Raw genomic sequence first — 72,089 nt, 5'->3', positions numbered from 1 at the left:
TATAATGGGAGGGGGATACTCAGACTAGAATCTATAATGGGAGGGGGATACTCAGACCAGAATCTATAATGGGAGGGGGATACTCAGACCAGAATCTATAATGGGACGGGGATACTCAGACCAGAATCTATAATGGGAGGGGGATACTCAGACCAGTATATATAATGGGAGGGGGTACTCAGACCAGAATCTATAATGGGAGGGGGTACTCAGACCAGAATCTATAATGGGAGGGGGGTACTATAATGGGAGGGAGATACTCAGACCAGAATCTATAATAGGAAGGGGATACTCAGACCAGTATCTATAATGGGAGGGGATACTCAGACAAGAATCTATAATGGGAGGGGGATACTCAGACCAGTATCTATAATGGGAGGGGGATACTCAGACCAGAATCTATAATGGGAGGGGGATACTCAGACCAGTATCTATAATGGGAGGGGGATACTCAGACCAGAATCTAAAATGGGAGGGGGATACTCAGACCAGTATCTATAATGGGAGGGGGATACTCAGACCAGTATCTATAATGGGAGGGGGATACTCAGACCAGAATCTATAATGGGAGGGGGATACTCAGACTAAAATCTATAATGGGAGGGGGATACTCAGACTAGAATCTATAATGGGAGGGGGATACTCAGACTAGAATCTATAATTGGAGGGGGATACTCAGACTAGTATCTATAATGGGAGGGGGATACTCAGACTAGAATCTATAATGGGAGGGGGATACTCAGACTAGAATCTATAATTGGAGGGGGATACTCAGACCAGAATCTATAATGGGAGGGGGATACTCCCACCAGAATCTATAATGGGAGGGGGATACTCAGACCAGAATCTATAATGGGAGGGGGATACTAAGACCAGTATCTATAATGGGAGGGGGATACTCAGACCAGTATCTATAATGGGAGGGGGATACTCAGACCAGTATCTATAATGGGAGGGGGGGTACTCAGACTAGAATCTATAATGGGAGGGGGATACTCAGACTAGAATCTATAATGGGAGGGGGGTACTCAGACCAGAATCTATAATGGGAGGGGGATACTCAGACCAGTATCTATAATGGGAGGGGGATACTCAGACCAGAATCTATAATGGGAGGGGTATACTCAGACTAGAATATATAATGGGAGGGGGATACTCAGACTAGAATCTATAATGGGAGGGGGGGTACTCAGACCAGTATCTATAATGGGAGGGGGATAGTCAGACCAGAATCTATAATGGGAGGGGGATACTCAGACTAGTATCTATAATGGGAGGTGGATACTCAGACCAGAATCTATAATGGGAGGGGGGTACTCAGACTAGAATCTATAATGGGAGGGAGATACTCAGACCAGAATCTATAATGGGAGGGGGGTACTCAGACCAGAATCTATAATGGGAGGGGGATACTCAGACCAGAATCTATAATGGGAGGGGGATACTCAGACTATAATCTATAATGGGAGGGGGGTACTCAGACCAGAATCTATAATGGGAGGGGGATACTCAGACCAGAATCTATAATGGGAGGGGGATACTCAGACCAGTATCTATAATGGGAGGGGGGTACTCAGACTATAATCTATAATGGGAGGGGGATACTCAGACTATAATCTATAATGGGAGGGGGATACTCAGACCAATATCTATAATGGGAGGGGGATACTCAGACCAGAATCTATAATGGGAGGGGGATACTCAGACCAGAATCTATAATGGGAGGGGGGATACTCAGACCAGTATATATAATGGGAGGGGATACTCAGACCAGAATCTATAATGGGAGGGGGATACTCAGACCAGTATATATAATGGGAGGGTGATACTCAGACTATAATCTATAATGGGAGGGGGATACTCAGACCAATATCTATAATGGGAGGGGGATACTCAGACCAGAATCTATAATGGGAGGGGGATACTCAGACCAGAATCTATAATGGGAGGGGATACTCAGACCAGAATCTATAATGGGAGGGTGATACTCAGACCAGAATCTATAATGGGAGGGGGGTACTCAGACTAGAATCTATAATGGGAGGGGGATACTCAGACCAGAATCTATAATTGGAGGGGGATACTCAGACCAGTATTTATAATGGGAGGAGGGTACTCAGGCCAGTATCTATAATGGGAGGGGGATACTCAGACCAGAATCTATAATGGGAGGGGGGTACTCAGGCCAGTATCTATAATGGGAGGGGGATACTCAGACCAGAATCTATAATGGGAGGGGGATACTCAGACCAGAATCTATAATGGGAGGGGGGTACTCAGACCACAATCTATAATGGGAGGGGGATACTCAGACCAGAATCTATAATGGGAGGGGGATACTCGGACCAGAATCTATAATGGGAGGGGGATACTCAGACAAGAATCTATAATGGGAGGGGGTACTCAGACCAGAATCTATAATGGGAGGGGGATACTCAGACCAGAATCTATAATGGGAGGGGGATACTCAGACCAGAATCTATAATGGGAGGGGGGTACTCAGACCAGAATCTATAATGGGAGGGGGATACTCGGACCAGAATCTATAATGGGAGGGGGGTACTCAGACTAGAATCTATAATGGGAGGGGGATACTCAGACCAGAATCTATAATGAGAGGGGGTACTCAGACTAGAATCTATAATGGGAGGGGAATACTCAGACTAGTATATATAATGGGAGGGGGATACTCAGACCAGAATCTATAATGGGAGGGGGATACTCCGACCAGAATCTATAATGGGAGGGGGATACTCAGACCAGTATATATAATGGGAGGGGGATACTCAGACCAGAATCTATAATGGGAGGGGGTACTCAGACCAGAATCTATAATGGGAGGGGGATACTCAGACCAGTATCTATAATGGGAGGGGGATACTCAGACCAGTATCTATAATGGGAGGGGGTACTCAGACCAGAATCTATAATGGGAGGGGGATACTCAGACCAGAATCTATAATGAGAGGGGGATACTCACACCAGTATCTATAATGGGAGGGGGATACTCAGACCAGAATCTATAATGGGAGGGGAATACTCAGACCAGTATCTATAATGGGAGGGGGTACTCAGACCAGAATCTATCATGGGAGGGGGATACTCAGACCAGTATCTATAATGGGAGGGGGATACTCAGACTAGAATCTATAATGGGAGGGGGATACTCCGACTTGAATCTATAATGGGAGGGGGTACTCAGACCAGTATATATAATGGGAGGGGGATACTCAGACTAGAATCTATAATGGGAGGGGGATACTCAGACCAGTATCTATAATGGGAGGGGGGTATACTCAGACCAGAATCTATAATGGGAGGGGGATACTCAGACCAGTATCTATAATGGGAGGGGGATACTCAGACCAGAATCTATAATGGGAGGGGGATGCTCAGACCAGAATCTATAATGGGAGGGGGATACTCAGACCAGAATCTATAATGGGAGGGGGATACTCAGACCAGTATCTATAATGGGAGGGGGGTATACTCAGACCAGAATCTATAATGGGAGGGGGATACTCAGAGTAGAATCTATAATGGGAGGGGGATACTCAGACCAGAATCTATAATGGGAGGGGGGTATACTCAGACCAGAATCTATAATGGGAGGTGGATACTCAGACCAGAATCTATAATGGGAGGGGGATACTCAGACCAGTATCTATAATGGGAGGGGGGATACTCAGACCAGAATCTATAATGGGAGGGGGATACTCAGACCAGAATCTATAATGGGAGGGGGGTACTCAGACCAGAATCTATAATGGGAGGGGGGGTACTCAGACCAGATATATAATGGGAGGGGGATACTCAGACTAGAATCTATAATGGGAGGGGGATACTCAGACCAGAATCTATAATGGGAGGGGGATACTCAGACCAGAATCTATAATGGGAGGGGGGTACTCAGACCAGTATCTATAATGGGAGGGGGATACTCAGACTAGAATCTATAATGGGAGGGGGATACTCAGACCAGTATCTATAATGGGAGGGGGGTACTCAGACCAGAATCTATAATGGGAGGGGGGTACTCAGACCAGTATCTATAATGGGAGGGGGATACTCAGACCAGTATCTATAATGGGAGGGGATACTCAGACTAGAATCTATAATGGGAGGGGGATACTCAGACCAGTATCTATAATGGGAGGGGGATACTCAGACCAGAATCTATAATGGGAGGGGGATACTCAGACCAGAATCTATAATGGGACGGGGGATACTTAGACCAGAATCTATAATGGGAGGGGGGGTACTCAGACCAGAATCTATAATGGGAGGGGGTACTCAGACCAGAATCTATAATGGGAGGGGGGGTACTATAATGGGAGGGAGATACTCAGACCAGAATCTATAATAGGAGGGGGATACTCAGACCAGAATCTATAATGGGAGGGGGATACTCAGACCAGAATCTATAATGGGAGGGGGATACTCAGACCAGAATCTATAATGGGAGGGGGGATACTCAGACCAGAATCTATAATGGGAGGGGGATACTCAGACCAGTATCTATAATGGGAGGGGGATACTCAGACCAGAATCTATAATGGAGGGGGATACTCAGACCAGAATCTATAATGGGAGGGGGATACTCAGACCAGAATCTATAATGGGAGGGGGGTACTCAGACCAGAATCTATAATGGGAGGGGGATACTCAGACCAGTATCATTAATGGGAGGGGGATACTCAGACCAGAATCTATAATGGGAGGGGGATACTCCGACTTGAATCTATAATGGGAGGGGGTACTCAGACCAGTATATATAATGGGAGGGGGATACTCAGACTAGAATCTATAATGGGAGGGGGGTATACTCAGACCAGAATCTATAATGGGAGGGGGATACTCAGACCAGTATCTATAATGGGAGGGGGGATACTCAGACCAGAATCTATAATGGGAGGGGGATGCTCAGACCAGAATCTATAATGGGAGGGGGATACTCAGACCAGAATCTATAATGGGAGGGGGATACTCAGACCAGTATCTATAATGGGAGGGGGGTATACTCAGACCAGAATCTATAATGGGAGGGGGATACTCAGAGTAGAATCTATAATGGGAGGGGGATACTCAGACCAGAATCTATAATGGGAGGGGGGTATACTCAGACCAGAATCTATAATGGGAGGTGGATACTCAGACCAGAATCTATAATGGGAGGGGGATACTCAGACCAGTATCTATAATGGGAGGGGGATACTCAGACCAGAATCTATAATGGGAGGGGGATACTCAGACCAGAATCTATAATGGGAGGGGGGTACTCAGACCAGAATCTATAATGGGAGGGGGGGTACTCAGACCAGTATATATAATGGGAGGGGGATACTCAGACTAGAATCTATAATGGGAGGGGGATACTCAGACCAGAATCTATAATGGGAGGGGGATACTCAGACCAGAATCTATAATGGGAGGGGGGTACTCAGACCAGTATCTATAATGGGAGGGGGATACTCAGACTAGAATCTATAATGGGAGGGGGATACTCAGACCAGTATCTATAATGGGAGGGGGTACTCAGACCAGAATCTATAATGGGAGGGGGGTACTCAGACCAGTATCTATAATGGGAGGGGGATACTCAGACCAGTATCTATAATGGGAGGGGGATACTCAGACTAGAATCTATAATGGGAGGGGGATACTCAGACCAGTATCTATAATGGGAGGGGGATACTCAGACCAGAATCTATAATGGGAGGGGATACTCAGACCAGAATCTATAATGGGACGGGGGATACTTAGACCAGAATCTATAATGGGAGGGGGGTACTCAGACCAGAATCTATAATGGGAGGGGGTACTCAGACCAGAATCTATAATAGGAGGGGGATACTCAGACCAGTATCTATAATGGGAGGGGGTACTCAGACCAGAATCTATAATGGGAGGGGGGTACTCAGACCAGTATCTATAATGGGAGGGGGATACTCAGACCAGTATCTATAATGGGAGGGGGATACTCAGACTAGAATCTATAATGGGAGGGGGATACTCAGACCAGTATCTATAATGGGAGGGGGATACTCAGACCAGAATCTATAATGGGAGGGGATACTCAGACCAGAATCTATAATGGGACGGGGGATACTTAGACCAGAATCTATAATGGGAGGGGGGTACTCAGACCAGAATCTATAATGGGAGGGGGTACTCAGACCAGAATCTATAATGGGAGGGGGGTACTATAATGGGAGGGAGATACTCAGACCAGAATCTATAATAGGAGGGGGATACTCAGACCAGAATCTATAATGGGAGGGGGATACTCAGACCAGAATCTATAATGGGAGGGGGATACTCAGACCAGAATCTATAATGGGAGGGGGATACTCAGACCAGTATCTATAATGGGAGGGGGATACTCAGACCAGAATCTATAATGGGAGGGGGATACTCAGACCAGAATCTATAATGGGAGGGGGATACTCAGACCAGAATCTATAATGGGAGGGGGGTACTCAGACCAGAATCTATAATGGGAGGGGGATACTCAGACCAGTATCATTAATGGGAGGGGGATACTCAGACCAGAATCTATAATGGGAGGGGGATACTCAGACCAGAATCTATAATGGGAGGGGGATACTCAGACCAGAATCTATAATGGGAGGGGGATACTCAGAGTAGAATCTATAATGGGAGGGGGATACTCAGACCAGTATCTATAATGGGAGGGGGATACTCAGACCAGTATCTATAATGGGAGGGGGATACTCAGACCAGTATCTATAATGGGAGGGGGATACTCAGACTAGAATCTATAATGGGAGGGGGATACTCAGACCAGTATATATAATGGGAGGGGGATACTCAGACCAGAATCTATAATGGGAGGGGGATACTCAGACCAGTATCTATAATGGGAGGGGGATACTCAGACCAGAATCTATAATGGGAGGGGGGTACTCAGACCAGAATCTATAATGGGAGGGGGGTACTCAGACTAGAATCTATAATGGGAGGGGGATACTCAGACCAGAATCTATAATGGGAGGGGGGTACTCAGACCAGAATCTATAATGGGAGGGGGTATTCGGACCAGAATCTATAATGGGAGGGGGATACTCAGACTAGTATCTATAATGGGAGGGGGATACTCAGACCAGTATATATAATGGGATCTGGATACTCAGACCAGAATCTATAATGGGAGGGGGGTACTCACACCAGTATATATAATGGGAGGGGGATACTCAGACCAGAATCTATAATGGGAGGGGGATACTCAGACCAGTATATATAATGGGAGGGGGGTACTCAGACCAGAATCTATAATGGGAGGGGGATACTCAGACCAGAATCTATAATGGGAGGGGAATACTCAGACCAGAATCTATAATGGGAGGGGGATACTCAGACCAGTATCTATAATGGGAGGGGGATACTCAGACCAGAATCTATAATGGGAGGGGGATACTCAGACTAGAATCTATAATGGGAGGGGGATACTCAGACCAGTATCTATAATGGGAGGGGGGTACTCAGACCAGTATCTATAATGGGAGGGGGGTACTCAGACCAGAATCTATAATGGGAGGGGGGTACTCAGACCAGAATCTATAATGGGAGGGGGGGTACTCAGACCAGTATATATAATGGGAGGGGGATACTCAGACTAGAATCTATAATGGGAGGGGGATACTCAGACCAGAATCTATAATGGGAGGGGGATACTCAGACCAGAATCTATAATGGGAGGGGGGTACTCAGACCAGTATCTATAATGGGAGGGGGATACTCAGACTAGAATCTATAATGGGAGGGGGATACTCAGACCAGTATCTATAATGGGAGGGGGATACTCAGACCAGAATCTATAATGGGAGGGGATACTAAGACCAGAATCTATAATGGGAGGGGGGTACTCAGACCAGAATCTATAATGGGAGGGGGGTACTCAGACCAGTATCTATAATGGGAGGGGGATACTCAGACCAGAATATATAATGGGAGGGGGATACTCAGACTAGAATCTATAATGGGAGGGGGGTACTCAGACCAGTATATATAATGGGAGGGGGGTACTCAGACTAGAATCTATAATGGGAGGGGGATACTCAGACTAGAATCTATAATGGGAGGGGGGTACTCAGACCAGTATCTATAATGGGAGGTGGGTACTCAGACCAGAATCTATAATGGGAGGGGGATACTCAGACCAGAATCTATAATGGGAGGGGGATACTCAGACCAGAATCTATAATGGGAGGGGGATACTCAGACCAGAATCTATAATGGGAGGGGGATACTCAGACCAGTATTTATAATGGGAGGGGGATACTCAGACCAGTATCTATAATGGGAGGGGGATACTCAGACCAGTATCTATAATGGGAGGGGGATACTCAGACCAGAATCTATAATGGGAGGGGGATACTCAGACCAGTATCTATAATGGGAGGGGGATACTCAGACCAGTATATATAATGGGAGGGGGATACTCAGACCAGTATCTATAATGGGAGGGGGATACTCAGACCAGAATCTATAATGGGAGGGGGTACTCAGACCAGAATCTATAATGGGAGGGGGATACTCAGACCAGTATCTATAATGGGAGGGGATACTCAGACCAGTATCTATAATGGGAGGGGGATACTCAGACCAGAATCTATAATGGGAGGAGGATACTCGGACCAGAATCTATAATGGGAGGGGGATACTCGGACCAGTATCTATAATGGGAGGGGGATACTCAGACTAGAATCTATAATGGGAGGGGGGTACTCAGACCAGAATCTATAATGGGAGGGGGTACTCAGACCAGAATCTTTAATGGGAGGGGGATACTCAGACTAGAATCTATAATGGGAGGGGGGTACTCAGACCAGAATCTATAATGGGAGGGGGATACTCGGACCAGTATCTATAATGGGAGGGGGGTACTCAGACCAGAATCTATAATGGGAGGGGGATACTCAGACCAGAATCTATAATGGGAGGGGGATACTCAGACCAGTATCTATAATGGGAGGGGGATACCAAGACCAGAATCTATAATGGGAGGGGGATACTAAGACCAGAATCTTTAATGGGAGGGGGATACTCAGACCAGAATCTATAATGGGAGGGGGATACTCAGACTACAATCTATAATGGGAGGGGGGTTCTCAGACCAGTATATATAATGGGAGGGGGATACCTAGACCAGTATCTATAATGGGAGGGGGATACTAAGACCAGAATCTATAATGGGAGGGGGATACTAAGACCAGAATCTTTAATGGGAGGGGGATACTCAGACCAGAATCTATAATGGGAGGGGGATACTCAGACCAGAATCTATAATGGGAGGGGGATACTCAGAACAGAATCTATAATGGGAGGGGGATACTCAGACCAGAATCTTTAATGGGAGGGGGATACCCGGACTAGAGTCTATAATGGGAGGGGGATACCCGGACTAGAGTCTATAATGGGAGGGGGATACCCGGACTAGAGTCTATAATGGGAGGGGGATACTCAGACCAGGTCTGAGCAGGTGGTGATAAAAACAGATTTTTATTACGGTAAGACTTTTAATGGATTTGCCACATTTCTTTACTCCGTATTCTTTTAGGAGATTTGTTAATACTTGTGGTGTTTTACCAATGTTACTAGTACTATAAGAATCTGTATGTTAACACTATTAAATGGTGAAAAATTCATGACATGCTCTGTTCTTGGCCAGCATAAATATTTCAATTCTAAAATATCCTTCAACATATGAGTATATGAATTGACAAAAAAATAGTCGCCCAAAGTACATGCTTCTACAAAACACATACAAAGGGCAATAACTCCTATAGCAAAACTGTGTTCTGTTGTCACTCGGAGCTCTTAGGTAGCACACTACTACAGCCTGGCCATGGGTGATTTTTTTGTTAAGCAAAAAACTCCTGTATTGTGATACGCATAAACAAGAGGCCCAGAGGGCCTGTATCGCTCACCTGGATTTCATGAGATATGAAACAAGAATGATGATTAAGTATATTTGTCACTGGTATTGCTATGTCAATAATATCATAGGCATTTTATACGGGTATGTGAGGTTTTTATGCCAAAAAATGCATTAATCCATGAAATAAAATTAGCTTTTGGCACAACCCCATAGGGATGCTACCACACAAATGTGAGTGATATCCATTGCTTAGTTTCAGAAAAGAAGTTGTTTAAACCAATTAACCCCTTTTGACCCCGCCCTCTGCACCCCAGGGGGGAGTGGGGGTCAGTTCCTTCCTTTATAAAATTTTGAATCCCTACCCAAAAGGATGCTACCAGGCAAATATGAGTGATATCCCTTGCTTAGTTTCAGAGAAGAAGTTGTTCATATCAATGCAGCCAAATTGACCCCTCTTGGCCCCACCCCTCAGGCCCCGGGGGGTCAGCCTCACCATTTGTACAATTTTGAATCCCCACCCAATAGTGATGCTACCAGGCAAATATGAGCAATATCCTTTGCTTGGTTTCAGAGAAGAAGTCGTTTATATTAAGAGAACCAAATTGACCCCTTTTGGCCCCGCCCCTCAGACCCCTTGGGGGTCAGCCCCACCATTTGTACAATTTTGAGTCCCCACCCCATAGGGATGCTTCTGACCAAATTTGGTCAAATTCTGATGCGTGGTTATGAAGAAGAAGTCAATTGTTGACGGACGGACCAGGTGAGCTAAAAATGAAAAAGTAAATGAACACTATAATTGGTATATTCAGTATGAAGTAGTACATACAGGCTTCACATTTGTTAAAACAAAAATTAATAAATTGGTTCCGGATTCCATCAAAAAATAGAAGCCCACAGAAAAGGTAAGATAGCAGGAAAACTTAATTTACAACATATGTCAAAACAAGATTAATTCTGTCTTTGAGATAGAGATATTTAATTTCAAATAGGTTTCAGAAAAAAAATTTGTAGAGAATTGTGTCATTTTGGGTCAAATATAATATTTTGCAATTTTTTAGCAATTTTTAAGCTGTTACCATGGTATTCACAGCTCTAAAAATCACAGCAAAAATAAGTTTACTTATCCTTCAGAGCTGTATTAAAATTGTAAATGTTGTAAAGATTACAAATATATATACTTTATTAGAGGTAACATGTAGGGTTAATTGGCAATATTCACATATCTAAAACATGTGCCATATTTTTTCAGAATTGAGCATTTTTACTGTACACTGCTACCTTAGCACTCAATGACACTACACATAAAGTCATTAATATTTGTATTGATGTTTAGATAAAATAATCATTGCTACTTTTCAATACTTTATCTAATTAATTTCAATCAATGGAAGATAAGCTCTATCTTTTTGTATTTTTCCTAATACTATACATCATTAAAAAAATAGAACTGCAATGCCAGGAATATGTTTGAGGGGTTGGGAGATATCATCGAGATTTCATTGTTAATTCCTCTCATTAATCAACTCTGGATGATGCCAAAAAAATTCATAAAAGGCAATTAGATATTATTTGATAAAATCCTGACCCAAGATTCCTGACCCCAGGTACCTGTACAAGGTCTAATATGACCTGTTGATCGAATCCTGGGGCTTTTCCAGATACACTAGATCATTTCCAGGGTATTTTTTCAGAACTCTTACAAGTGCCCACATCATGTCATTTTTATTTTACGATGCATTCATTCAAAGGTAATTAACCTCTATTGACCAGGTGTATTGACAGACCAGGTTAGTACAGGTACATCCATCCACAGGTACTGACCCCTACTGAGCAGGTGTATTGATAGACGAGGTAAGTACAGGTACATCTATCCACAGGTACTGACCCCTACTGACCAGGTGTATTGATAGACGAGGTAGGTACAGGTACATCCATCCACAGGCACTGACCCCTACTGACCAGGTGTATTGATAGACGAGGTTAGTACAGGTACATCCATCCACAGGTACTGACCCCTACTGACCAGGTGTTTGATAGACGAGGTTAGTACAGGTACATCCATCCACAGGTACTGACCCCTACTGACCAGGTGTATTGACAGACCAGGTTAGTACAGGTACATCCATCCAAAGGTACTGACCCCTACTGACCAGGTGTATTGATAGACGAGGTAGGTACAGGTACATCCATCCACAGGCACTGACCCCTACTGACCAGGTGTATTGATAGACGAGGTTAGTACAGGTACATCCATCTACAGGTACCAGCCCCTACTAACCAGGTGTATTGATAGACGAGGTTAATACAGGTACATCCATCCACAGGCACTGACCCCTGCTGACCCCTACTGACCAGGTGTATTGATAGACGAGGTTAATACAGGTACATCCATCCACAGGTACTGACCACTACTGACCAGGTGTATTGATAGTCATATGATATAAGACATCGAAGGTTCATAACGTTATTTTTTTACATACGAACCTTCGAAGTCTTACACTATAGGACTAAGTAAATTGACAGACGAACTGCATGGCCCCGCGGTCCATCAGCTAACCGTAACGGATACGACACAGATCGATGCAGCTTCTGATTTCCAGGTTTCAATTTCAACACAAAATCTTCGTTAACCAATCGTTTCTTAAAGTGTCTAAACTACAAGTGTGGATTTGAATTGCTTACCTTGTTAATTCCGGTATTTTCGCTGTCTTTCTCGAGGTTTTGTGAACATCGTGTCGGACGTGCGTATTACGTCACGAAAGATCAGGAGGACTGTTGGCCTGTGTGGACAAACCGTTTCTTCTTTTTTTAACGTAACATTATTTTAGGCAGGTATCTTGACGGACCTGCAAATATCAATACGGGTCTTCAAAGTCTTTGTCATGACTCTTAAGAAAGCAAATTAGAGTTTTAATCACTATAGTAACTGACGTCCAAAAATGGGTAAACGAACTGATCCAGCCGTTTTGACCGCAATAAACGAAAACGTCCCGCTGAATAATTACTTAAGGTTTGTTAATTTTCGTCTTTTCGGGGCGAAAAAACGAAAATAACGAACCCGAAAAGATGAGAACTAAAGTGGACTATTTGCGTGTATTTATTTCGTCTTTAGTCTATGACGTTTCGTATTATCGGGGCGAAGAGTTGAAATAACGAAATTGCACTAATCAGCCACCGTAATTAAGTAATATTGCGGACAAACACTAACCACTTTGTCAACAAGACACAATGTTGTAAATCAAGAACTACAAAGAATATGAGTAAGCGCAAGACTTTTTCACATCAACTTTTGATTCCATCATTGTAATACTTACCATCGCCAGCTGAAATGGTTTAGTGTAGTTGTTCATTGGTCAATGTTACAGATCCCTTCTTCACGGGACACATTCTACCCCATCATGTCAATTGTTCATGACATGAAGTTCTTTGCATGGGAGCGGGGATGCATGACTTACAGCGTTTGCATTTAATAACAATGCGTTTCATCACGGATAAAAAAATTATATCAGTTTGAATCATTTTTAGTGATAATAAGACTGCATTTGAATCAGGAATATAATTTTATTAATGTGTCATTTCAAAAGCAATCTTAACTTTGTTTCGTTTTTAACTGCATATCTGTATTTTGCGTCTACCGCTACATTGACCAATTACATACTTCATCTTGACCAGTAACGCCACCTTCGCGTCATATAGAATATTATACGGCTATGCCGAAAAATCATTGAGGTTTTCAATCAACTGGTTGAAATTGAATTAGTACAAGTATAAGCGTGTGTTGACTCTCTCCTGATAGGTTTTTTTACATGGTACAGTGTAACCTGTCTAAACCGGATGTCATTTAATGGGACCAGACTATTTGGCCGGTTTACACAGGTATCCTGTTTATAGATCGGTAATAATCAACGTCCTAGAACTGGATTTTATCTTAAATTTGATACAAAGAATATTTACACCCCAGCTATTCAATTACTTACTGCAACAGGGGGAAAGTTAGCCATTTCACGATCTGCATAGGTTTTTACAAGTGCGTATTTTTTTGTATTTTTTTTCATTTTTAAAGTCCGATACAGATCGTTAATATCAATATCTTTATTCATAACAGATTTTAAATTAGCCTGTTGAGAACACATCTCGGCTATTTAGTTGAACACCTAATAATGTATTTTTTACAACTCTCGTTAAACTAGCAAAACAAAGTACATGACTCCGCCTACTGCTAGGTTTGGTCTCACCACTTTTAGTCAGTGTTCTGACGGCTATCATACAGTTACTGGTTTACCACCTACATGACTCCGCCTACTGCTAGGTTTTGTCTCACCACCTTTAGTCAATGTTCTGACGGCTATCATACAGTTACTGGTATACCACCTATACGACTCCACCTACTGCTAGGTTTTGTCTCACCACCTTTAGTCAATGTTCTGACGGCTATCATACAGTTACTGGTATACCACCTTTACGACTCCACCTACTGCTAGGTTTTGTCTCACCACCATTAGTCAGTGTTCTGTCGGCTATCATACAGTTACTGGTTTATCACCTATACGACTCCGTCTACTGCTAGGTTTCGTCTCATCACCTTTAGTCAATGTTCTGACGGCTATCATACAGTTACTGGTTTACCACCTATACGACTCCGCCTACTGCTAGGTTTGGTCTCACCATCATACAGTTATACTGGTATACCACCTATACGACTCCACCTACTGCTGGGTTTGGTCTCACCACCTATAGTCAGTGTTCTGACGGCTATCATACAGTTACTGGTATACCACCTATACGACTCCGCCTATTGCTGGGTTTGGTCTCACCACCTATAGTCAGTGTTCTGACGGCTATCATACGGTTACTGGTTTACCACCTATACGAGACAAGACAGACGTATGTAGACATTATATCCATCCTTCAGACAGAATGCACAATTACAAATTTAAAACTGTTAAACTGATAAACGGACGGTATATATATGGGTTATCGGAAATATCTTTCAAGTTACACATTTTTTTGTGATAACATTATTACACGACTGTAGTAAATCCTGACCGAACAATCACTCGACTACTGCAGGAACAGGTAAATATTATAGGCAGGGAAAAATCGTCAAAATAAAGTGATTATTTTTAGTTATTTTTGTTTTATATTTCATGGTTGTAATGCTAAAGAACTTTACACTCTAACACACGTTTTAGGTATGAATACGGTTTTACTGTACGAATATTTAGTTTTCATTCAGTTACAACAATATCAAAACGAACGAGTATCAATTCCATCGTAACAGAAGTAACTACAGTTCAATTTAGGGATACTTAATTAACAATTAAATGTAACTGTTGTTTGTGTTTTGAAACATCAGCTAACCGTAGAAAAAAAAGAGGAAACTACAGCTGTTGTATAAGATGCATAATAAATTAACTCCTGATTATCTAAATACCCTTTTACCACCTTTAATTGGAGAGAATATCAACTATGCTTTACGTAACAAGAATGACTATAGAATTCCGCGATTCAGGCTCTCTCTTACTAACTCGTCTTTTATGCCGTCTGCCCTTCATTGTTGGAATAATTTAGATAATTCAGTTCGGTCCTTGCCGTCCTTGCATTCGTTTAAATTATCATTATCGAAAAATGTCCAGTCATGTCCTCCAGTGCATTTTAAATTTGGAAATCGCAAATTTAATATATTGCATACCAAACTAAGACACCAATATAGTTCCCTTAACTATGATCTTTTTAGAGTAAACCTTGTAGAAAGCGCAGCTTGTATTTGTGGTCATCCTTGTGAGAATGCCTTTCACTTTTTTATGGAATGTCACCGTTTTACTAACGAAAGGCATATTTTGTTGCAAAACCTAAATAATCTGAATGTTACAATAAGTGTAGACGTTATGTTAAATGGAAACTCACAACTTCCCGTTGACCTTAATAGAAATATCTTTAGATATGTGCAATGATTGATCAAATACAGCAATAGGTTTTGAAATTTGTAATTTGATCAGTTTATTTAGTAAACCGTATATTATATCATTTTTGTCATCATCCATGTAAATATAACTATGCCTTGTAATACACTGTATATATGTTGGGAGAAGGCGTTGATAAGTTGTTGTAACTTGTGCCTAACCCGTGTCTATGTTTTGACAATAAATATGTTTAAACTAATTGTGTTTTGAACACGCATCCTATTGGGTCCATAATTGTAAGCATTTTTCGCTCCTCTTTCGAACATTGCAGTCGTTATTTCGTAGTTTTTCATGCATCTAGCGATACCCGTTTTGTTCAAATACCTGATGCTTGTAATTGCATATGTATAATACAAAAACAATATCCGAATAGTTTTTCCTTCTCCCAAGGCGACTTTGAGCAAATATACGCCTAAGGTGTCTATCTGATATCAGAAACCCATACCTTTCAATAACGACACCAACTCCCTTTGTTTCAGGTCCATTTCAAATAAGTATCTAATAACACAATACACAGTCATCCTTGCAAACGTTAATATTCCATTCCCGTGCAATAATATTTCGTTCCCACCCAATAATATTTCGTTCCGATGCAATTATCTTTCGTTCCAACGTAATAATATTCCATTCCCGTGCAATAATATTTCGTTCCCACGCAATAATATTTCGTTCCCACGCAACAATATTTCGTTCCCACGCAATAATATTTCATTCCCGTGCAATAATATTTGGTTCCCACGCAATAATATTTCGTTCCCGTGCAATTGTCTTTCGTTCTCGCGTAATAATATTTCGTTCCCACGCAATAATCAAAGGCGTAGCTTCCTATACACGGGAACGCGGGTGCGTACGTACACATATTTTTTTTAAATCCGGAATTTTGATTGTCGTTATTTTTTTTTTATACCAAGTACTTAGAAAGTAGACACGTAGACATGATTTAAAAATGAAAAAAAGCGGCAGATACTAGTCAAAGATATGTTCCTAGTGTTTCTGACACCGTGGGAAACGTAGCATCATATGTCAGACTCTGTTCTGGCATAACCCTTCACCAGCGGCAAGTAGCCTAAAGCCTAGTCAGACCACAGGGACATGTCTAGTCCTATACTAAAAAATAGCGAGAAATACCTATATATTTCTGGCTATTTTTAATATAAGACACATGCATCTGCGGTCCGACTTTACGAGAATATCCAGAAAGCGGGGATTGGGGAGTTATTGTTGACAAACACATGGAGAAATTTAGACGATTTCTCTTTTCCTTCCAGGTAATAAAGTTCCAACGATAAGTTAACAAGCGTTTATGGAAGATGTAATAAAACACCGATTATGCTACTGACGTTTCCACATATGACCAACGATCCGTGTGCGTGTGATTTCTTTACATGGTCAACGGCACTGCCACAATGAGGGAAGACATTTTGGGATTCGCAAAGGCTGATGATAAAACGGGCGAAACTCGGGCAGACTTACTCTTGGAAACACTTGAACGGCACGGAATAGTGGTTGATCAAATGAGGGAACAGAGTTATGATGGAACAACCAATATGGTTGGCGTGAGGAAGGAAGTTCAGGCCCGTACACGAGAGCGTTTGCCAACTGCGATGTGTGTACACTGCAAAGCGAACGCTTTGAACTTAGTAACTGTTCATAACTCAGCAGACCCCAGATAGGAACAGTTCAAGATGTTGCCTTTTCATTCCAATATTCTACAAAGAAGTTAAACACGTAACAGAATGAGCTGGCTTTGGTTGCAGATGCCCGGGAAGCCCTTGATGGCAAAACTAAGTTGAACACCCTTTGCGAAACCAGATGGATTTCAAAGCCGTATTCCAATTGTCTTCAGATCCCTTTCATATCTGCGAGATGGAAGGGACGCAGAATCTGGGCAAAGTAGCTGTCATTCTCCGTTTTGATTTCATCATCGCTCTGACAGTCAGCAATCACATCATACCAGGGATCGTCCCACTGACAGGCTCCAGGACAAGTCGTTCGATTTGATCGAAGCTTTAACTGATTGCCACTACAGAGAGGAGTTTCGGTGTTTTGAAACAGCTGAAAACTTACCTCAGGTCAAACACGGCAGAAGAACATTCACTGGGACATCGATATTGACCTGGATAATGTGATAATGGCGCTCGAAAGAGCTATGGAAACTTGGCGTGGTTATTAATTCATCATTCCCGAAAATCGGCACTAGAACACACTAGAAGTGCTTCAAAGACCTTTAGGGAATCAATTTTTCCCCTGGGGCAGACTCCAGAACCCTTAGCCGGAGGGGCGGTATCCCCCTCCCGTACCTATCCATTCCTCACCCTACGCAGGTAGGGCGTAAGAATTACCTTCTACCCCATTGCACGGTCATATCTTTTCTCTTCTTTCTTAACAACTTTTCAACTGTTTTCTTCCTAATGTCTCCATTGACAATGCCTCACGTTTGGCCTTTAGTTGAGCGTTCGCCCCCTGTGAGGAAGGCTTTGGGTTCTGTCCCCTGGCTGAGACATACACCATGCAGAGTCTTTAAAAATGGTAGTTGCTACTCCTGCTTATTGCTCATGTAGCATTTTGGGAGTGGGACGACTGGTTTGCCCGTTATCAGTATAATGTGACCGGGTGGGGTGTCCTGCTGGGTGTCTTCGGCAGTATGTTTTCAGTGATGATGCAAAGAAATCGGCAAAGGTTCCGGACTATCACAAGGAGACTTAACACAAACATACCGCAGCCTCCCAAAACACACATACGCACATACGCACTCACCACACGTATGGATGTCGCACGCACGGGATGCTGTCCTCAAATGCACTTAACTGTTGACAGGACGTAAAACAATAATAAACCAAATAAAACAAAACCATCGACTATAGTCAGTGTTCTATCGGCTTAAGTTAAAAATTACCAATAATATGACGTCACAAATGATTTCTTAATGGAAGAGCCAATGAAAAATGTCAGGGCATGATGATTATTATTACACGACCAGTTCACTTGATAACAGACCAATTATATGATTAATATGGCAAGTCAAAGTTGAAAAAATCCATAAATAATTCTAAATATCCTTAATTAATTCTAATATCCATAATTCGATTTATGGATATCCATTAAACGTATTTATGGATTTCCATAATTAGTCTTAAATTATGGATATCCCTAATTCATTAATAGATATTAGCAAGATATTTATGAATATTAAACAATGAATTATAGATATCCATAAATCAATTTTAAATATCCATAAATGAATTATGGATATCCATAAATCAGCGCCCTCTATACATATATACCAGTAGAATTGGTCACATGCACGAGGAGTTCCGAAACACGATAGGTGAAATATAGACCGTAAAAAGTTGATAAATGAAAGTGGGTCGTAATTGTCGAGACTGATTAATGGATTATACCCAAGCCATAGACATCGTATTGTATAAATAGTATTATTGATTGTGATACAGACTTACAAATGTGCATTACAAATATCCATAAACCAGTGCCACCTATCGGACAAGTCGGTGCGGCGTGAAAACAGGGTTGTTTTACATAATGGCTGGAACAGTTATGGGCGAAGCTGCCGATGTGTCTTGAATCCCTTTATATATAATATATATATACTTCTAAAGTATTTAACATGTTCCAATTGAATCAAAGCTTGCTACGGACGAAAAAACAACGTAAGCTATTAAGAATTTCACATTCTAAAGTTCCTATTGAAAGAGAAAGGTGGAATAAACCTCGCGAGGAAAGGTCATCTGCATGGAATGAATCTTAAAAACAAATCAACATACTAAATATCACGGTTTAATTTACCAAAGGAAAATAAAAGGAAGAATTACTTGATGTCAATTTTTACAGAAAAAAAAGAAGAAAGAAATTCAACTACTTGAGAAATATGTTCAAAACGAGATATTCATCAAAGTATATTACACAAATGTATGCTGCAATTGTTTGTTTAATTAAGGTAAAGATTTAGCGATACAGTACTAGTGTTCCTTATTTCAACAACAACCTGCGTCGACACTCTGTCTAGCAGCAAAGATACCATGGTTGGTTCAACTGACCGGTATAGTATACTGGTTGATTACACTTTGGTGGTGTCATCTTCTTGGCAATTAGTAGATGTCCAATTAAATGACTACAGCTAGAGAATAATACGAAGCCAATTAAAGGAAATGACTTATTACACATGTGTCATCTGATTGAACTACCAACACATCTAAATTGAAGATAATTTTAAAGAATATAAGATATATTTCATTTAAGTGTCACTCATTTTTAAATACATAAAATGCATATAGATATAATACATTAAAATGTCCAAACTTATCAGTCTTACGAGACACTATAAACATTTACATTTCCAACATTAAAATTAGATATACATGAGATCGAATTAATTAACCAATGACGGTTATATAACGTCACCATGCAGTTAAACTCGGCCAGTGTTCAAAAATTTGAAATGTGAGTTAATTCACGTCAAATCCTTCTATAGATTAACTGTCTATGTACATGTAAAAGCACTGACAAATATATATTTCGTAACTAACTTTGATGGTATCCTCTATTCATTTAAATGATATCAAGTGATAAACAACATTTATTTTTATCACTTTGTAACTCTAGATAATTATTTATTTGTTACTGAAAGTGTGGCATAGATCTAGTATTTCGCAAATCAAACTATTTGATTCCCCTATCTTCACACCGGACATTCCGGATATGGATTCTTTACCGTCAATTGGTTCCTGTAGTAGTCACTAGTCAATACTTCCGGTATATTTGGCGCACATGTAAGTTTGTTGTGATACATTCTCTGTGTGATTACTGTGTATAATATGCCATTTCTTTATGCTAACTGACTATTTTAGCGTATAAAGAGTCATATATAACGACACAATATTGTGATTAGTTTATAGAAAAAAACATTGGCATTGTAAACAGAGCGAATACTGACAAACTTCACCGGTAGGCCACAAATTTTAAAGCAAAGCGATTTGTCAATTTAACTGCCGACATCCATTCTTTTATATAGCCTACTATCTTAATGACGATATGTAATATGTTCTGAACATGATATTGATATATATGCATTAATCAGTCCTATCTGTTCCCTCAAATTATTAAAACGAATGTTTTTATTTTCACATGATATTCATTTCATTTCTATAGAGATTGTTTTGATGGTTATAGAATGGCTGAAGTTGCGTCCGAAGCAGGCGGACGTATAAAGGTTTGTATTGATAATCAAGATATTTATGAAATAAGTTATATCAACTTTAGTTAATAATTGCACGGTGGTAAAATGGACGCGAAATGTCTTATAAACACACGTACACCACACCACTATTCCAGACATGACCACCTCTACACATTCAAACATATCTGCTCTAACGACTGCCTGTCTATAACGACCGATTTTACGATTCCCCGTGAACAACCCACTGTATAGCGACCACCTGTCTGATGTGATTTTGAAACAGCGAACGCTCGTTTGTTTTCTATAGGCTAGCGTCCGATTTCTGTCACCCATCTTCTGCTCTCGCCAGTCATCCCTCATAAAATCCCCCCAAAATTCTGACACTTCGACCCTGGCCTGATTATGTAAACAAAAGACCTATGTTAGCCTATAATTACTGTAGCCACCCTGGCTTGGGGCTCAGTGAGGGAGGAGTCGGGTCACCATGCGTGTAATTTTGTGAGTAGAATGTTAACTAGGATACATCACTTCAAGAACAAACACTGGTAATATCTTTCAACAAGATTTACTCGCATGGAAGCCAATAATGCCTTTCTTTATCGTAGCTGTGTGTTGGTACTAGCCTTTGTACATGTACTGCCACCATGTTTATTGGTCAATGCTAATAAAAAGTCGTAAATTACCACAAATATCTGGATTTCAATTTGGGTCAGAACAAGTTTTTTTTTTGTTTTAAGAAGTTAGTTTATGTCACAAAATAATTACAAGTAACACAAACATAATTTATTAATTATTGTGTATTCTTTTTTTATTTTAGAAAGAAAGGGAGATGATTTGATAAATACATTAAGTAATATTTCAGAACAAAATCTAAAAAAAAAGTAACATCTGTATCCATTAGACCATTTTGAGTTATGTTTTATGTTGGACTTCACAGAACCATGCTTTATTCTTGGGTTTTTAATGGAAAAGTCTTTTTTAATAAAGATTTAACCCTTCAGATTTATAAAAAAAATATAGATAAAAAGTGTATACATTGATATGACTTCTGACAATGTTAAAACTGACTGGTCTACTAAATGCCTTGTTCAATGACAAGTTATTTATTGCATTTTCATATAAACTGGTTAGTGCTTTAATTTTGACCTGATTTTAAAGGCAGTCTGTCTATAGTGACCGTTTTTCTGAATCCCCTTGGGTGGTCTTTATAGACAGGTTTGACTGTATATAAATTCTCCTTCTTTCCATACACAATTACACAATAGAACCTCCTCTCGGTAGCAGCAGTACAATGCACCACACTAGAGGACTTCAAGACACTCATACCACACACAGTCCTTGAAGCCCTCGTAAACAAACACTAAGTCAAACACATTTCATTTCAACAAATTTTATTGTTATAAAACAAATGGATTGGACAACAGGCAAGCCTATATAAGTCCTCTCCAGTTACTAGTGCCCCTATGCACCCTCAAAACCTCATTATTATCATCATCGGATGGGACTAGATACTAGACATTTTGGTAGACAAATTAATGTCTAATAAAACCAGAACCAGTAACACATTTGCTATATATATATCTGCAGAAAATAATGGAAAGTTTTTGTACAATGTACAGAATTTCGTAGCAAATGGCATCAAAGAACCCTATAACTATAACGCCTCAATTTTGTTTAGCTCGTGCATTTTGATTCGGAGGTGTTTCAGTTAGCGCATAATACTATTTTATAATTTTGATATGGAAATCTTTAATTATTGAGTTAATATTAATTGATGCTACATAAATATTCAGATAGAAAGATTTACATTTGGACAATATTTCAGGGTACTACTGTGGTGAAGCCGATTGTGTATGGTAACATTGCTCGATATTTTGGGAAGAAAAGGGAGGAAGATGGACACACCCATCAATGGACTGTCTATGTAAAACCGTATAAAAATGAGGTAAATCTTATGAAACACAATCAACAGAGACATTGTACATGTAGTAACAGTAATTCATCTTCGTAGATTTTATGAGTGCTGTAACATCATAAGTTGGTTTTGTTTGTTGAAATTGTCAACATTTGGCTGTTTTGCATTTTTGGGACAAAAATCTAGATTCTCCAAGCTAGGTGCTTTTCATTAGTTATATGCTTTTCAGCAAGTTGGAGAAAGTAGGACATTTTCAATGGGTGTTTATAATGAAGGGAAATAACTCTTGCAAAAGTATTTCAAATCTTTGGGATATTTTCATACATTACTTTGTTTTAGTTTACTTTGATATTTGTGAATAAAAATTGAAAATGACTTTGATATTGGTTTTGGGTATCAGATTTTTAATTCAGCTGCCAGTATACTATACAAAAACAAGAGAAAACGTGGATCTGCCAGCATGTATATAATATGTGGCACTTTTGTCTTTCTACAGGATCTATCGGGGTATATAAAAAAAATTCACTTCAAACTTCACGACAGTTACCCCAACCATAACAGAGGTAGGTCACCATATTTGAACCCTTTGTTTGTCGGAAACACTTTAATACTGGAATTGAACCGGAATTATTTATAATACTGATAAGGGCTATTTCATTAAAGTATCTACCTGGCCCCAGGACTCCAAAATAAATCGCTTCTATACATGGTTGGATTTCCTTCCCTATAAGTTCTATGTAATTTATAAAATAAATTCTATGGGTGGTACCCTTTAACAAAACCTGGAGTCCTGGGGAGGGGTAGACGTTTAATGGAATAGCCCAAATGTTGTGTATGAATGTTGAATATTTGTTTCCGAAAATAGATTTTAACTTCCATTTCAGTGGTAACAAAGCCTCCATATGAAGTCACAGAGACGGGTTGGGGAGAGTTTGAAGTGATCATCAAAATCTACTTTGTGGATCCAAATGAACGACCAGTAAGCAACACACACTTTTACAAAATTATTTCAGTTGAATATTATTGTGGTAGATGCTTTATAAAAAAGTTGGCTGTACAAATGTGTACTTTTAGGATATTTAAAAAAAAATGAACAATCTGTTTCCTTCACAGTTGACATAGAAATGTTTCTATCAGCGATGGAGTGAAATATTGATAACCGTCATTTTGACTGACTAATTATGTGACAGCTAAATATAACAAAATCTGATCAGATCTCACAAATAAAATTATTGCACTTTTAAACAAAACACAAAAAAAGAGAAATGTCTGCTTCTGTTAACAAACAATTAACAACAAAATAAAATAAATATAAGTTCATTATAATGAACATGAATTGAAATTTCAATATAGATACAAAAGGGAGTATTTATGATGGAAACATATTAGCTACAGTACTATATTAATGCTGTGAATTGTATTTTAGGTAACGGTGTACCACCTGTTGAAGTTGTTCCAAAGCGAGACAGACATAATGCTGTGAATTGTATTTTAGGTAACAGTGTACCACCTGTTGAAGTTGTTCCAGAGCGAGACAGACATAATGCTGTGAATTGTATTTTAGGTAACAGTGTACCACCTGTTGAAGTTGTTCCAAAGCGAGACAGACATAATGCTTGGAAAGAAATCTTTGGTTGTGGAGTATTATGACGAGTTGGTATGTAAAACAGGAGAACCCATTATAAATACACTAGAGTCTCGGTCACCAGCGATCTAATTCCCATCGATCAAATTAGATAAGATATTACTATCCTTCCCCTGTTGGATATTACTTAGCCGGCTTTTTACCGTGAAGAATTTCCAGTGATATCAAAGGAAACAAATTATTAGACTAAAACCGAAGAGCAATTATTTTTCTCCTCTTCATGCCACTAAATGATTATTTTACCAAACCCAATAGCATTTTACTATGCATGCAGGGTCTCCTTGTAGTAGTTGATGACTACCTCACTGTACAATATACAGGAGGCTCATCACATGCCACCTTGAGCAAATAGGGTGAAGTGTCTTGTGCAAGAACACAACCATGACAGCTCAGACCAGCCAGTTTCTCAGCTTCCCCAGTAGCATTAACAGACACAGGTAGAGGGCGTCGGACCACACATCTCGGACTTTTACCTGAGTTTACTTGACCAATGCTCAAATTGACTGAGCTATCGCAGCCCCCTTGACTTCGCTTAGCTGTGTTTTGGTGCTATGTGTTAGTCTCAGAACTAAAACACACCTGCTGAACTAAAACTTACCTTAAGAGGGCCAGCAGCATACTGGGATGAAGGGCTACCAAGTTTGTTCAAACGAATGACGTTAACCTTGACAGGCCTTAGGGATCAGATGTGTTGATCTAAGTCTGTTCAAATGAATGACCTTGACCTGTTTTCAAGGTCAAAAGAGGTCAGACGTATTTTCCTAAATGTAAATGTCTTCTTCATAAGAACCAAGGGGCCTATAGTCATAACATTATTCAATTATCATGCTGTGATGAATGGCTTCAAAGTTTGTCAATTTAATAAACCTTGATCTACATTCAAGGTCTCAGGGAATCTTAGTTAAAAGTGTAGTAGGAGCGGAAAAATGCAAGGCCAGACCGGGGTTCGAACCCGGGACCTCAGAACACTAGCCGGATGCTCTACCAATTGAGCTATATGATTGCAGATGATCGACCCGGTCTAGTTCCACTACACAAGCAAAACATTGTCTATCAGTATACTTCAGAGCTCAGGTGACTTTTTAGTCCCATGGGCCTCTTGTTTTTATATTGGCGCTATCACCCTTTTCTGAATTACATGAAGGCGATCCTAAAAAGTATTTTGCAGCACAAAAAAATGGTGGAAAACATACGTAACTGTTCTTCTACATTATATGGAAGTGAAGGGGAAGAGTATTGATGAGACTGACAGCTGTCAGGTTGATTAAGGGATTAAGTATTGGCAAAGTATTGAAAATGGTCAAGATTCTTCCAAAAGCAACATGAAATCATAATGTCCATCCTTATTTCATGAAATCTGGTCAAACCAGTTGAGTTATTTGGACCACAATAAACAATAAATGGGAAGCTGTTTGGAAAAATGTTAGATTCATCGATAGAAAATATTTGAAGCATGTGTTTGGCTAGTTGAGTTTAGTTGAAGTAAGAATATTCTGTCTTTTCTGAGTTATCTGCCCTTGTGATTAGGTATTTATTGTTACGCCAAAAGTTTATGTGAGGAAATTACTTCAAATCTACAATGTTACTCTCATAAACAAATGATGAAACAATCAGTACCTGCTCACAAAAGTTGTAATTCTGCATTACAAAAAAAAGGAATATTGTAAAAATCATTTTGATGTTCTTTTAAGATATTTTTTGATATTAAACAGTGTCATTGATATAATTTCATCATTAACCAAAATACTTTCACTGATAATATGAGGTATTCATATTAAGTTCATTAGGTAGGAATGGTGTTTGCTATGTTGTAGGTGTTCCAGGACCCGACAGCCATGATGAATCATGCCCTCACCAATACACGACCAATGTCCCTGGGGACATACAAACACGAGACAGATTGTACGTATATCTTTTACCCGGTCTTTGAGGTAATATGTCTGTTGATAAGCCTGTACAGCAGAATTACCAACAAATATAATTTCATTGTTGTTACATATATAAGCACACCGATTTTAATTGCTAGTAAGAAATAAATGCCGATATAATAACTTTGGGATGCCCACCCGTATTAATTCCTGTTTAGAAGAATTCCTTGCCGATATAATTCTGAAGTCCCTTGGTAGGCCCACCCGTATTAATTCCTGTTTAGAAGAATTCCTTGCCGAAATAATTCTGTGGTCCTGTGGTATGGCCACCTGTATTAATTCCTGTTTAGAAGAATTACTTGCCGATATGATTCTGTGGTCCTTTGGTAGGCCCACCCGTATTAATTCCTGTTTAGAAGAATTCCTTGCCGATATAATACCGTGGTCCTTTGGTAGGCCCACCCGTATTAATTCCTGTTTAGAAGAATTCCTTGCCGAAATAATTCTGTGGTCCTGTGGTATGGCCACCTGTATTAATTCCTGTTTAGAAGAATTACTTGCCGATACGATTCTGTGGTCCTTTGGTAGGCCCACCCGTATTAATTCCTGTTTAGAAGAATTCCTTGCCGATATAATACCGTGGTCCTTTGGTAGGCCCACCCGTATTAATTCCTGTTTAGAAGAATTAGTTGCCGTTTTAATTCTATTGTCTTTTTCTTATTCAACGAAATAACCAACTATGTCCTGTAATAATCCCACCCTAAACTGACTTGTTTTATAAATAGTTTCTCACCTTCACCAGGTGATAGTTCCGTTGTGTACCAACTGAAAACCTTTGTACTTTAGTCCAGACGGGGCTGACACAAAATCTTCCTCCGTAATCATGAATTAAAAACACTTCTTTAATTAAGTGAGGGTTATTTCCACTCATCTTTAATTCTGATAAAACATTTCCGGGGATAATGAAGATAGTGATGCAAAATGTAATCGATTCCAGATTAAATTCTTCATTTTTGCCAAAACTTCTTTTTCCCTGACTTTGTTATTTTTGAAGTTGAATCTATGATTATTTTGCATACGTATGCAGTTAGGATTGGTCAGGTAGATTGTTTGTGCTGTAGATAATATTTCTTAATGGTATGGTTTGTCCCAGGAACATTCAGGTATCTAGTGGTTGTGGTACCAGGAACATTCAGGTATCTAGTGGTTGTGGTAGTCATCCAGGCGACACAAAAATAGCCAACATACAATGCATATGCTTGTTTCATTAATAATTCCTTATGATAATTTTTTTTCTCAAATTTTCCATTTTCCAGTTGATGAACGAAAGGAAAAGACAATTAATAATATTAAAGCTGCCAATAAGAAGATTCGCTACGAGATACAGGAACTTAACGAACGCTTGAAACAGAAAAAAGAAAATATCAACAAGCTAAAAGAACACATCAACAAAGTCGAGGATGTGGACATACAGCCAGATGTGGAAAGTGTAACGTGATCTACCGAAATGTGTGTCGTATTTCATCTCAATCAGGAAAATATTTCAAACATTCTGGAAAATGTTGAAATTGTACCATAATGAGAAATCTGAGTTTTGTTCAGATTTTTGAAATAATGGTGTGTGTACATCCAACAATGATGTTCAAAACAATATTCGAGGAGAGGCAATCCTGTGTGTTGTAAACATGTTTGTGATGGAAGAAATCATTGCTTTCTATTAAATGTTGACAATGTTTCTTATCGGAGTATGTGTACTGAAAAGAGGATCACAATTAACATGTATCTACTGACTGGTGAAGTAATAGTGACGATATCGAATAGTAAATTGTTCAATTTCTGAGTTATTCCACTTCTAAAAACAAACCATTACAGAAGTAACATAATTCAGGGTGAGAAAAACCTCTGATAGCCCAGGTCCTGTAGATTTGGTCTGGGGGCAAGTAAAAATTGGCGACTACTTACTGTAAACATGGAAATTTACGCGAGGGGGAAATTTCCGCTAATTACACAGTCCTTTTGATCGGGAAAATTTTCTCCACACATATTATTTTGATATCAATTTGCATAATCTCGAGCTACAAACGAATGTGTATTGATCACGAAAGTTACGCCAAGGCGTATAGTTTACATATTGAAATCATGAAATTAACCCCTCGCGAAAATAACCACATTTATAGTACCCGATTGGCGAGTGTGAAATCTCTCTTTTTAAGAGTAATTTAAGATTAAGATACCACTAATTCAGTGTAAAAAGACCACTACATTTCATCTTTGGGTTGGTTACATTTGAATTCAAACTTAAAAGGACCAGTGATGCTGGATGTTTTTACCTGCCCTGTTGTTTATGACAACAGTTCCCTCAAAAATTGGACAATTTACCTGTCAATACTGTTAATACATACAATATGACTTCATACTGTAGGGTCTGTTGTGTACACTGTACGTACGGTATGTAATCCGACGGTTCTGTCACAATGTTGTGGTGTACACTGTACGTACGGTATGTAATCCGACGGTTCTGTCTGTGTTTTGCCAGGATCCTTTACAGCAAAATATTTAAAATAAATAACAGAATTCTTTAATCTTGTTTAGGGTATTTATTGCGTTACATATACATATCAATATCAATTGTAAGCTTAACAAGAAAACATGATATATGGACAGACAATATGCCAGGAAAAAAGGAAAGATGGAGAAAATAGTTATTATTGAGGTAAGGTTGATGTTTGTAGACATTTAAGAATATTGAGCAAATTAATGTAATATATAAAGTAAAGCGTATTTGTTTTCTAGGGATTTAATTTTCCCCAAAATTAACAATTACAGATTTTACAGACAAAATTAACAGAAACACACAAACTATCACACATGATTGGTGTATTATACTATTTTAAAACAAGAGGCCCAGAGGGCCTGTATCGCTCACCTGGATTTCATGACATGAAACAAGAATGATGATTAAGTATATTTGTCACTGGTATTGCTATTGAAGTTGACTTTTGGCGCAAAGGGGGTTGGCCCCGTCATTTGTTCAATTTTGAATCCCGACCTCAAAGGGATGCTCACAGTCAAATATAAGCAATATATATTGCTTGGTTTCAGAGAAGTTGTTCATATCAATTTAGCCAAATTGACCCCTCTTGGCCCCGCCCCTCAGCCCCCCGTGGGGTCAGCCCCACCATTTGTACAATTTTGAATCTTCATCCCATAGTGATGCTACTAGGCAAATAGGAACAATATCCTTCGCTTGGTTTCAGAGAAGAAGTCGTTAATATTAATAGAGCCAAATTGACCCCTTTTGGCCCCACACCTCAGACCCCTGGGGGGGTCAGCCTCACCATTTGTACAATTTTGAATCCCATCCCCATAGTGATGCTACCAGGCAAATATAAGCAATATCCATTTCTCGGTTTCAGAGAAGAAGTCGTTTATATCAATATAGCCCGATTGATCACATTTGGCCCCACCCCTCAGGCCCCCAGGGGGTCAGCCACATCATTTGTACAATTTTGAATCCTCACCCCATAATGATGCTACCAGGCAAATATGAGCGATGTCCATTTCTTGGTTTTAGAGAAGAAGTCGTTAATATCAATATAGGTATATTGACCCATTTGGCCCCACCCCTCAGGCCCACCATTTGTACAATTTTGAATCCTCACCCCATAGTGATGCTACCAGGCAAATAGGAGCGATATCCTTTGCTTGGTTTCAGAGAAGAAGTCGTTTATATTAATAGAGCCAAATTGACCCCTTTTGGCCCCGCCCCTCAGACCCCTGGGGGGTCAGCCCCACCATTTGTACAATTTTGAGTCCAAACCCCATAGGGATGCTTCTGACAAAATTTGGTCAAATTCTGATCAGTGGTTATGAAGAAGAAGTCAATTGTTGACGGACGGACGGACGGACGGACGACGGACGCAACGATATGGCATAAGCTCACCTTGGTCCTTCGGACCAGGTGAGCTAAAAAGGAGGATGTTTGTGAAACATTAATACTTCTGCTACCACTTTGCCAGAAATGTAGCTAAACACAAAATTAAGCCAATCACAATCATGACTAAAATGGGAAGAAATTTAATTTAAAGAATTCACAGGACTAATATTGTGTGGTTATCAGGTTGGACCTAGCTCATAGTGGGTATTAATTTTGTACATTCATGTTCTGTAAATATTCAGTGAACAATTGCGTACATTTCGTTGTAGATTCGAATATTTGCTGGGTAAGTATTTATGATGGATAACGGGTAAGCCTATATGCATTTCACCACTTTGTTGGTTGGGAATAAAATTTTCTATTTATTTATTAACTTAATGAAATATTATGATTATATCTAAAGTAAGCAAATTCTAGCAAAACCAAGGAAATTTTGAGCCATGAAAACAAAAACCCTTTACAGTACATGTAAAGGAAAATCTAAGGGCCTTTAATTCATTGCTCCACCTGGATATTACAGTGATTAGGACATAACACTATACATTATCTATACAGAAGAAGGATTTTAAAGATTGTATTTCCCCAATTGGGCCCCAACCCCTCAGGCCCTTTGGGGGCCAGACCTACTGTTTATGAGCACTTTGAATTAATTTGCTGTATTTCCCCTACTGGCCCCGCCCCTGGAGATCCAGACCCACCTTTATACACAATTGGTTCCCCTTCACCAAAGAATGCATGAAACAAAATTTAATAAAAATCCACTGATTGGTCCATGACTGATAGCGACACTATATAGTGATTTAAAGGGGAAAATTTGACGGACGCCGCGCACTGCTCCATGACATAAGCTCATCGGTCCAAGGCAAAACCAAAGTATTATTTTACAACATTAAAGTTAATCTAAAAGGAGATCATGTATATAGAAATGGATTAGAACAAAACGATGTAGTATTAACAAAGTATATTTTTCAGCATTAAACTTAATATATGAATTTTTCAATCACACTTCATTAATTATACATATACATAGATAAAGGTTGATTGCACTGATTAACGAATGCAAAGCAGTCGAGCATTCACACTTATAACGAGATTGTCAAACTGGTAAATTAATGATGAAACTCATTAAACACATTCACACAAAGCACTAATTTAAAAAAAAAAGTATATTAGTACATTCAAATGCTACATTAACTTCAGAATGGATGCATGAAGCCAATGTTTTACTAGTATAATTCATTTCAATGCTGGAGCTAATACGAGGCAAGAACTCAATTTTATGGAATATCTGACATTTGTAAAGTAAATATCGTTCAATATTTCTAAGAGAGTAATTAATAAATACATGTTGTATGCCCTATTTTATGCATATGTAAAAAGATATGGAAGACCACAAATATACAATGATAATATTGACAACCAAAACTAGAACTGTCGCCAGCATGGCTGACTAATACCCCCGCAATCTGCACGAGTCAATGGTGAATTGGAACGGTTAATTAGAGGCTAAGATAACCCAGTAATATAGTGACCAGTTGCCATAGCAACCATAATTTTGAGAGAAAAAAAGTGGCATGCACATCTACACATAGTTCTCTATATTTGTGTGAAGTTTCATTGAAATCGGCCCTTCGGTTTAGGAGGAGTTGTCCGGACAAAGTTAAAGTTATGGTTCTTATCAGAAAACCTGTTTATAGTGACCAGTTGTCATAGCAACCATAATTTTGAGAAAAATCAAGTGGCATGCACATCTACACATGGTCCTCTATATTTGTGTGAAGTTTCATTGAAATCGGCCCTTCGGTTTAGGAGGAGTTGTCCGGACAAACTTAAAGTTATGGTTCTTATCGGAAAACCTGTTAATAGTGACCAGTTGCCATAGCAACCATAATTTTGAGAAAAATAAAGTGGCATGCACATCTACACATGGTCCTCTATATTTGTGTGAAGTTTCATTGAAATCGGCCCTTCGGTTTAGGAGGAGTTGTCCGGACAAACTTAAAGTTATGGTTCTTATCAGAAAACCTGTTTATAGTGACCAGTTGCCATGGCAACCATAATTTTGAGAAAAATAAAGTGGCATGCACATCTACACATGATCATTAATATTTGTGTGAAGTTTCATCGGAATTGGCCCTTCGGTTTAGGAGTAATTGTCCGGACAAACTTAAAGTTATGGTTCTTATCAGAAAACCTGTTCCTAGTGACCAGTTGCCATAGCAACCATAAATTTGAGAAAAATAAAGTGGCATGCACATCTACACATGATCATTAATATTTGTGTGAAGTTTCATCGGAATTGGCCCATCGGATTAGGAGGAGTTGTCCAGACAAAATGCGTCTACGGACGGACGGACGGACGGACGGACGGCCGGACAGACAACCTGATTCCAGTATACCCCCCCTAACTTCGTTGCGGGGGTATAACAAGTCATTTATATTTGTAGAAAATTGATTTATCAAAAATATTATTCAGTAAAATACGAATAATAACAAAAAAAGGTGTATATGTACAGGTAAAATCTATAACATTCTTGGCTATGTGATCATGAGAGTATAATCATTCTTGGCTATGTGATCATGAGAGTATAATTTAGGAAAACAATGATTCTGATTACTATACAATGCTTTCATTCATAAGCATCCTATCCGGAAAATCCAAATTTATATCTTACACTGTACAACATATATCCCTAAAATCTAAATTCAAAATTAAAACTTCCTTAAGTTTGAGGATAAATATGGTACTAAAATTTCACACTAGGGAAGAGGGGCTTAGTTGAGGGTAAAACGGTACTAAACTTTTACACTAGGGGAGTGCGGGCTTGTTTGAGGATAGATATGGTACTAAAATTTCACACTAGGGAAGAGGGGCTTAGTTGAGGGTAAAACGGTACTAAACTTATAGGGGAGGAGCTTTGGGGGTAAATATGAAACTAAACTTTTACACAAGGAGCTTATTTGAGGACATTTATATGGTATTTGACCTTTTAGATAACATTAATGTAATCTTCATCCTTTGAAGTGGAAAAGTAAATTAGAAATCTTTGGTTTTGTGGATGACTTAAAATACATTTTTTATTACAATTGAATTGACTAGCAGACACATATAATATACCGTAAATATTCACTATACATGAGTACACACTATACACGAGTACACACACTATACACGAGTACACACTATACCCGAGTACACACTATACACGAGTACACACTATACACGAGTACACACTATACACGAGTACACACCATACACGAATATTTACGGTGCATTAAGTACAAACAAAAGAAAGGGAACAAAGGCACCGGAACATAGCAGAATAAATGATCATTTACAAGAAATATAATATTTACATATGTAACAGGAAGGAGTAATACAAATATATATACAGTTTAACTTCATCATCTCAGTCTAACTTCATTACCTCAGTCTAACTTCATCATCTCAGTCTAACTTCATCATCTCAGTCTAACTTCATCATCTCAGTCTAACTTCATCATCTCAGTCTAACTTTATCATCTCAGTCTAACTTCATCATCTCAGTCTAACTTCATCATCTCAGTCTAACTTTATCATCTCAGTCTAACTTCATTACCTCGGACTCTGATAACTCAAATACTCTGTTTAACGTAAAGTAAAAATTCAGTTCCAACGGTAAAAATTCTACGGAAAATATACATGTACTCGGTTATCTCAAATACTTAGGATGTTAGTGTTTTCATTACACCATTGACATTGAGATAACAACGCTCGATTGTATATGTTTAACATACATATGAATTCACATGCTACATTTGACAACAGTTATGATTAGTTTTAAACAAATACAATTATACTACCAGTTTTCTTAATGTATAAAAATATATATAGAAATATATTTCATTTATAATTATTCCAAGGCACTTCACATTCAAGAAAGAAAGACATGTGTATAGTTTATCACACTTTCCAGACAATATGATCTAGATTCCACCTAGGATCCCAGCCATGTGGTCATATTCTGTTTGATGGCGCAATGTCAACCGCCCAGTTGATTACTAAATCATTCACAAATCCTTATCACAATAATAAATCAAATTTTGTAAATTGCAATTATTTTTCTTGCTGATATGTACCAGATATTTAGCAGTATAAAACTATGACTTAGCACCTTGTGAATCTAAGGATTGCATTACGTTTAAGTGGCTTGCGTTTGATTCCCCGATCAATTGCGAAAACAAAGCCACCCAGGAGCCTTAATGGCCACCTGAGTTTGGATGTGTACACTGACAGATGCTTTTCCGTTTAAGCCAACATTAACCACGTCTCAGCCCTGTGACCTTGAAAGTAGGTTAAGGTCATTCATTTGAACAAATTTTGTTGCCCTTCATCCAAGCATGTTACTGGCTCAATATCATGACCCTGGCCGCTTTGTTATTGAGAAGATATCATTTGGCTATTATTATTTGGTTTTGGAGTAAAAGTCTAAAATGTGAACTGTAAACAACAGAAGACACACAGTGCCGTACAAAAGGCGATCACAATAGGCACCCGAGACTTGAGACTTCGTCAAAATGTGTATATCCAAAAGTGGAACCCTTGGAGTTTGAAGACTCGCTATCTATTAGTTATATATGCCATGTTTTTCCTGGTCAATTTGGGAAATTACCATATGGACAAAATTGGGAATTTTTATGACATAAGCGAGAAATTGCAAAAAGAAAAAAAAATTATGGTAAATAATTCCAAGCACCACGCAATCTTCAATCTTCAAAACATTAAATTGGGAGTTTGGTTGCTAAATTTGGTAAAACAGTAACAATTTGCCGATATTAGGCAGTGTTACTGGTATGGCTGACTATGAAGGTGGTACGTTTATATATGGGCACACATACAATACATTTGTATTAACAAAATATTTCAACAATTGAATGGCACTGAAATCACCTACCAAAATACAGTGATTTAGATTGATATAATCATGTGCTCTGTTACATTCAGACAACACTCGCTGGTGATGAGGTTTCTGGATTTTGTTTTCTGGTGTTGAGAACTTTCTGAAAGTTTCTTATTAACTTCAGACCACACTCGTCGGTGTTACAGGTTTCTGGGTTTTGTCATTGGTGTTGAGAGCTTTCTGGAAGTTTCTTGCTTGTGGAATCAGCTCTTTTAATCTCGTGGCAACCTAGAAATGTAACCAAAAAAACAGTTTTATGTACCTGGTAAATGTCTACTCATATTTATGATTATATTAGTAATGCTACTACAAAGTGTACATTCAAACAACATCATTATATTTTGTCATTTCTATGAATTACATATTTTGTCACTGGTATAAATATGACATAATAACAGTACCACTTCTAAAATTTAATTTAAATAACATTATAAAATTAATTAAAAGTGATCCTGATATTTGCTTTAAACACTTGAAATATTTTGATGGAAAAATGGAGGTAAATGCAAAAGAGCAAAAGGTCCAAATTTGAAAAAGAAATTATGAATCCATTTTCCATATTGAATAAACAGCAATTATCTTAAGTGTCTTTCTCTCCTTTCCATTCATTGCTGATCAGTTGTGAGTTAATAACCAAATCTGTTGGTGGACAGACAGACATGCACCAACACATGGACGTACACGTGGACGAACAGACAGACACACACCCACACATGGACGTACACGTGGACGAACAGACAGACATGCACCAACACATGGACGTACACGTGGACGTACACATGGATGAAGGATAATGCTAGGTGTCTTGTGGCAGAATCACATGACATTTTAATAAACATTTGGATAATATCCTTCGGCCCTGTCATTTGTGCAATTTCAAATTCCTACCCCAAGGTGATGCTACCAGTAAAGAGATATCCATTGCTTGGTTCAGGAGAAGAAGTCAATTATTAGAATATAGCCCAATTGACCACATTTGGCCCCACCCTTCAGGCCCCTGGGGGGGTGAGTCCCATCATTTGTACAATTTTGAATCCCCACCACATAGTGATGCTACCATGCAGGCAAATATGAGCGACAGCCATTGCTCGGTTTTAGAGAAGAAGTCGTTTATATCAATATAGCCGGATTGACCCCATTCGGCCCCACTCCTCAGGCCCCTTAGGGGTCAGCCCCATCATTTGTACAATTTTGAATCCCCATCTCATAGTGATGCTACCAGGCAAATATGAGCGATAGCCATTGCTTGGTTTCAGAGAAGAAGTCGTTTATATCAATAGCGCCAAATTGACCCATTTTGGCCCCGCCCCAGAGGCCCCCAGGGGGTCAGTCCCATCATTTGTACAATTTTGAGTCCCCTACCCATAGGGATGCTTCTGCAGCCAAATTTGTTCAAATTCCGATCAGCGGTTATAAAGAAGAAGTCAAATAAGTCAATTGTTGACGGACGGATGACGGACGCCACGGTACGGCATAAGCTCACCTTGGGGGTGGGGTAGATATTTTACTGGACCCTATAGGTGGTACCCCTAAACAAAAGCTGGAGTCCTGGGGTGGGGTAGATATTTTACTGGAATAGCCGTAACTGACTTTGTTAATTGTTTCCGGCTGTACACAAGAGAATATTAAACCATATGACTTAATCTGATACACATACACATAAACAACATTTTTAGTGTAATGGTTGTGATTAGACTGTCGGAGTGAAGTTGAAGGCTGAGAGTTTAATTTGAGTTTTTGTTGTTTACAATATTGAATCTGAAGTGTTGAGAATTTACTACAGTGAATGGTTGTATAAAGATTATACCTGTTTAAATGAGGGTCTATGTTCGGGCTGGCTGTTCCAGCACTGCTGCATTAGAGTTGTATACTGTGGCAGTATCTGTACGTCCTGAGGAAGTTCTGGCTCGGCCCCTTCCTGTATCAGATCAGACACCTGGAAATGGTGAAGAGTTTGTAAAGGGGGTGATAAAGTCTCGGGTGACCCAAACAGTTTAAGTATAGTATAAATAGAGGTTACACAACGAGTGGTTGTTGGATATGGAATTTATTTCACACGAGTAAGTTATTTTTTAAAAGTTACAAAAGACACGAGCTTTAGCAAGTGGTATAAACTGTTAATCAACAGCTGTAATGAATAACTGATGGTCTGAGAGTTGAATAACACAGGATATTGTGGTAGAATATCCAATCAAAGTTGACAGCAGTTTACCTGTTGTTCTGATTCCACTTCATCGAACGGATCCTCCCTGGTGATAAGTTCCAACAGGATCATCCCGAAGGAGAACACGTCCGAACTTGTTGTAATGAATCCTTCAGCTTCCTTGGACGCTGGATTTTGTAGCACCTCCGGGGCGGTCCATCGTACTGACATCGGACAAGCACTGTGGTGACGCTGACCTGTATCACGATGGAAAACACATTATAATTTATACAGGTACGTGTAAGATTTTGGTTATAACATATAATTTATATTTGAAAATATAAGTGAAAACTCCCAAATTAATTTTATTCATAAAACTGGCAAATTTGACTCCAGAGGCCAACACAATTTTGTACCCTTCTCGGAAGAGAAGCCTTCTCAGAAGATCACATTCCGTTATATGTAAATCGAGTAAACCGTAAGAACATAACCCAAAACAAAGTTTTTAAGTTTTCTTAAACATGGTCGCTGCCAACTTGGAAGATAAATCTTCCAGCTTCGAGATGGAAGAGGTAGAAGATCTTCCAGAAGCAGAAGAGCTACAAATTGAGTGACCGGAAGTTATACTCTAGAAGGAGGAGAGTGCAAATCGAGTTGGCCAGTGGTGAATTTGACCCTGGCAGTATGTTTTTCTCAACAATTGTTCACTGTATTACATTATAGAACAAGCCAGGTATCTATCACATTATCCTAACACAGGTACTATATGACAGCAATTCATTGATATACTCCATATTTTATGAAATCTCACAGAACAATCATTACATTCTCGCTAAAACACTTACAGCAACAGTCCTCCGCCTTACACGCCTCCCGGAATGGTTGTATAAGTTTGATTAGGCCAAAATCTCCAACCTGTTAGGAGACAATGGTTTTAATCAAGGACAAAATAATAGTGATCAACAAAGACGACAATCAGAGTAAACAATGTAATTCGACAACAAAGATTATATTTTACATCAACATTTAAAGTTAGAGAAAAGCTATTGTTTTTTTTATTGTTTTTTCTTTTTTTGTGATACACTGTACGTGTATTTAAGATATTTTTATTTTCATCACAAATTATACCTGGTAAGTAATGCAAACATATTGATCACATGATTAATTGGGCCAGATGGGGGCCATGCTAGCTTAGAGAGCCGGCCACGTAACCTTGGGTAAAGGTCAAAGGTGCTTGGTTCGACGCCCCCTATACCCATGTTGGGTGTCTCAGGAAACTATGAAAAAGGAAACTCAGGAAAAAGCCTGTCTGGGGTGTTATAAAAAAGGAAACTCAGGAAAACGCCTGTCTGGGGTGTTATAAAAAAGGAAACTCAGGAAAACGCCTGTCTGGGGTGTTATAAAAAAGGAAACTCAGGAAAAAGCCTGTCTGGGGTGTTATAGTTGTGTCCTTGGGCAAAACACTTTACCCTTGCTCTCGATGGCAGGTGACAGGCCTCCCATATGTTGTTCAGTGGGGTAGTCACCAACTACTACAAGGAGAGCCTGCTTCAAAATGACCCTGACTGTTTTAATACAAGGCAAACACACTGGTCCAGATAAAATAACAGGGAGTGGGAGTCAAGATATTACTTTAAGAGGAAACCAGAGTACCCAGAGAAAATCTACCGAGGTCAGACAGGTGACCGCATACCTTTAATGGGTAATCAAACCTCTGTTGGCTAGGTGGTTACCTATTGTACCACCCGACCATACTATTATCAGAATACATGTTTATATATAACTCAAGCCATCTGGATCCTTTCATTGAAGTTCACAGTTTGAACCAATTGATGATAAATGTAGATTTATTAAGTTACAAATCCTTAATTGTATATAGTAGATGTTCAAGGAAAAATAAAAGCAATAAGCGAGCCGGGGCTCACATAGATATACCCCATCCTACCCTTAAAAGTCATCATGTGTGCATACAACTTCTAACCTTGACCAATGATCATCAGGATTTGTAACGGTATCTAGTGAATATGGTCTAAATCTGTCCAGGAGTTTAGGAGATAACTGGTACACAAACATTGCTCCGACAGACTCGGACATACAGGACATGTGATTACGATCACTCCCTTACAAGCATTGCTCAGACAGACATATTCAGGGATGTACAGAGAATGTGATTACGATCACCCCCTTACAAACATTGGTCCGACAGACATATTCAGGGATGTACAGAGAATGTGATTACGATCACTCCCTTACAAGCATGGCTCTGACAGACACGGACATACAGGACATGTGATTACGATCACTCCCTTACAAGCATTGCTCCGACAGACATATTCAGGGATGTACAGAGAATGTGATTACGATCACCCCCTTACAAGCATTGCTCAGACAGACATATTCAGGGATGTACAGAGAATGTGATTACGATCACCCCCTTACAAACATTGGTCCGACAGACATATTCAGGAATGTACAGAGAATGTGATTACGATCACTCCCTTACAAGCATTGCTCCGACAGACACAGACATACAGGACATGTGATTACGATCACCCCCTTACAAGCATTGCTCCGACAGACATATTCAGGAATGTACAGAGAATGTGATTACGATCTCTCCCTTACAAACATTGCTCCGACAGACATAATCAGGGATGTAGAGAGAATGTGATTACGATCTCTCCCTTACAAACATTGCTCCGACAGACATAATCAGGGATGTAGAGAGAATGTGATTACGATCTCTCTCTTACAAACATTGCTCCGACAGACATAATCAGGGATGTAGAGAGAATGTGATTACGATCTCTCTCTTACAAACATTGCTCCGACAGACATAATCAGGGATGTAGAGAGAATGTGATTACGACCACCACCTTACAAACATTCTGCTCTGATAGACACGGACATACAGGGCATGTGATTACAATCACCCCCTTACAAGCATTCTGCTCTGACAGACACGGACATACAGGGCATGTGATTACGATCACTACAAGCATTGTTCTGACAGACATGGACATACAGGACATGTGACTACAATCACTCCCTTACAAGCATTGCTCTGACAGACACGGACATACAGGACATGTGATTACGATCACCCCCTTACAAGCATTGCTCTGACAGACACGGACATACAGGGCATGTGATTACGATCACCCCCTTACAAGCATTGCTCTGACAGACACAGACATACAGGGCATGCGATTACGATCACCCCCTTACAAGCATTGCTCTGACAGACACAGACATACAGGGCATGTGATTACGATCACCCCCTTACAAGCATTGCTCTGACAGACACGGACATACAGGGCATGTGATTACGATCACCCCCTTACAAGCATTGCTCTGACAGACACGGACATACAGGGCATGTGATTACGATCACCCCCTTACAAGCATTGCTCTGACAGACACGGACATACAGGGCATGTGATTACGATCACCCCCTTACAAGCATTGCTCTGACAGACACGGACATACAGGGCATGTGATTACGATCACCCCCTTACAAAGTATTATAACACTGTTAAAGTCTGATCATACCTTGACAATACTTTTATCAGTAATAAAAATATTTGCACAGCGCAGGTCTCTGTGTAAGATGGTTGGTTTTGTAGAGTGAAGGTATGCCATACCATCAGAGGTCTGTAGACACTAAGGAATGAAAAAGAAAACGTGGTATAGACAATAAATACAGTAAAACATGTCATCTCAGAACGCCAGACTTCCAATTACTTCCATGTGTAATAGGAAGGTGTTGTATAATTGGATTGTCTTTTAACAGAGTTATCTCCCTTGGCATTATCTCTCTGTGCCCACGGATTAGGTTATGAGAACCCTGAAAAATACTCTACCTGTGCCGGGGCTCGAACTAGTGACTTTTTGCTCTCATGGCAAACATTCTACCACTAAGCTAGAGGGAAATTCCCATTAGTCTGAGGTAGTAAGGTGACCTTATACTCTCTACTTGTACACTACTCCCTCCTTCACAAAGTCTTTGCCCCCAAAAACAACCACAACCCAGGTTCTTTATCTCCAAGGAAGCCTCTGATTCTCCTATAGCTTACACTTGGAGTGGTCAACAGCACCAAATCTGTAATTGGAAGGAGTAATGAAAAATTCCCTGCTAGTTCCGGGCTTCGAACTAGCGATCTCTCGCTCTCAAGGGGCCGTGGTGGCCGAGTGGTTAAGGTGTCCCGACACTTTATCACTAGCCCTCCACCTCTGGGTTGCGAGTTCGAAACCTACGTGAGGCAGTTGCCAGGTACTGACCGTAGGCCGGTGGTTTTTCTCCGGGTACTCTGGCTTTCCTCCACCTCCAAACCTGGCACGTCCTTAAATGACCCTGGCTGTTAATAGGACGTTAAACAAAAACAAACCAAACTCTCGCTCTCAAGGCAAACATCCTACCACTAGGTTAAAGGGAAATTCACGCTAGTTTGAGCTAGTAATGTCACCTATAGTCTTGACTTTTAACGTACATGCTCATGATCTCAGGACATGTGTGTATCCCCTGTTTATCTGTTGTTATCAATTCACAAACACAACATCTGCATAACTGAATAAATCTTATATCGCCAAAGTGGTTTATACCCGCAGAAAATCCATGTACATGTAGGAGTAGGTAATGTCTGCCCCACACAAACACTTAATATGAAACAGTAGAGCAGAGGATGAATCCCGGAGCAGCATTCAGGTTAGCCCGAGTTTTCTCTGGCCCTGTCACCATGTCTGGTGTAGGGCCAGAGCGCACTACTATATGAAAACGTGGAATTCTTTGACACCATGCATTTGGTGTCGCTAAGAATCTGGTGCAAATACAATAAAATCGGGTGTGACATAACACCTACCTTACATATATGGATAAATGAGATATTTATTTACCCAAGAACACCCATTTAGTCCCACCTAGGTGTTTTATTCCGTCCGTATAGACCCTCGTTTTACGCTAGTCAAAATTTCATACTGTTGACCCGCGTCGAGTCAAGTATGAAATTTTGACTAGCGTTTTCTTTTTGCATGTTTATGTTGTACTAATCAGGAACCCGGTGTCAAATGGTACGTACCCCATCTTCGTTACTCTCTGTATCCTACAAGAGTTTATCCTTGTACTTTGTCTCCCAAGAGATGAACAATCAAGATTTTTCTCTATTGACTTTGAATACCCAACATGTTAAAATCTAATCATTGCTCGCTATTTTTATCAGATATAGAATTTTACGGTAGACTAACGGTAGCTAGCTAACTTACGATTTTGATCCTGAGTGGCCAGGTGAGAGAGGTGCCTCGATGCTGTATAAAATACTTCACACTCTCTCCATGTACAAACTCGGAAATGATGTACGGCAGTTTGTTGTCAACACACAGACCCATCATCGACACAATGTTACGATGTCGCTGACGACTGAAAGGAAAGACATGATGTTTCGGATCAGTACAACACGATCACGACAAGAAGTGACAACATTGATATTCACTCTTAGATCTTACAACCATATCAAGATCAGTACGTCTACTATCATTTTATTTTTATCTAAATGAGAAAATAAAAAATAACAAAATCTTTGCTGTTTGAATCAAAATTGTTGTGACATTGAATCTGCATTTGCATTCTACACTGGCTGTAGGTGGTACAGTCTGGGTTGACAGGTAATTTGGGGACTGTGTGTGTGTGTTGCTGTTATTTTTCTAGTTAGCCTCATATAAAATATCAAAAGAATTGTCAAAATTGTAAAGGGGAGAACATCAGACGTATGTACCCCCAGCCCCGCCCTTCTTTTCCCCTCGGACATCCAATTCCCCTGCCGTATCAACTAGTCACCTGGTATTCTAGTGACCATGAAATCTATGTATATAGGCACAACACAAGGACAATATTTTTAAATGATGAGGACAATTTCTGCCAAAACCTATCATATCCATGACTGATTTAAGTTGAGTAAGTCAGGATTGATTTCTGTCAGGATAAGCTCTTTTAATGGCAACACAAGATTTTGTATTCTCTATGTATATATATATTGTCACAATATTAGCCACTGTTTTTTTCCAAATAAAAGGGCAAGCTAATCATTTGCATATAAATATCAACAAAACACTGGATTATAACAGATACCATATTGATCCTGTAATAAGCCCCATAATTTCTTACTCAAGGTCATTGCCATGGGTAGGCTTTATATCCCCAGATAATAGAATTAAATGTGTATTACCTACGACAATAGACATGGGAGATTATAAACGAGGCATTGTCAGGTAAGTAAGCTTATTATAAAACATTGTAGCTGTGTTCTTTGTCTAAATGTCAAATCTGTTTATTCGTAAACTAAGAATACATAATATGATGTATTGATGCCTGGTTTGTATGATTTTGGATTAAATATCTACATTTCAAAATAACCAAGATGTCATATTAAATCACAAACTCATACATATTGTTGTTTGTCACCAGTCACTAAAGTGGATCTATGAGTATCAAACCACTAATTCATGATCAAGTGTCCACAAAACAAGGTTTAAACAATATTACAATATTTGAGTCCAACAAATATGTATGATTCTACAGAAATTTTTAATAACTCGAGTATTACCGTGGTGAATTTGATTTCTTTTTACATGTTAATTTTCCTGAGTAAGAAACATCAATATTATTTTGAGATATTTAAAAGATAGACCCAACGAGTTGGATCGATGGGTCCTTCGCCAGCCGTTTCATGTGATGAATTAACTCCAGGGTTTTGAATAATACAAAAAAAAAAAAAAAAAAAATCTTATATTTAAATCTTTATCCAATTATTTTTTCAATTGATTGATCACATTATTAAAGTGACAATAAATAACTCACCTCAAGAACCAGACTTCCTCCCTCAGAAATGTCAGCACCTCTGAATTGACTTGGTTAGCATGGATATTGATTGTAATTCGACTGACAGCAACCCTGGTACCATTCAAATGTCCAACATGTGTGTCCCCATAGATACCCCCTCCAAGTCTGTTAGAGAAAATAACATATCAACATGTGTGTCTATATAGACACCCCCTCCAAGTCTGTTAGAGAAAATAACATATCAATGTGTGTCTATATAGACACTCCCTCCAAGTCTGTTATAGAAAATAACATATCAACATGTGTGTCTATATAGACACCCCTCCAAGTCTGTTAGAGAAAATAACATATCAACATGTGTGTCTATATAGACACCCCTCCAAGTCTGTTAGAGAAAATAACATATCAACGTGTGTCTATATAGACACCCCTCCAAGTCTGTTAGAGAAAATAACATATTAACATGTGTCTATATAGACACCCCCTCCAAGTCTGTTAGAGAAAATAACATATCAACGTGTCTATATAGACACCCCCTCCAAGTCTGTTAGATAAAATAACATATTAACATGTGTGTCTATATAGACACCCCCTCCAAGTCTGTTAGAGAAAATAGGATCAACATGTGTGTCTATATAGACACCCCTCCAAGTCTGTTAGAGAAAATAGCATATCAACGTGTGTCTATATAGACACCCCTCCAAGTCTGTTAGAGAAAATAACATATCAACACGTGTGTCTATATAGACACCCCCTCCAAGTCTGTTAGAGAAAATAGGATCAACATGTGTGTCTATATAGACACCCCTCCAAGTCTGTTAGAGAAAATAACATATCAACGTGTGTGTCTATATAGACACCCCCTCCAAGTCTGTTAGAGAAAATAGTATATCAACATGTGTGTCTATATAGACACCCCCTCCAAGTCTGTTAGAGAATATAGATAATCAACGTGTGTGTCTATATAGACACCCCCTCCAAGTCTGTTAGAGAAAATAACATATCAATGTGTGTCTATATAGACACCCCCTCCAAGTCTGTTAGAGAAAATAGTATATCAATGTGTGTCTATATAGACACCCCCTCCAAGTCTGTTAGAGAAAATAACATATCAACGTGTGTGTCTATATAGACACCCCCTCCAAGTCTGTTAGAGAAAATAACATCAATGTGTGTCTATATAGACACCCCCTCCAAGTCTGTTAGAGAAAATAACATAACATGTGTGTCTATATAGACACCCCCTCCAAGTCTGTTAGAGAAAATAGCATATCAATGTGTGTCTATATAGACACCCCCTCCAAGTCTGTTATAGAAAATAGCATATCAACATGTGTGTCTATATAGACACCCCTCCAAGTCTGTTAGAGAAAATAACATATCAATGTGTGTCTATATAGACACCCCTCCAAGTCTGTTAGAGAAAATAACATATCAACATGTGTGTCTATATAGACACCCCCTCCAAGTCTGTTAGAGAAAATAACATCAATGTGTGTCTATATAGACACCCCCTCCAAGTCTGTTAGAGAAAATAACATATCAACATGTGTGTCTATATAGACACCCCTCCAAGTCTGTTAGAGAAAATAACATATCAATGTGTGTCTATATAGACACCCCTCCAAGTCTGTTAGAGAAAATAACATATCAACATGTGTGTCTATATAGACACCCCCTCCAAGTCTGTTAGAGAAAATAACATATCAATGTGTGTCTATATAGACACCCCCTCCAAGTCTGTTAGAGAAAATAACATATCAATGTGTGTCTATATAGACACCCCTCCCAGTCTGTTAGAGAAAATAACATATCAACATGTGTGTCTATATAGACACCCCCTCCAAGTCTGTTAGAGAAAATAACATCAATGTGTGTCTATATAGACACCCCCTCCAAGTCTGTTAGAGAAAATAACATATCAACTGTGTGTCTATATAGACACCCCCTCCAAGTCTGTTAGAGAAAATAACATATCAACATGTGTGTCTATATAGACACCCCCTCCAAGTCTGTTAGAGAAAATAACATATCAATGTGTGTCTATATAGACACCCCCTCCAAGTCTGTTAGAGAAAATAACATATCAACATGTGTGTCTATATAGACACCCCCTCCAAGTCTGTTAGAGAAAATAACATATCAATGTTTGTCTATATAGACACCCCCTCCATGTCTGTTAGAGAAAATAACATATCAATGTGTGTCTATATAGACACCCCCTCTAAGTCTGTTAGAGAAAATAACATATCAACGTGTCTATATAGACACCTCCTCCAAGTCTGTTAGAGAAAATAACATATCAACATGTGTGTCTATATAGACACCCCCTCCAAGTCTGTTAGAGAAAATAACATATCAACGTGTCTATATAGACACCCCTCCAAGTCTGTTAGAGAAAATAACATCAATGTGTGTCTATATAGACACCCCCTCCAAGTCTGTTAGAGAAAATAACATCAATGTGTGTCTATATAGACACCCCCTCCAAGTCTGTTAGAGAAAATAACATCAATGTGTGTCTATATAGACACCCCCTCCAAGTCTGTTAGAGAAAATAACATATCAACATGTGTGTCTATATAGACACCCCCTCCAAGTCTGTTAGAGAAAAAAACATTCAAGGTGGTCTAATAGACCCCCTCCAAGCTGTTAGAGAAAATAACATCATTTGCATTAAAAACCCCCCCCAAGTTGGTAGAAAAAAACATCAATGGTGTTTAAGACCCCCCCCAAAGCTTTTTAGGAAAAAAAAATTCAACATGGGTCAATAGACACCCCCTCCAAGCGTTAGAAAAAAACATTCAATGGGGGTCTATAAAACGCCCCCCAATTGTTAAAAAAATAAAACAATGTTGTCTTAAGACACCCCCCAAGTCTTTAGAAAAATATAATAACAGTTGTCTCAAAAAACCCCCCCAAATTGTTAAAAAATAACATTAAACGGTCTATATGACACCCCTCCTTTGTTAGAAAAAAACATAAACAGGGTTTTCTATAAAAACCCCCCCCAATTTGTTAGGAAAATACATAAAACAGTGGTCTATATAGCCCCCCCTCCAAGTTGTTAAAAAAATAACATATCAATGTTTTTTAAGACACCCCCTCCAAGTCTGTTAGAGAAAATAACATATCAACGTGTCTATATAGACACCCCTCCAAGTCTGTTAGAGAAAATAACATATCAACGTGTGTGTCTATATAGACACCCCCTCCAAGTCTGTTAGAGAAAATAACATATCAACGTGTCTATATAGACACCCCTCCAAGTCTGTTAGAGAAAATAACATCAATGTGTGTCTATATAGACACCCCCTCCAAGTCTGTTAGAGAAAATAACATCAATGTGTGTCTATATAGACACCCCCTCCAAGTCTGTTAGAGAAAATAACATATCAACATGTGTGTCTATATAGACACCCCCTCCAAGTCTGTTAGAGAAAATAACATATCAACGTGTGTGTCTATATAGACACCCCTCCAAGTCTGTTAGAGAAAATAACATCAATGTGTGTCTATATAGACACCCCTTCCAAGTCTGTTAGAGAAAATAACATCAATGTGTGTCTATATAGACACCCCATCCAAGTCTGTTAGAGAAAATAACATATCAACATGTGTGTCTATATAGACACCCCCTCCAAGTCTGTTAGAGAAAATAACATATCAATGTGTGTCTATATAGACACCCCCTCCAAGTCTGTTAGAGAAAATAACATATCAATGTGTGTCTATATAGACACCCCCTCCAAGTCTGTTAGAGAAAATAGTATATCAACATGTGTGTCTCCATAGACATCCCCTCCAAGTCTGTTAGAGAAAATAACATATCAACGTGTCTATATAGACACCCCCTCCAAGTCTGTTAGAGAAAATAACACATGAACATGTGTGTCTATATAGACACCCCTCCAAGTCTGTTAGAGAAAATAGCATATCAACATGTGTGTCTATATAGACACCCCCTCCAAGTCTGTTAGAGAAAATAACATATCAATGTGTGTCTATAGACACCCCCTCCAAGTCTGTTAGAGAAAATAACATATCAACATGTGTGTCTATATAGACACCCCTCCAAGTCTGTTAGAGAAAATAATATATCAACATGTGTGTCTATATAGACACCCCCTCCAAGTCTGTTAGAGAAAATAACATATCAACATGTGTGTCTCTATAGACACCCCCTCCAAGTCTGTTAGAGAAAATAACATATCAACATGTGTGTCTATATAGACACCCCCTCCAAGTCTGTTAGAGAAAATAGTATATCAACATGTGTGTCTATATAGACACCCCCTCCAAGTCTGTTAGAGAAAATAACATATCAACACGTGTGTCTATATAGACACCCCCTCAAAGTCTGTTAGAGAAAATAACATCAATGTGTGTCTATATAGACACCCCTCCAAGTCTGTTAGAGAAAATAACATATTAACATGTGTCTATATAGACACCCCCTCCAAGTCTGTTAGAGAAAATAGTATATCAACATGTGTGTCTATATAGACACCCCCTCCAAGTCTGTTAGAGAAAATAACATATCAACACGTGTGTCTATATAGACACCCCCTCAAAGTCTGTTAGAGAAAATAACATCAATGTGTGTCTATATAGACACCCCTCCAAGTCTGTTAGAGAAAATAACATATTAACATGTGTGTCTATATAGACACCCCCTCCAAGTCTGTTAGAGAAAATAACATCAATGTGTGTCTATATAGACACCCCCTCCAAGTCTGTTAGAGAAAATAACATCAATTTGTGTCTATATAGACACCCCCTCAAAGTCTGTTAGAGAAAATAACATATCAATGTGTGTCTATATAGACACCCCCTCCAAGTCTGTTAGAGAAAATAACATATCAATGTGTGTCTATATAGACACCCCCTCCAAGTCTGTTAGAGAAAATAACATATCAACATGTGTGTCTATATAGACACCCCCTCCAAGTCTGTTAGAGAAAATAACATATCAACATGTGTGTCTATATAGACACCCCCTCCAAGTCTGTTAGAGAAAATAACATCAATGTGTGTCTATATAGACACCCCCTCCAAGTCTGTTAGAGAAAATAACATATCAACGTGTGTCTATATAGACACCCCCTCCAAGTCTGTTAGAGAAAATAACATATCAATGTGTGTCTATATAGACACCCCCTCCAAGTCTGTTAGAGAAAATAACATATCAATGTGTGTCTATATAGACACCCCTCCATGTCTGTTAGAGAAAATAACATATCAACATGTGTGTCTATATAGACACCCCCTCCAAGTCTGTTAGAGAAAATAACATCAATGTGTGTCTATATAGACACCCCCTCCAAGTCTGTTAGAGAAAATAACATATCAATGTGTGTCTATATAGACACCCCCTCCAAGTCTGTTAGAGAAAATAACATATCAATGTGTGTCTATATAGACACCCCCTCCAAGTCTGTTAGAGAAAATAACATATCAATGTGTGTCTATATAGACACCCCCTCCAAGTCTGTTAGAGAAAATAACATATCAATGTGTGTCTATATAGACACCCCCTCTAAGTCTGTTAGAGAAAATAACATATCAATGTGTGTCTATATAGACACCCCCTCCAAGTCTGTTAGAGAAAATAACATATCAATGTGTGTCTATATAGACACCCCCCTCCAAGTCTGTTAGAGAAAATAACATATCAATGTGTGTCTATATAGACACCCCCTCCAAGTCTGTTAGAGAAAATAACATATCAACGTGTGTGTCTATATAGACACCCCCTCCAAGTCTGTTAGAGAAAATAACATATCAACGTGTGTGTCTATATAGACACCTCCTCCAAGTCTGTTAGAGAAAATAACATATCAACATGTGTGTCTATATAGACACCCCCTCCAAGTCTGTTAGAGAAAATAACATATCAATGTGTGTCTATATAGACACCCCCTCCAAGTCTGTTAGAGAAAATAACATATCAATGTGTGTCTATATAGACACCCCTCCAAGTCTGTTAGAGAAAATAACATATCAACATGTGTGTCTATATAGACACCCCCTCCAAGTCTGTTAGAGAAAATAACATATCAATGTGTGTCTATATAGACACCCCTCCAAGTCTGTTAGAGAAAATAACATATCAACATGTGTGTCTATATAGACACCCCTCCAAGTCTGTTAGAGAAAATAACATATCAACGTGTGTGTCTATATAGACACCCCTCCAAGTCTGTTAGAGAAAATAACATATCAATGTGTGTCTATATAGACACCCCCTCCAAGTCTGTTAGAGAAAATAACATATTAACATGTGTGTCTATATAGACACCCCCTCCAAGTCTGTTAGAGAAAATAACATATCAATGTGTGTCTATATAGACACCCCCTCCAAGTCTGTTAGAGAAAATAACATATCAATGTGTGTCTATATAGACACCCCCTCCAAGTCTGTTAGAGAAAATAACATCAATGTGTGTCTATATAGACACCCCCTCCAAGTCTGTTAGAGAAAATAACATATCAATGTGTGTCTCTATATAGACACCCCCTCCAAGTCTGTTAGAGAAAATAACATATAAACATGTGTGTCTATATAGACACCCCCTCCAAGTCTGTTAGAGAAAATAACATATCAACGTGTCTATATAGACACCCCCTCCAAGTCTGTTAGAGAAAATAGTATATCAACATGTGTGTCTATATAGACACCCCCTCCAAGTCTGTTAGAGAAAATAACATATCAACATGTGTGTCTATATAGACACCCCCTCCAAGTCTGTTAGAGAAAATAACATATCAACATGTGTGTCTATATAGACACCCCCTCCAAGTCTGTTATAGAAAATAACATATCAATGTGTGTCTATATAGACACCCCCTCCAAGTCTGTTAGAGAAAATAACATATTAATGTGTGTCTATATAGACACCCCCTCCAAGTCTGCTAGAGAAAATAACATATCAATGTGTGTCTATATAGACACCCCCTCCAAGTCTGTTAGAGAAAATAACATCAATGTGTGTCTATATAGACACCCCCTCCAAGTCTGTTAGAGAAAATAACATATCAATGTGTGTCTATATAGACACCCCCTCCAAGTCTGTTAGAGAAAATAACATATAAACATGTGTGTCTATATAGACACCCCCTCCAAGTCTGTTAGAGAAAATAACATATCAACGTGTCTATATAGACACCCCCTCCAAGTCTGTTAGAGAAAATAACATATCAACATGTGTGTCTATATAGACACCCCCCTCCAAGTCTGTTAGAGAAAATAACATATCAACATGTGTGTCTATATAGACACCCCCTCCAAGTCTGTTATAGAAAATAACATATCAATGTGTGTCTATATAGACACCCCCTCCAAGTCTGTTAGAGAAAATAGTATATCAACATGTGTGTCTATATAGACACCCCCTCCAAGTCTGTTAGAGAAAATAACATATCAATGTGTGTCTATATAGACACCCCCTCCAAGTCTGTTAGAGAAAATAACATATCAACATGTGTGTCTATATAGACACCCCCTCCAAGTCTGTTAGAGAAAATAACATATCAATGTGTGTCTATATAGACACCCCCTCCAAGTCTGTTATAGAAAATAACATATCAACATGTGTGTCTATATAGACACCCCCTCCAAGTCTGTTAGAGAAAATAACATATCAACATGTGTGTCTATATAGACACCCCCTCCAAGTCTGTTAGAGAAAATAACATATCAACATGTGTGTCTATATAGACACCCCCTCCAAGTCTGTTAGAGAAAATAACATATCAACATGTGTGTCTATATAGACACCCCCTCCAAGTCTGTTAGAGAAAATAGTATATCAACGTGTGTCTATATAGACACCCCCTCCAAGTCTGTTAGAGAAAATAGTATATCAACGTGTGTGTCTATATAGACACCCCCTCCAAGTCTGTTAGAGAAAATAACATATCAATGTGTGTGTCTATATAGACACCCCTCCAAGTCTGTTAGAGAAAATAACATATCAACATGTGTGTCTATATAGACACCCCCCTCCAAGTCTGTTAGAGAAAATAACATATCAATGTGTGTCTATATAGACACCCCCTCCAAGTCTGTTAGAGAAAATAACATATCAACATGTGTGTCTATATAGACACCCCCTCCAAGTCTGTTAGAGAAAATAACATATCAATGTGTGTCTATATAGACACCCCCTCCAAGTCTGTTAGAGAATACAGTATATCAACGTGTGTGTATATATAGACACCCCCTCCAAGTCTGTTAGAGAATACAGTATATCAACATGTGTGTCTATATAGACACCCCCTCCAAGTCTGTTAGAGAAAATAACATATCAACATGTGTGTCTATATAGACACCCCCTCCAAGTCTGTTAGAGAAAATAACATATCAATGTGTGTCTATATAGACACCCCCTCCAAGTCTGTTAGAGAATACAGTATATCAACGTGTGTGTATATATAGACACCCCCTCCAAGTCTGTTAGAGAATACAGTATATCAACATGTGTGTCTATATAGACACCCCCTCCAAGTCTGTTAGAGAAAATAACATATCAATGTGTGTCTATATAGACACCCCCTCCAAGTCTGTTAGAGAATACAGTATATCAACGTGTGTGTATATATAGACACCCCCTCCAAGTCTGTTAGAGAATACAGTATATCAACATGTGTGTCTATATAGACACCCCCTCCAAGTCTGTTAGAGAAAATAACATATCAACATGTGTGTCTATATAGACACCCCCTCCAAGTCTGTTAGAGAAAATAACATATCAATGTGTGTCTATATAGACACCCCCTCCAAGTCTGTTAGAGAATACAGTATATCAACGTGTGTGTATATATAGACACCCCCTCCAAATCTGTTAGAGAAAATAACATCAATGTGTGTCTATATAGACACACCTCCAAGTCTGTTAGAGAAAATAACATATCAATGTGTGTGTCTATATAGACACCCCCTCCAAGTCTGTTAGAGAATATAGATAATCAACGTGTGTGTCTATATAGACACCCCCTCCAAGTCTGTTATAGAAAATAACATATCAACATGTGTCTATATAGACACCCCCTCCAAGTCTGTTAGAGAAAATAACATATCAATGTGTGTGTCTATATAGACACCCCTCCAAGTCTGTTAGAGAATATAGATAATCAACGTGTGTGTATATATAGACACCCCCTCCAAGTCTGTTAGAGAATATAGTATATCAACGTGTGTGTATATATAGACACCCCCTCCAAGTCTGTTAGAGAAAATAACATCAATGTGTGTCTATATAGACACCCCCTCCAAGTCTGTTAGAGAAAATAACATATCAACATGTGTGTCTATATAGACACCCCCTCTAAGTCTGTTAGAGAAAATAGCATATCAACATGTGTGTCTATATAGACACCCCCTCCAAGTCTGTTAGAGAAAATAACATATCAATGTGTGTGTCTATATAGACACCCCCTCCAAGTCTGTTAGAGAAAATAACATATCAATGTGTGTCTATATAGACACCCCCTCCAAGTCTGTTAGAGAAAATAACATATCAATGTGTGTGTCTATATAGACACCCCCTCCAAGTCTGTTAGAGAAAATAACATATCAATGTGTGTCTATATAGACACCCCCTCCAAGTCTGTTAGAGAAAATAACATATCAATGTGTGTCTATATAGACACCCCCTCCAAGTCTGTTAGAGAAAATAGTATATCAACATGTGTGTCTATAGACACCCCCTCCAAGTCTGTTAGAGAAAACAAACTGTTATCACCTAAAACTGGTTTTCAACTTAACAAAATTTGAAAAAAAAAAAAAATTGAACTGGTTCTTGTGAACATGACACACCTACTACAAAATCTCCTTGTTTATGATGTGGGATGTTTGATTATTTCTCACCCTGTACCATATAAAATGATCACATTATAAGAATAATACTTTTGCCCTTTACTCATATCAGGACCTACAGAAATATGACCCATACCTCTGAGCCAATTCTAATTCCTGACTTGGAATAACACAGTCGTCCAATACTGGGATGAGGAACTTCTTCTCCGCTTTGGAACTGTCTAGTTCATAGTCGCGGAAGGCTGAGGGTCGGGCTCCATCAGATATCCTGCCGTCCATTTTCTGTTCAATACTACCCAACTGGTACTGAATAATAGCCGGCTGTTGTATACCTGTAATAAAAGTGATTCTCATCAATAAAACACATAGATATACCACCACCCCCCTCATCAATAGAATAAATTTATCAATAGATATACCCCCCACCCTCTCATCAATAAAATCAATCTGTCCCTGGGTCACATAGATATACCACCACCCCCCTCATCAATAAAATAAATTTATCAATAGATATACCCCTACCCCCTCATCAATAAAATCAATCTGTCCCTGGGTCACAAAGATACACCTCCACTCCCCTCATCAATAAAATCAATCTGTCCAGGGGCTCACATAGATACCTCCACCCCCCTCATCAATAAAATCAATCTGTCCCTGGGTCACAAAGATACACCTCCACTCCCCTCATCAATAAAATCAATCTGTCCAGGGGCTCACATAGATACCTCCACCCCCCTCATCAATAAAATCAATCTGTCCCTGGGTCACAAAGATACACCTCCACTCCCCTCATCAATAAAATCAATCTGTCCAGGGGCTCACATAGATACCTCCACCCCCCTCATCAATAAAATCAATCTGTCCCTGGGTCACAAAGATACACCTCCACTCCCCTCATCAATAAAATCAATCTGTCCAGGGGCTCACATAGATACCTCCACCCCCCTCATCAATAAAATCAATCTGTCCCTGGGTCACAAAGATACACCTCCACCCCCCTCATCAATAAAATCAATCTGTCCCTGGGTCACAAAGATATACCTCCACTCCCCTCATCAATAAAATCAATCTGTCCAGGGGCTCACATAGATACCTCCACCCCCCTCATCAATAAAATCAATCTGTCCCTGGGTCACAAAGATATACCTCCACTCCCCTCATCAATAAAATCAATCTGTCCCTGGGTCACAAAGATATACCTCCACCCCCCTCATCAATAAAATCAATCTGTCCAGGGGCTCACATAGATACCTCCACCCCCCTCATCAATAAAATCAATCTGTCCCTGGGTCACAAAGATACACCTCCACTCCCCTCATCAATAAAATCAATCTGTCCAGGGGCTCACATAGATACCTCCACCCCCCTCATCAATAAAATCAATCTGTCCCTGGGTCACAAAGATACACCTCCACTCCCCTCATCAATAAAATCAATCTGTCCCTGGGTCACAAAGATATACCTCCACCCCCCTCATCAATAAAATCAATCTGTCCCTAGGTCACAAAGATATACCCCCACTCCCCTCATCAATAAAATACATAGGGGCCAGGTTAGGGGGTAATCTGTTACATTACTGATGAGAGATGATATTTACCTGGTAGTTTGGAATAGAACTGAAGGTGAGGGTAATCTGTTACATTACTGATGAGAGATGATATTTACCTGGTAGTTTGGAATAGAACTGAAGGTGCGTTCGCTTCACATAACACATGACACCGACACCACTGGCCAGTAGTAAGACCCCCAGGTTGACTATTACAATCACCAAGAGTTTAGAAATGTCTGCCTTAGGAGAATCTGGCGGCAGTTCTGAAACAGAAACAAACACAAAAACAGATTAATGAGTATACTAAACCTACATGTTATCAATACATTACATACAATACAATATTATACAAAAATTGAATCGAATACAATCTATTTTATTAAAGTGTCACAAATTAATACATGTGTAGCACGAGTGGAAAATATCAAAATATTAGTCACACTCGTGAAATATATTTGGTATTACTGAAGACACTGGTAGATGTCCTCTATATGTGAAGTTAAAACACAGGCACCTGTTACATATATACAATATATAATTATATAAAGTTAAAACACAGGCACCTGTTACATATCTACAATATATAATTATATAAAGTTAAAACACAGGCACCTGTTACATATATACAATATATAATTATATGATGTTAAAACACAGGCACCTGTGTTACATATATACAATATATAATTATATAATTATTATTATTTTCAATTTACACCAGAATTTTATATGTATAGCAACATTGCAATACAATTTCAATGTGTTGTATATCATTTGTTTGTATTACCTGATGGTAGGCCATTTACACAGGCGTTTGGACAGCAGCACAGATGGTGGAGTTCTGCAGACTATAAATTATGTATTTATACTGTACCACCATTACTGCTATATTTCAAAATTTACAAGTGTGACTTTTTTTACATATCTTACAGAAGTCTATAGCTCTGTTCTTCCATTTTTGCTTTCCCCAACAAAAGTATTACCCTTTTTTTATTTTTTAACTTTTACCCGAAGAAAAAACGAAATGGTAATCAACTGAAAATTTTATCAAATTATACAAAAATTTTAGTATTCAGATTTAACATGTAAATAATGCTAAAACATTGACTTTTCACTTCAAGTCTGTGTTAATGGGCGAGCTTATTGTAAGACAAGAAAATAGCATTTGTAATTAATATTTCTACTGACCTAAAATCTAATGATTTGTCTGAAGCTTATTGCCAAAAATGCTTATTGTCAGAGATGGGATTTAATTGTCAGAGATGGAATTTAATTGTCAGAAGGAATTTATAATTGTCAGAAATAGGATTTAATTGTCAGAGATGGGATTAAATTGTCAGATATGGGATTTAATTGTCAGAGATGGGATTTCATTGTCAGAGATGGGATTTCATTGTCAGAGATGGGATTTCTTTGTCAGAGATGGGATTTAATTGTCAGAGATGGGATTTCATTGTCAGAGATGGGATTTCATTGTCAGAGATGGGATTTCATTGTCAGAGATGGGATTTCTTTGTCAGAGATGGGATTTAATTGTCAGAGATGGGATTTCTTTGTCAGATATGGGATTTCTTTGTCAGAGATGGGATTTCTTTGTCAGATATGGGATTTAATTGTCAGATATGGGATTTCATTGTCAGAGATGGGATTTCATTGTCAGAGATGGGATTTCTTTGTCAGATATGGGATTTAATTGTCAGAGATGGGATTTAATTGTCAGAGATGGGATTTAATTATCAGAGATGGGATTTAATCGTCAGAGATGGGATTTAATTGTCAGAGATGGAATTTAATTGTCAAAGATGGGATTTAATTGTCAGAGATGGAATTTAATTGTCAGATATGGGATTTAATTGTCAGAGATGGGATTTCTTTGTCAGATATGGGATTTAATTGTCAGATATGGGATTTAATTGTCAGAGATGGGATTTAATTGTCAGAGATGGGATTTAATTGTCAGAGATGGGATTTAACTGTCAGAGATGGGATTTCATTGTCAGAGATGGGATTTCATTGTCAGAGATGGGATTTCATTGTCAGAGATGGGATTTAATTGTCAGATATGGGATTTAATTGTCAGAGATGGGATTTCATTGTCAGATATTATGGGATTTAATTGTCAGATATGGGATTTAATTGTCAGAGATGGGATTTATGGGATTTCATTGTCAGAGATGGGATTAAATTGTCAGATATGGGATTTAATTGTCAGAGATGGGATTTAATTGCCAGAGATGCATGCATGCATGCAGGGCTTATTGTCAGGAATGATATCCCTTTTTTTTCACTCAAACGGCTGGCTTATAGCTTTAAAGCTGTGGTACAAGATCTAGTCTAGATTAACATTAATACCTCAGGAACCAGGTGAATTGTGACTTACAATGCCCAACCGTTCATCATCCTTCTGGATAGAAAAGATTGCATCTTCAGGATCGACTAATGATCTATTACACATTAGCTTAATGGTCGTCTTTTTCATGGACACAGATCTGAAATATAACATAAAATCTCCCTCATCTTTATATCAAGTTTCATTAAAGCACTTTATATATCTACCCATCCTCTGTTATACCCACTTTATATATCTACCCATCCTCTGTTACCCACTTTATATATCTACCCATCCTCTGTTACCCACTTTATATACCTACCCATCCTCTGTTATACCCACTTTATATATCTACCCATCCTCTGTTATACCCACTTTATATATCTACCCATCCTCTGTTACCCACTTTATATATCTACCCATCCTCTGTTATACCCACTTTATATATCTACCCATCCTCTGTTACCCACTTTATATATCTACCCATCCTCTGTTATACCCACTTTATATATCTACCCATCCTCTGTTATACCCACTTTATATATCTACCCATCCTCTGTTATACCCACTTTATATATCTACCCATCCTCTGTTACCTACTTTATATATCTACCCATCCTCTGTTATACCCACTTTATATATCTACCCATCCTCTGTTATACCCACTTTATATATCTACCCATCCTCTGTTACCCACTTTATATATCTACCCATCCTCTGTTATACCCACTTTATATATCTACCCATCCTCTGTTATACCCACTTTATATATCTACCCATCCTCTGTTACCCACTTTATATATCTACCCATCCTCTGTTATACCCACTTTATATATCTACCCATCCTCTGTTATACCCACTTTATATATCTACCCATCCTCTGTTATACCCACTTTATATATCTACCCATCCTCTGTTACTCACTTTATATATCTACCCATCCTCTGTTATACCCACTTTATATATCTACCCATCCTCTGTTACCCACTTTATATATCTACCCATCCTCTGTTATACCCACTTTATATATCTACCCATCCTCTGTTATACCCACTTTATATATCTACCCATCCTCTGTTATACCCACTTTATATATCTACCCATCCTCTGTTACCCACTTTATATATCTACCAATCCTCTGTTATACCCACTTTATATATCTACCCATCCTCTGTTACCCACTTTATATATCTACCCATCCTCTGTTATACCCACTTTATATATCTACCCATCCTCTGTTATACCCACTTTATATATCTACCCATCCTCTGTTACCCACTTTATATATCTACCCATCCTCTGTTACCCACTTTATATATCTACCCATCCTCTGTTATACCCACTTTATATATCTACCCATCCTCTGTTATACCCACTTTATATATCTACCCATCCTCTGTTACCCACTTTATATATCTACCCATCCTCTGTTACCCACTTTATATATCTACCCATCCTCTGTTACCCACTTTATATATCTACCTATCCTCTGTTATACCCACTTTATATATCTACCTATCCTCTGTTATACCCACTTTATATATCTACCCATCCTTTGTTATACCCACTTTATATATCTACCCATCCTCTGTTACCCACTTTATATATCTACTATCCTCTGTTACCCACTTTATATATCTACCCATCCTCTGTTATACCCACTTTATATATCTACCCATCCTCTGTTATACCCACTTTATATATCTACCTATCCTCTGTTATACCCACTTTATATATCTAACCATCCTCTGTTATACCCACTTTATATATCTACCCATCCTCTGTTACCCACTTTATATATCTACCCATCCTCTGTTATACCCACTTTATATATCTACCCATCCTCTGTTATACCCACTTTATATATCTACCCATCCTCTGTTATACCCACTTTATATATCTACCTATCCTCTGTTATACCCACTTTATATATCTACCCATCCTCTGTTATACCCACTTTATATATCTACCCATCCTCTGTTATACCCACTTTATATATCTACCCATCCTCTGTTATACCCACTTTATATATCTACCCATCCTCTGTTATACCCACTTTATATATCTACCCATCCTCTGTTATACCCACTTTATATATCTACCCATCCTCTGTTACTCACTTTATATATCTACCCATCCTCTGTTATACCCACTTTATATATCTACCCATCCTCTGTTATACCCACTTTATATATCTACCCATCCTCTGTTATACCCACTTTATATATCTACCCATCCTCTGTTATACCCACTTTATATATCTACCCATCCTCTGTTATACCCACTTTATATATCTACCCATCCTCTGTTACCCACTTTATATATCTACCCATCCTCTGTTATACCCACTTTATATATCTACCTATCCTCTGTTATACCCACTTTATATATCTACCCATCCTCTGTTATACCCACTTTATATATCTACCCACCCTCTGTTATGTCAGCTCGTCCTGAAGATGAGGTTCGGTCGTGCGTGACTACAATTTGTGAAGTCTACACCAGGTCAGGCTTCTATATGGACCTACCGGGGGGTATATACATACCCGGGCTAACGTGATCAGACTACACTTGCCACTGTCGGCATATTAAACTGTATATTATATTTGGTTGTCTCTCTCTCAACAATACTTTGGTTTGGTTTGTTTTTGTTTAACGTCCTATTAACAGCCAGGGTCATTTAAGGACATGCCAGGTTTTGGATGTGGAGGAAAGCCGGAGTACCCGGAGAAAAACCACCGGCCTACAGTCAGTACCTGGCAACTGCCCCACGTAGGTTTCGAACTCGCAACCCAGAGGTGGAGGGCTAGTGTTAAAGTGTTGGACACCTTAACCACTCGGCCACCGCGGCCTCAACAATACAACTCAGGGTGCCCTGATAATACATACCCACTTCCTGTGTAGGAAAGATAAACTTCGGCAGAGTCGGATTCATTTTCCAAAACATTTGCTGAAAACCTGGCAGATTTCTGTAATCCATATGGATAGTAATAATATCTTTTGACGTCGTTATTGAACTTGCACAACTGAAAAAGAAAACATCAAACAGACTAATTCTCAAATCATAAGCTGTTGCATCAGATCAGGCTCAAATCCCTTTAACAAAATTCCTACATGTAACTAATGTTTAATAAACAATTCACATTTAATAGTAATTAAAATATGCTGCACCATGCACATTTCCTGAAAGCACATTTTACTTACTTTTGGTGTTAACCATATATGCATTTACAACTGTTGAAAACTTCATTATTTTGCAAACTTAAATAATTAGCAGTTTGCAAACCTCTATAACCAGTATTTTTTAAACATATACCGTATTTGACCTAATAAGGGCGCCTGCACTAATAAGGGCGCCCCTACCTTTTTTCAAGGAAATAAATCTTTGACTGAGTGTCAAAATGGTGTTCAAAGGTAATAATTCATGTGAAATATTTTCTTCAGCGAATTAAGTAACTGAAACACATGTTTTCGCCACATTTTGTGTATTCCTACAGGCTACAGATGACATGTCAGTACAAAGAGCACCCAAAACTAAACACACATATAAATAATAACTTACCATCTTTATTTGAAGGTAAAGTAAAGACTTTATTCTTGTTGATAAATAACTTTTGTTCAGAACAGAAAGCTAGTAAAAGACATTGTAAATCAATTATTAGGTCAAAGAAAACGATGTCTGATATGATCTGGGAAATCACCTGTTTCTATAAATAGAACACAAAAGAGTTCCATTGAACATAAATGGTGGAACACACGTTCTCTGGTTTAAAGATCAGCTGGCATGGTTTACAAAGTTTACAGGAGTATTCAAGTGGTGTTTAAGCTTAATATATGATAATGATTAGATATCTTCATCTGGAATATTTTTATGACTGAATATTTTACCGTTTCCTCAACTTTTGGTATTCTGCTATAAGGTATAGTCTGTTTCATAAAACTTCAGAATAACTAATCTTAATAAGGGCGCCCCCACTGTCAATTACCCGTGCCCTGCGCCCTTATTAAGTCAAATACGGTATCTATGCAGCAGTTTGCAAACCTTGATAACCAGTATTTTGCAAATATCTTATTCTATAACCAGCATTTTGCAAAGTTCAATGATCAGCATTTTGTAAAACTAGATAACCAGCATTTTGTAAAACTAGATAACCAGCATTTTGCAAACCTGATTATACCGGCATTTTGAAAACCTCGATACCCCAGTATTTGCAAACTTTGATTACCTGAATTTTTCAACCTCCATAACCTACATTTTGCAAACCACAATAACCAGAATTTTGCAAACATCTTTAACCAGCATCTTTTAAACCTCAATAACCAGCATTTTGCAAAACTTAATAACTAGCATTTGGTTCTACTTAGATTGTAATAACTAGTCACTTACAGCTACATGGATACATTCGTCTCCAAATCCATCGACTTGATGAGGATCCTCTGGTTCATTAAAGTGGCTACAGGGGTTAAATGTATAGTTATACGTGATTCTGTAAACGTCACCTGGATCTTTGTATATGATGTAGAATCTGAAAAAGAAAGGACGGAGGGGAAGTCAATATTTGCAAATTAAATAAAAAAATACCGACCAAGGAAAACTAAATTGTACATGTAAGTGACAGGTACACCTAACAATACACTGCGACATGTGACCTAATTACTAACCTTGATAAAACAGATTAAAGTAAAGTGTATGCATAAATTAATGATCACACATATAGTTTTTGTCATTAACTTAAAACGTCAATTTGGCTCTATACACTTGTAGTAATTAATACACTGATGACTTGATTTTTATATGATATACATGTACATTGTATGGTACTAGATTTCAATTCCATTCTATTGTTTCCATTCAGCACCAGAAATAGATTTATACTGTCCTCAGCCTGTGTTTTGTCCGCTCCGTTAGATTGCATGTACAATTAATTATTTATTTTCATAGAAAATTATTTCAAAAGTAATCCCATTTTGTATCAGGCATGTATTGCCCTACGTCGATACTGGCTTAATAATGATGTACTTAAACTAACAATATATCCGGAAAGACATCTTCACAATTCCAGGGATTTTCATGTACAATCTCTGTGAAATGGAGATTACTTGGATGTATATTGTATGTGTTTAGAGAATTCTACCTAGTATCATGTATATAGATCTAGAGGTAACACAACAAGTGGTTGTTGGATATGGAATTTATTTCACACGAGTAAGTTATTTTTTAAAAGTTACAAAAGACACAAGCTTTAGTGAGTGTTCTTTGCAACTTTTAAAAAATAACTTATGAGTGTGAAATAAATTCCATATCCAACAATTTCGAGTCGTGTAACCTGTTTCTACCACAATAATATCGGCTTGAATCAAAGGGAAATGTGGCCAAGTATAATTTCGCGTATGCAAATAAAGTGTACCGGTGACGTCCGGGACCCGGTGATGTGACGTCATTAGATTATTGATGACGTCAATAACAATTGCAGCTTGGGTCAAAGTTCACCGTGTTATCCAATCAAAATGCGTACAGAGTTTATACCACGTGTGGTATAAACAGATTGTTAATCAACAGCTGTAATTATTAACTGATGGTCTGAGAGTTGAATAACACAGGGTATTGTGGTAGAAAATATATTTGTACCTCCTGCATAGAATGTCCAATAGTCCAGAATATTTGACCCTCTGCACTGTTAATCAACCTATGATCCCTGGAGCCTCGTGCAATAGAACATCGGTCGATTACCAGTACCTCGTGTCAAATATTCTGGACTATTACACAGACACCCATGATATACTTGTTTATGTAGCAAATTAAAGTTTAATCTGTTTACAATGAAAGCTTATATTACCAGATTATATAAACATGATACTGAGTTTAAACAATGAAAACTGCCCTTTGTTCTCATCTGATAATGAGCTTCCAAAATTATGTATATAATATATAGAGCATAACAGGGAGAAAGATACAATTTAAGTATGTGTAGATACATTGTATATACCTGGTGAAAATATCAGTATTTTCTGTCATACGAAATATTAAACAGAGAATCATTCACTTTTCTATCTTTATTTATTCTTAAAACAGTATAAAAATCTGTAGCTTAATTGGTGATTACTCATATTCTTATAACATAAGGGGCTTGACGACATTTCATGATAGTAACAAAACAACATTTCATTAAAGTACAAAAACCACATTTCATGTTATACAGAAACAACATTTCATTATAGTACAAAAACAACATTTCATTATAGTACAAAAACAACATCTCCTGATATACAGAAACAACATTTCATAATAGTACAAAAACAACATTTCATGACAGTACAAAAACAACATTTCATGACAGTACAAAAACAACATTTCATTATAGTACAAAAACAACATTTCATTATAGTACAAAAACAACCTTTTGGAGGACCCAAGTGGTCAGACAGGCAGGTGACCCTTACTGTAGCCTTTTGGAGGACCTAAGTGGTCAGACAGTCAGGTGACCCTTACTGTAGCCTTTTGGAGGACCTAAGTGGTCAGACAGTCAGGTGACCCTTACTGTAGCCTTTTGGAGGACCTAAGTGGTCAGACAGTCAGGTGACCCCTACTGTAGCCTTTTGGAGGACCTAAGTGGTCAGACAGTCAGGTGACCCTTACTGTAGCCTTTTGGAGGACCTAAGTGGTCAGACAGGGAAGTGACCCTTACTGTAGCCTTTTGGAGGACCTAAGTGGTCAGACAGTCAGGTGACCCCTACTGTAGCCTTTTGGAGGACCTAAGTGGTCAGACAGTCAGGTGACCCCTACTGTAGCCTTTTGGAGGACCTAAGTGGTCAGACAGTCAGGTGACCCTTACTGTAGCCTTTTGGAGGACCTAAGTGGTCAGACAGGGAAGTGACCCTTACTGTAGCCTTTTGGAGGACCTAAGTGGTCAGACAGTCAGGTGACCCCTACTGTAGCCTTTTGGAGGACCTAAGTGGTCAGACAGTCAGGTGACCCTTACTGTAGCCTTTTGGAGGACCTAAGTGGTCAGACAGTCAGGTGACCCCTACTGTAGCCTTTTGGAGGACCTAAGTGGTCAGACAGTCAGGTGACCCCTACTGTAGCCTTTTGGAGGACCTAAGTGGTCAGACAGTCAGGTGACCCTTACTGTAGCCTTTTGGAGGACCTAAGTGGTCAGACAGTCAGGTGACCCCTACTGTAGCCTTTTGGAGGACCTAAGTGGTCAGACAGTCAGGTGACCCTTACTGTAGCCTTTTGGAGGACCTAAGTGGTCAGACAGTCAGGTGACCCTTACTGTAGCCTTTTGGAGGACCTAAGTGGTCAGACAGTCAGGTGACCCTTACTGTAGCCTTTTGGAGGACCTAAGTGGTCAGACAGTCAGGTGACCCCTACTGTAGCCTTTTGGAGGACCTAAGTGGTCAGACAGTCAGGTGACCCTTACTGTAGCCTTTTGGAGGACCTAAGTGGTCAGACAGGGAAGTGACCCTTACTGTAGCCTTTTGGAGGACCTAAGTGGTCAGACAGTCAGGTGACCCCTACTGTAGCCTTTTGGAGGACCTAAGTGGTCAGACAGTCAGGTGACCCCTACTGTAGCCTTTTGGAGGACCTAAGTGGTCAGACAGTCAGGTGACCCTTACTGTAGCCTTTTGGAGGACCTAAGTGGTCAGACAGGGAAGTGACCCTTACTGTAGCCTTTTGGAGGACCTAAGTGGTCAGACAGTCAGGTGACCCCTACTGTAGCCTTTTGGAGGACCTAAGTGGTCAGACAGTCAGGTGACCCTTACGGTAGCCTTTTGGAGGACCTAAGTGGTCAGACAGTCAGGTGACCCCTACTGTAGCCTTTTGGAGGACCTAAGTGGTCAGACAGTCAGGTGACCCCTACTGTAGCCTTTTGGAGGACCTAAGTGGTCAGACAGTCAGGTGACCCTTACTGTAGCCTTTTGGAGGACCTAAGTGGTCAGACAGTCAGGTGACCCCTACTGTAGCCTTTTGGAGGACCTAAGTGGTCAGACAGTCAGGTGACCCCTACTGTAGCCTTTTGGAGGACCTAAGTGGTCAGTCAGGTGACCCTTACTGTAGCCTTTTGGAGGACCTAAGTGGTCAGACAGGCTGGTGACCCTTACTGTAGCCTTTTGGAGGACCTAAGTGGTCAGACAGTCAGGTGACCCTTACTGTAGCCTTTTGGAGGACCTAAGTGGTCAGACAGTCAGGTGACCCTTACTGTAGCCTTTTGGAGGACCCAAGTGGTCAGACAAGCAGGTGACCCTTACTGTAGCCTTTTGGAGGACCTAAGTGGTCAGACAGGCAGGTGACCCTTACTGTAGCCTTTTGGAGGACCTAAGTGGTCAGACAGGCAGACCCTTACTGTAGCCATTTCAAGTCCTACAAGTTACTGCAGGATATATAAATACAGTAATTCTTTAGCTATGAGCACACAAATTGATAACAAGAAATAAATTAAAAATCTGAAATGTGTAGATAAGAGTGTTGTTTAGTCTTTATTACTGTCTATAAATCAACCACATCAGGATAATATGTAGTGTAGAACAGGTAACTCCACACCAATATAACACACTCCAAGTTTAAACAGTTTCTTCAAGGACAAATAGGAGAGTGCTACAAAACACATTCCTGACTCAGAATTTCATCAAAAATTAATGTTTTTTACCACATCTCTAGAACTTGATGCATTTATTTATCTATACTTTGCGATGTACATGTGAATGCAAGTTTACTTTCTACACAAACAGCAGATTGTGTTGATGCATTCATATGAATATACATATGGCAAGCCGTTTTAACATTTAATCCCGTTTCCTCTTAAGGTAAAATATGCTTCAAATTTATTTCACTTAAGTGAAATACTTTACCTTAAGGTTAAAAGACTTTTTTTGCATTATGTTTTATTTCACTTAAGTGAAAAAGAATTTCACTTAAGTGAAATAAAACATAATGCAAATGCTGCTGTTGAGTAAATCGGACACCCACTCTCATGAATCAGATATGGACTAGTCCATCTAGTGACCAAGCATTGGGTGTTTAATTTCTGACCAATTCGAGACCTTTTCCCTACTTCATTTGTTGTTGGTAAAATCAATACTATTTCCCATATGATTTACTTTCACTTATGTTTTATTTCCATTAAATCTATGTTTTATTTATTTCCCTTATGATAAGTGATAAGAACGTATCAAAGTTAAAGTTTACTCACGCTGTTTCTTAGTTGACAGGCCGAAGGGGTTCATTCCATTATACCATGGGGTGGATAGGAGGACAGAGTGACTTTATGGACATATGGTCAGTTTTATTTACCTTAAGATGAAAAGAATTTCACTTAAGGGACAAGTATTTTTCATTATGTCTGCACATAATTTTTTTTCACTAAAGTGAAATTCTTTTTGTCTTAAGGGATATTAACATTTATTTGCATTATGTTTTATTTCACTTAAGTGAAAAAGAATTTCACTCAAGTGAAATTCTTTTCACCTTAAGGTGAATAAATTATTTGCATTATGTTTTTTTTCACTTAAGTGAAATTCTTTTTTCACTTAAGTGAAATTCCTTTTTCACTTAAGTGAAAAAACATCCCCTTAAGAGGAAATGGGATTAAATGTTAAAACGGCTTGCCATATATACACAGGTACGTTGTTTTACAATGCTGAAACGTGTCCATTCCAATGGCATCATGCTCACATTTTCTTCCATCATTCACAGATGTGTCTAACATTTAAATTTACTTGTTCAAGATTTCTCTGTCAACCCTAGGGTGTGATATCTCTGTCACCCCTAGGGTGTGATTTATCTGTCACCCATGGGGTGTGATATCTCTGTCACCCCCTAGGATGTGATATCTCTGTCACCCATGTAGGGTGTGATATCTCTGTCACCCCCTAGAATGTGATATCTCTGTCACCCCTAGGGTGTGATATCTCTGTCACCCCCTAGAATGTGATATCTCTGTCACCCCTAGGATGTGATATCTCTGTCACCCATGTAGGGTGTGATATCTCTGTCACCCCCTAGAATGTGATATCTCTGTCACCCCTAGGGTGTGATATCTCTGTCACCCCCTAGAATGTGATATCTCTGTCACCCCTAGAATGTGATATTTCTGTCAACCCCTAGGATGTGATATCTCTGTCAACCCCTAGGATGTGATATCTCTGTCACCCCTAGGGTGTGATATCTCTGTCACCCATAGGGTGTGATATCTCTGTCAACCCCTAGGGTGTGATATCTCTGTCAACCCCTAGGGTGTGATATCTCTGTCACCCCTAGGATGTGATATCTCTGTCAACCCTAGGGTGTGATATCTCTGTCACCCCCTAGGGTGTGATATCTCTGTCACCCCTAGGGTGTGATATCTCTGTCACCCCTAGGATGTGATATCTCTGTCACCCATAGGGTGTGATATCTCTGTCAACCCCTAGGGTGTGATATCTCTGTTACCCCTAGGATGTGATATCTCTGTCACCCCTAGGATGTGATATCTCTGTCATCCCTAGGATGTGATATCTCTGTCACCCCTAGGATGTGATATCTCTGTCACCTCTAGGGTGTGATATCTCTGTCACCCCTAGGGTGTGATATCTCTGTCAACCCCTAGAGTGTGATATCTCTGTCACCCCTAGGGTGTGATATCTGTCACCCCTAGGATGTGATATCTCTGTTACCCCTAGGATGTGATATCTCTGTCACCCCTAGGATGTGATATCTCTGTCACCCCTAGGATGTGATATCTCTGTCAACCCTAGGATGTGATATCTCTGTCACCCCCTAGGGTGTGATATCTCTGTCACCCCTAGGATGTGATATCTCTGTCACCCCTAGGGTGTGATATCTCTGTCAACCCCTAGAGTGTGATATCTCTGTCACCCCTAGGGTGTGATATCTGTCACCCCTAGGATGTGATATCTCTGTCACCCCTAGGGTGTGATATCTGTCACCTCTAGGGTGTGATATCTCTGTCACCCCTAGGGTGTGATATCTCTGTCAACCCCTAGAGTGTGATATCTCTGTCACCCCTAGGGTGTGATATCTGTCACCCCTAGGATGTGATATCTCTGTTACCCCTAGGATGTGATATTTCTGTCACCCCTAGGATGTGATATCTCTGTCACCTCTAGGGTGTGATATCTCTGTCACCCCTAGGATGTGATGTCTCTGTCACCCATGTAGGGTGTGATATCTCTGTCACCCCTAGGATGTGATATCTCTGTTACCCCTAGGATGTGATATCTCTGTCACCTCTAGGGTGTGATATCTCTGTCACCCCCTAGGATGTGATATCTCTGTCACCTCTAGGGTGTGATATCTCTGTCACCCCCTAGGATGTGATATCTCTGTCACCCCCTAGGATGTGATATCTCTGTCACCCCCTAGGATGTGATATCTATGTCACCTCTAGGGTGTGATATCTCTGTCACCCCCTAGGATGTGATATCTCTGTCACCCCCTAGGGTGTTATATCTCTTTCACCCCCGGCCCTAGAATGTGATATTTCTGTCACCCCTAGGGTGTGATATCTCTGTCACCCCTAGGGTGTGATATCTGTCACCCCCTATGGTGCGATATCTGTCACCCCTGGGGTGTGATTTATCTGTCAATCCCTATAGCCTATAAGGCATGATTTCTCTGTCACCACTAACATATTCAACGCATCATTAAAATGTGAAGTACAAATTTAATGTGTTAAATGCTTAATAACTTAAATGAGTTAAAACTAGTTGAAAATTATTTCAATGCATTACATTTTATGTTTAACATGCTGAACGCTATCGCGCTCATGATCTCGTTTAGGAGCTGGCCGTTTGACAGATTTAATACGGTACGGTAACCTATATATACATGTAGCCAGCTGCTCTCGTTTAGGAGCTGGCCGTTTGACATTAATACGGTACAGTAACCTATGTATACATGTAGCCAGCTGCTCTCGTTTAGGAGCTGGCCGTTTGACATTAATACGGTACGGTGACCTATATATACATGTAGCCAGCTGGTTATTGCAGCCTCACCTCGGTCTTTTTGACGAATCTTCTTTAATGTTGTCCAAAGGCGTTAAATTAACGATTCCATATCCTTCTACTGAAGCTGAACAAGAAGTCATTAAACTCACTGGTAGTTCTTTTGGTGGACTCACAAGTGCACACGCACTAGAGAAAACAGTTAAAATGCACAACTGGAAGTTGACCCAATTAGCCATGATAACAAGCTTACACCGCTGACACAGTTCCCGACACTTCTCGGCTCTGCATGGGCACTTAAACTCACAGCTGATCGTGAGTAACTGCACATTGAACTGTGTGCATGTAGTGAACTACCTACTTGTTGCAGTCCTCGAGTCAATAGTTTGTAGCCTGATCTAGAGGACCAAAATAGGGCCTACCTACAGGCCTACCACGCAGTCTTTCTGGCCCAGGACACGGGCGACTATAATAATCGAGTAGAAAATGCCCGTCTTCTCCGCACTGTCAGCTGATCGACCGGCTAGTGATTTATAAATACTTCATCCTCTCAGAGACTTGTATATCACAATACAAGTCTCTGATCCTCTTATATAAATAAATGTAGCTTGGTTCACTCAGTTTATATATATATATATTCACAAGGTCAATTTCTTATATTGTTAATAAGTTTTGAAAATTGCACTGGTTAAGCGGTGGGATTTTAACCCGTCTTTATATAAATCTGCCATTTTGCTAGATAACAAAAAGGATTTGGTCACTATGATATATTATACAGTTATCAAATGGGTATGAGGGCGATAGTAATTTTGTCAGCCCCGAAGCAACAACTGTTGCACGAGGGCTTTAGCCCGAGGGAAACAGTTGTTGCTGAGGGGCTGACGAAATTACTATTGCCCGAACTTACCACATTTGATAACTGTTTTATTATACCTTTACATTTATAGTCCTGGAAACACCTGCGCAATCCTCTCGAGGCTGATAGTCAAATTATCACATTACTTTTATATAGAGAAAATAACGTAAAGGTATAATAATCTTTTATAGCCTACGGATTTTGATAAGTCCAATGGTTTTATTTACTAAAAGATAAATTAGCAAATATACATCAGACATCTATTTATAAGTTCTCTTCCTTAGATTATCACTTGAATGCACTGATTGATGTTGTATGGGATAACTGGTCTGTTTGTTTAACGATTGATTTGAATATTTTTTTCATGTTATGGAGGTATAACACAATAAAACGGAGTATTCTCTAAAGTTGATGATGAGAGTGCACTCCGGGTTTTTGTGTTATTTAAGGATTAACATCAATTATTTTTTCTGTTATACAGTCATAACAGAAAAAACTGGAGTGTAAGTTTTTTATGTTATGACTGTATAACAAAAAAAAAAAATTAATGTTAATTCTTATAATTTAATTTCGTCTTATACACACCAAGATATTTCACTTTCTTTGGCGAACTCTTTTCTGTGATAGATTATTACGCAACGTCATCAGCCAATCAAAAATGACGTTACATTTCGCAACGTCAAAAAATTTGTTATGGAGGTATAACAAAATTATTTCAGCCAATGGAAATGCGCGTTTCATACAAAATTAAATTCTATAAGTCCATAACATAAAAAATATATTCAACTTATATGAAGTTAATCCTTATAATTAGAATTGATTAACCTTGAAGGATTTAAACGGGTTTACGTAGAGGTTCATTACCTCACAAAATTTTTGAAATGAATTTTGTTAGGAGCCGTGAAAGGAGAACAAAGGAAAAATAGATAAAACGAAACGTATTTGATATTGTTCAGCCATACCTAAATAGCATTGATGATACTAGATATCGACTTATTGTATCTACAGATATATACTACTAGGGCTGTAATAAGTTATTCAAGAAGTAATCATATTAGTAAAAATAATTTCGGTCTCTCAAAATTTCATGACAGTTTCAGATCTTCAGACGAATCAAGGTGGAAATGTATTTTCCCAATGTATTGTCCCAGAAAATACTACATATCTCTGTCGAAATTGAAAGAAAAACCTCTAATCTCTGACCTCCATAACGATCACTTTGATTAAATGAAGCTCTATATACGACCCCGGGTG

At 39.0% G+C, this 72,089-nt stretch overlaps 2 protein-coding genes across 4 annotated transcripts; one reads left to right on the top strand and one right to left on the bottom strand.

The window, feature by feature from the left end:
* Window positions 1–20,600: 20,600 nt before the first annotated feature.
* LOC117344523 (YEATS domain-containing protein 4-like) lies at window positions 20,601–29,170 on the top strand. Of its 3 annotated transcripts, none has more exons than XM_033907287.1 (8): window positions 20,601–20,651; window positions 21,031–21,091; window positions 22,884–23,003; window positions 23,470–23,536; window positions 23,858–23,952; window positions 24,538–24,630; window positions 26,433–26,520; window positions 27,803–28,014. In XM_033907287.1, exons 2-8 carry the CDS (start codon window positions 21,053–21,055, stop codon window positions 27,982–27,984), a joined length of 684 nt encoding a protein of 227 aa, XP_033763178.1. In that variant the 5' UTR covers window positions 20,601–20,651; window positions 21,031–21,052; the 3' UTR covers window positions 27,985–28,014. The 3 variants fall into 3 exon arrangements, with proteins under 3 accessions (XP_033763178.1, XP_033763179.1, XP_033763180.1); XM_033907288.1 differs by having other exon boundaries at window positions 20,634–20,651; window positions 21,052–21,091; window positions 27,803–29,170; XM_033907289.1 differs by lacking the exon at window positions 20,601–20,651 and adding an exon at window positions 20,709–20,826 and having other exon boundaries at window positions 21,052–21,091.
* Window positions 29,171–33,608: 4,438 nt separating this feature from the next.
* Window positions 33,609–70,428, bottom strand: LOC117344520 (probable serine/threonine-protein kinase drkD). Its single transcript, XM_033907283.1, has 14 exons — window positions 70,031–70,428; window positions 62,424–62,562; window positions 60,926–61,062; window positions 58,088–58,196; window positions 56,495–56,555; window positions 55,824–55,970; window positions 54,295–54,490; window positions 44,357–44,503; window positions 42,766–42,919; window positions 41,059–41,169; window positions 38,352–38,421; window positions 37,576–37,763; window positions 37,171–37,299; window positions 33,609–35,591 (listed from the first exon to the last, which is right to left on the bottom strand). The coding sequence occupies exons 1-14, from the start codon at window positions 70,216–70,218 to the stop codon at window positions 35,484–35,486; spliced, it is 1,884 nt and encodes a 627-aa protein (XP_033763174.1). The 5' UTR covers window positions 70,219–70,428; the 3' UTR covers window positions 33,609–35,483.
* Window positions 70,429–72,089: the final 1,661 nt, after the last annotated feature.

The sequence above is a fragment of the Pecten maximus genome, chromosome 16 (assembly GCF_902652985.1).
Source record: "Pecten maximus chromosome 16, xPecMax1.1, whole genome shotgun sequence".
NCBI lineage: Eukaryota > Metazoa > Mollusca > Bivalvia > Pectinida > Pectinidae > Pecten > Pecten maximus.
This window is presented reverse-complemented; position numbering and strand designations above follow the sequence as displayed.

Bases quoted from the DNA above. Each gene is read 5' to 3' on its own strand.
- LOC117344523 (XM_033907288.1), top strand. From the start codon at position 21,053: ATGGCTGAAGTTGCGTCCGAAGCAGGCGGACGTATAAAG. The intron at 21,092-22,883 runs GTTTGTATTGAT...ACAATATTTCAG, and splicing joins AAGCAGGCGGACGTATAAAG to GGTACTACTGTGGTGAAGCC. The intron at 24,631-26,432 runs GTATGTAAAACA...GCTATGTTGTAG, and splicing joins TGGAGTATTATGACGAGTTG to GTGTTCCAGGACCCGACAGC.
- LOC117344520 (XM_033907283.1), bottom strand. From the start codon at position 70,218: ATGGCTAATTGGGTCAACTTCCAGTTGTGCATTTTAACTGTTTTCTCT. The intron at 54,491-55,823 runs GTAAATATCATC...CTTTTATTACAG, and splicing joins GTTCTATTCCAAACTACCAG to GTATACAACAGCCGGCTATT. The intron at 41,170-42,765 runs GTAAGTTAGCTA...TTCATTCCTTAG, and splicing joins GGCCACTCAGGATCAAAATC to TGTCTACAGACCTCTGATGG.